Here is a 72089-nt window from a genome sequence, read left to right as displayed (position 1 = left end):
TTTTCTTTTGTACGATTTAGTCCATAACTAAATCAATAAATTATTTATTATGACTTATACGTAGTATTTATATCTAATAAATAATACGAATCCTGATATGAATATTTCCCGTCAAAACCCAAAATTTTCATTTCCAAAACATAGTGGCTAAATTACCACTTTAGTCCCTGAACTCTACTTTGGGACTTTTCTTGACATTTTTCCTTTTATTCCAATTCCAACTTTAGAATTGAAATATAACATAAATTTTTGCATAATTACTTTCCCGAAACCGACCTACTTAAAATTTTATTTATCTTAATTTCTCTAAAGCCTTTCCGATATCGCCACTCTGGCGGCTCAAAACTGGACACGTGCTCCAATTAGCTAATTAAATATTTTGGGGTATTACACAATCATCCATCAACATTGTGCTTCATATTTGGTCATCCCTCTCAAAAGAACTAGGGCTAGTTTTCAGTGAGAGTTCATACCACAAAATCTGTAAATCTCTTGTGAGTTATAGACTAACTTCTGGATAGAACTAAGTTTATATTCTCAAAGGGAAATAGTTTGCTGAAGCTAACAAATCAGCTTGTAAGTTACAAACTAGCTTCTGAGTAGAACTAGAATTGTATTCTTAAGGATTTATCTCTAGCCCGTAATAGAGATTGAAGAGTAGAATACTTAAGGATGGGGATCCTTGAGGAGTGAATGTAGATAGGGTTGCCGAACCACTATATAATCTGGTGTTCTATTTTTATGATTTCATATCTGTTTAATTAACTTTAGCATAAACTGTTTTTAAAAGAAGTTTTTCAAACTAAACAACTTTTCAACCTAGAGAGTTTTATCTTTTGAAAAACTATTCTTCATTTGATTTTACACAGCTTTAAAATCTTCCATATTTGATTAGCTCGTTAAGACTTAAACTTTATTTGCTTAAGTTAAGTCAATAGCTCATCATATTTTGGTCGAAAGTTTTAAGTCTCAATACCCCCCTCTTGAGCTACTGCAGGCTTTGTTTGTTCACGCTAATACACTAGCTTGTCAAAGTGATCCAAATGGCTAGTAGCTCATCATGTGGTTTTGGTGCTTCTGGCCTACCACAAGGAAGTTCAGTTTCAAGGACACTCCTCTTTTAGTGGCTCTAATGATTGGTGGAAAAATAGAATGAAAACTTTTTGTGCAGGCCTCTGATATTGAATGTTGGAGAATCATCCTCACAGAAGTATCTCAACCTATAATCACCTGAATTCAATGGAACCCGAAGAGCCAAAGCTGAATTAGAATATGATGAGGATGACTGAAAACCTTCCAACTTAACACTAAAGCTATTAATATGATTCATTACACACTAGAAGCTTCTAAGTATAACCGAGTTTGGGGCTGCTCAAGCGCAAAAGAAGTATGGAAAAAACTTCAAACCACCTTTGATGTAACATATCAGGTTAAGGAATCTAAAATCAACATGGTAAAGAGAGAGTATGAGATATTTCAGATGCAGTCTGATGAATCTATTAAGAGTCTGTGTTCTCAGCTCTCTAATATAGTAAATAGGATGAAGAGTCTTGGAGAACACATAAAAGAAGAAGAAATTGTGAATAACGTTCTAAGATCTCTCACAGACAAACGTGAGAATAAAGTGACTGCCATTTTTGAAGCTAAGGACTTAAAGAACTACTCTCTTGATAACCTAATGGGCTCTCTGTTCACTCATAAGCTAATGAAGAAAGGGAAAGAATCAGCAGATGATAAAAGAAAGAAAAATAATCTAGCTCTAAAAACTAACATTGAAAAAAACTCAAATAGCTTAGAAGAAGAAACTACTCTTATGACCCGAAAGTTTCAAAATATGTTCAGAAAAGATGGAAGGAGATACATAAGTGACTTGAAGAAAGAATACACTCCTAGACCCGAAACTAAGAAAGAACTGCAAGAAGCTAACGTATTTGAATGCAAAAGCCCATATCATTTTAAAGCTAACTGCCCAAAGCTAAAGAAAATATACCGAAAGGAAAGATTTGATAGGGCTATGAAAGCAACTTAGAGTGACAGTGAAGCATCCAGCTCAGACGAAGAAGAAAAATCAAACAATGCCATTGTGTGTTTGATAAAAAATTTAGAAGCTGACACCTCAGAGACAGACCATGAGGTAAACCCTATTGACCTAAACATTGACCTTCAAGATTTATATAATGCTCTTTTTAAAGAATACACAAAGGTTTGTGAAAAAATATCTTAACTTGAAAGGAAAATGTAAGGTTGCGGAAGCTGATAGTTTTATTAGCCAGCCTGACCGTGCTGAAGCTAATCTCACATATCAGACTGAGATTGATCCTACTCAGCCTCATTGCAACCTGATCGAGGAGCTTAGACATGCTAACTCTCAGATCATTTTTTTTGTAAATTGAACTTGGAGTTTCAAACAACGTCAAACAATTACTTACTAGGGTTAATGAGAATTTACACATCAAAGTCATTAGCTTGACCCGAGATCTTGAGACTTTCACAAAAGGTAGATCCAACGTGTCCTATGAAGAGGGACTAGAGTTCCAAAGATAAGAAGTTATTGATATTAAAGAAAGGATAATACCCGAGTAAGACATCTATGTTTATGGATTTGAATATGAGAATTTTGATATCGGCATTCGTTGAGGTAAGAAATAATAATATTAAAAGGAATGGATGAGAAAAATATATAAAGTGAACTTTATGCCCCGAATTAGAAATTTAAGTGTTATGACCGAGATTAAATTAAAAGAGGTTATTATGATATATTTTATAAAGAATCGGGGTGGTATTATTTATTTGGTTATAAATAATAAATAAGTAATCGAGTTAAAGTGGTTAATTGATCGTTTGATTAAAACGAAAGATAAACTCGAGCACGTCGGAATGGCTCGGAACGAGAGTTCCGGAGCTATGCGCGAGCAAAGCAGAGCTGTGTACGGGCGCGCAATCTCTCTAAGAGAGACTGTGAGGGCTCACAGTGCATTCGGTGCAACCGCACAATGACCGAAGGGACCGTTTGATGCAGTTTACCCTAGTTTTGACCCAGACTACCCATTCGAGTATAATTGGACTTCAAGAGTAAATCGAGAGCTTCCTGAGTAGACAAAAGGACTACCAATGTGATTATGCCACAATGAGACTTCCACAAAAAGAATGGAAGCTCTACCACTTTGTATAAAATAAACCTGAAAGAAAACTATATTGGGGGGTCAGACAACGTTGAGTGAGATTACACATTACTAATGGTATTATATAAAATAACATGGCAATTAAAACAAATTACATAATAAATTCCAAGCATTTGATATGATCGAAACCCTAATCTCGTAAACAACCCAGACTAGGTATACTTTTATCTATACGAGCGATTTCAAAACTTCATAGTCCTGGTGGTATGATTCTGAGATAATGCGACCGAGTTAACCAATACCACGTGGCACAGTCCCAAGATAGTTTGACCGAGTTATAGCTACCAATTTTTTAAATCCAAACGATCGATCGAGATAAGTCCCCGGATAGGTCAACCGAGTTAACTCTAGATACAGGTCCCGAGATAATTCCACCAAGTTCGACCTCGTATCTAATCAAACGAGAGGAGTACTCTACAAAGCGATCAAGACTAATTATATGACTTAACCGGACACTGGTGATCACACAGCCTATTGACGCCCAATAGGTAGCTCGTTCCCCCGGATCATATACTAGTTTTTACAATCTATATATTCGATAATACGATATACAAATTCATTTACAACGATAAAATAATACGATAATTGTAGTTTAATATTCATACTTATAATATCAAAACTAGATGTTTCATAATAATACACAAAAGTAAAGTGTAACTCATAGTGACCGCTATCCAAATCACTTAAATTCTAAAATTTGCTCGACTCCCTAGCTACTCTAATTCTTTGGTATGATAGTTCGTCGATCGATCTTTACAATAACCAATCTTGTCGGTCCGGTAGTTCTTCGAATCCTCTATTGCAAAACATAACCAAAATGCGTTTAATCCAGAAAAGCTAGTGCTAGTGATAAACCCTATGTTTAAGACTAGATCGATATCACATATAGATTCGACTTTCGAATCATGAAAACTCTAATTCCTTGAACTCGTTGTTTGCTTAACAACTCGATCTCATATGTTCCTATTATTCAATTACAAAAACTTTATCTTTTTTTAATCCATAACACTCTTAAACTCCATCCAAATCAATCTTCAGTGTCGGACATGAATACGGGGCAAAAATGTCAAAGGAACGTCAAGCGAATCGCGTTGCGGTTGCGTAACAGACTGTGCGCCCGCACACTCTATGTGTGCCCCGGTACACTTTGGCAGTGTGCCCGCACACTTGCGCACAGCCCCAAAATTTTTGTTCCGAGCCTTTTCCGACAAGCTCTGAGGTCCCAAAACACATAAACGCCGATAAACACTCAAAAACCATCTCCAAATAATCACTAAACGTCACAATTTCATCAAATTAACTAGGTTACGGGACTCTCGATTCAACCTCACACTTTAACATTAAATAGCCCAAAGACAGAATTCCAGAAATTAAAACGTGAGATTTACCTTGATTTGAAGCTCTCGATTGATAGAGAATTGTTTCCTTGATCCAACGCAACAAGAACCGTCCAATTATGATGAGAAACGCTCAAATCCTGGCCAAAAGAAGATGGCATGCAACTTGGAGAAGAAGGAGTTGATTTTGATATCTGGAAATGTTCATTTACTGATTTAAAATTCATATGCCTTAGCTATTTATACTTGGGTTAATGTGCTCCTTACGTTCCTCATCTTTCTCACTTAAACAATCAACACTTACTTCTTTTCTTTTGTTCTTTTTAGTCCAACGATCACTTAATTGTTTTAATCGGATTATTTACGTACTATTTATAACCAAATAAATAATACTACTCCAATACTTTATTAATTATATTTTGATAATATCTTTTAATTTATTCTCCGCTATAACACCTAAATTTCCAATCCGAGACATAAAGTTCACTTTATCTATTATCACATCCATTCCTTTTTAATATCATTATTTCTTACTTTAACGAATGCCGATATCCAAATTTTTGTTATTCAAATCCTTAAACACAAACGTCCTACTCGAGTGTTATCCTTTCTTTAATATCCATAATTCTGTATTTTTTGCAACTCCGGTTCCTCCTCATAGGACACATAGCGCAGTACGACACTTAAACTTACGAGGTGTTATACTACACGCCTCTACGAAGGCAACAATGACCTGAATAGTCGCAGGATGAAAATCCCCCACAACAATATCTAAACTCCTACAAAATTCAACTATGCAAGGATCTAAAGAAAACCGAAGACCAGCAGCGAGCTGGTCTTTGAATATAACAGCTTCCCGAGACGAACCAGGATAGCCGAAAGCCCGCATTCGGTAATCATGAAATCTAACTCTATACTCTGAGGAAAAACCATATCTATAAGAGATATCCAGAATCTCTTCCTAATCAAGACGCGACTCACTAAGGGCCATAGAAGCAAACTCGGTTTTCGTTCTCCTAACTGCCATTAAAAGGCGGGAAAATACAAACAAATATCAAAGGAATTTCAAGAGATAGAGAAGATCAAAACGAAAAAAACAAAGAAGAAAAATAAAGAACACTACCCCGAAAAAGGAAAAAGTAACAGGAGATTAAAGAAAATTATAAATGCAACAAGAAACACAAATAAGGTTACAAGTATACTTGGAAATAATAACAAACAGCAGTTTGAAAAAAATGCAAAGAGAAAACGAAAAGTGAAACAAAAATAAGAAAAGCCTATTTATAGAAATTTTATAACACAGACAAGACATACAATTGGAGACATTTATTTCAAATTTGGAAATACAAAATAACGGATGACTAACACATATAAAAAAAAGGAAGATGGAAACCTAAACAAGCAGGCGAAACGACTCGCCTCAAATAAAGTTAAAATTTACTAAGCCATAAATACCAAGACTTTAGCTCACTTGCGGGGTGGGGGGGGACTAATGATGGAAACCGAATTCCAGCATAATTATAATGGAATCAATTCACATAGGATATACCCTAATGGGGGAATCCTAGTTCTTGCACGAAGAAAGCCTGATAATATCAGTGCCCGAGTCAATGAGATTCGCCGAACTTGTAGATCAATGGGAGATTCTCTGAATCCCTAGAAGGACCGACATCCCCGAGGACTCGGAGAAAACGCGTCGCTGAAGGGATTCGCTAAAAGCCTAGATATAGAAGGAATCATCATTAAAAGACCGAATATATGGAATCTCTTTTCTACTCGAATACAAATTCCAATCTATGAAGATAAGCTTATTCAGCAAGATAATCCTGAGTAAGACTTCCTCTTGAATAAGGAAACCCTTTCCAATTCAAGATCAACCTCTACTAAATAGAAATCACTTTCCTATATGAGGTCTACTAGGTATTCTCTCAACTATTATATAAAGAGCTTGAGATATGCCTAAAAACACAATCATATTCATATACACAAAAACCATGCTCAAAGCCTAAACTGACTTTAGCATCGAAGAGTTAGTCGGACAACCACAGTTTGCTTAGCTTCGACCCTGTTTTGCAAGTTTACTCACTGAATCAGAAGACAGACTCCATCATTAATTAACATAAAAATAAAGTAAAAATATTCTTACCTTAATCTTTGATCACACTAATATATTCAGAATTTAAATCACTCCAAAACACCTATATAAACATGTTCGATCATCAATTAAACACTAAATTATTGATAATCGATAACTGATAAATATTTTCTTAAAATCTTTTAAAAACAAAAACAAAATAAAACACTTACCTAGGAGTTAAATGGGGAATATGGCAATAGAGGATGGACAAGATATTTGGAGATGAAATAGAACAGATAAGGATATATCAAGATATTATAGGACAAATGTCCATTTTTGTCCTTATAGTTTAGGAGTATTTTTGTAAAATTCAAAAGTTTTGACACCTAAACGCACTTTTATCACTTTTGACTTTTTAACTTTCTCATAAATCTCAAATGTTATTTTATGAATATTTCCGGGACTTGTAAAATAATTTATTTCAATTATTTCAGCGGTTTTGAGCTTATATTCCATAAAATTACTTACTCGTTCAAAAATTCTCAAATTCATTCCTTGTGATCCAAATATTTTAATAATTTCCTCGAATTCCCTCTTTAAACTTAAATAATATTTTTCATATTTTTGGTTACACAGATCATGACAAACCGAGCGGTTTGATTTGAGCTAAAACGTTTCATAAAATTATGCACTGTTTCTCAAGTTGAATTTATGAAATAAAAATCATAAAATTAAAGAGGACGTCGATAGCTTTCATTTGACATAAGGATCATCAAATTCGGATATCGGAATAAAAATATATGAATTTTGGAAGTTTATCGTACCAAAATTGTTATTTTATTATATTTATCCAACAATTTCTAAAATTATTTCTTATGATTCTGATAAATTTAGAGAGAATTTCCTACACTGTACTATTTACTTTTCTAACTTTTTTTACGAACTTCTTCTTTTTTTAATTTCACAAAACTTTTTTTTCACTTTTTAATGATATATTATATTTTTTATAGTTTTTTTATGGTATTTTTTATCTTGTTTTTTTGTGTAACTATGGTGTATATAGTGTATTTATTGTATTTTTTAATGTAATTATGGTATTTTTATAGTGTATTAATAGTGTATGTATAGTGTATTTATGGCATTTTTAATAGTGTTTTTATGATGTATTCTATAAAAACACTGCAAATACACCACAAACACTGCAAATGCACCATAGATATACAAAAAAACGGCAAAAATACACATAAAAAACATAGATATATCAAAAAACACTAGAAATACACTATAAATACGCCAAAAATATACTATAACATACAATACACTATAAAAATACTGCAAATAATCATAAATCAATTCGCTTTTTACAAAATCAGTAGCACTAAAATAAAAAAACAAATCTATGAATAAGAGAAACAGAAAATAATTATATGAATAATAGAATAATTTTATAAACAAAAAAATCATAGATCTACAACAATTTATTTACAAAATGTTTAAATTATCACAAAAATTAAAAAAATTGCAAAAAATCTAAGAATGATGTTGAGAAATTCATAGCGCGAACGGAAGAGACGAATAGAAAAGTGACCGGAAGAGACGAAAAACTCATCGGAAGTAGACGAACGGAAACGCAAACGGAAAAGCGAACGAAAAAGACGAAACAAAAAGCAACCGGATGGGACAAACGGAAATCAAACAGAAAATAAGAAGAAAAGAAGAGAGAATTTTGAGAGAAAGAGAGAGAAGAGAGAGAAAGGAGAGTGTGACTATGTAAAATTTCAACCTAAAATGAGATGAGGCTTCCATATATAGTAGGTATTTTTGTAAATATGTTTATTATTAGTGTAGAGCGGAAAATTATGAAAAGATGGACACACTTGTTGTAAATATGTTTCAAAATGAAGTATTTTGAAAATAATCTCATATATTTATGGGCTTCCCTGACTATTTAAATTCTCCATTTGAATTTAAATATCACTTCTGATAATCCCGATCGTCCAAATTATGACATGTAGTTTAATTAATATAGTGGTTGACACGGAAAAATTTTCTTATTAATTAAAAAAAGAATCTCACGATGGACAGGTGGAACCCTAGCATCAGCCGCCACATTCAGCATCCGCCGCTCACCACCGTCAGCAACTCCCATCAGACCCAGTTTAACAAGATTGGCTCAAGTGGACAGGTTAGACAAGTTTATTTGGAGGACAATATTCAAACTCTGAAACGAGAAAACCCTAATCAGTCATGGACTGTTGATTCTCATGCATGAAGTGCACATACAGGGGTAATTTCTAGGCTGATTTATTTTGAAAACTTCCCAAAAACATGGAGATACCATGATTTGGAGAAGGTGTTTGAAAGATTTGGAGTTATGGGAAGAGTTTCATTAGCAACTAAACTCTCCAAACGTCATTGCAGCTTTGGGTTTCTTAGGCCATAATCTGATAAACCCATGGATTGGATTCTTGAAAAGCTGAATATGGTTGTTGTTGGTAAGTTCAAGCTTAGGGCATTCATCTATAGGTTTTCGGCCAAGAAATTGATCCTAGTTAAGAGAGATGTACGTAAGATAGGTCACCTAAGATCGTCATCTCACATGCGTTCCGTGATGGAAGATCGTACAAGGAGGCTGTGTCTGCAGAATCAAAACAGTAGGTGGTTTCTGACGAAGTTGGAGATGGAATCGTTACCGACTGTTGTTTTTCAAGATAACTTGGTGGAAACATAAACCATGGAATCGATGGTGAGATCCATTGTTGGAAGGGTAAATGATATTCAGGATATTCTGCAAACAAAACTTTTTCTGTTTGATCAAAATATTAAGGTTCATAATGTTTTTTTGTTAGGGGAAAATCTGGTTCCTCTAATGTTTGTTTTGATTTTAGAGGCTGAGGATTTCATCTTGAATAAAGGACCAACCCATTTTAATTTTTTTCAATCATTTGCTTGGGCGTAAGATCATAACCAGTCGTTCCTGAGATTGGTTTGGGTGTTTGTTTCTAGTATCCCCATCTCTCTTTGGAGTTCAAAGACTTTTAAGGAAATTGAAGATTCCTTGGGGGAAACATTTCTGTTCATCAGAGAGTATAAAAACAAGACCGTTTGGACTGAGGGCTTGCTTTAATTTCTACGTCCTGCAAGATCATTGATCATTCCATTAATTTGATATTTGGTGAAGAGACGATATCAATTTTTGCGACAGAAACATGTGATCCGGTGCAATTTTAGGAGCCTGTGCTTTCTTCATATTTTAAGGATTCTGGAGCAAAAGTGGAATCTATGAGAACTAAGATAAGCTTAGTGGATGAGATTAATTCTTCCTTTGTGGGTGTTAACTTACTGAGCACGTTTAATACGGTTGTCCCAGATTCATTTGTTGAGACAAAGAATCGGGATACTTTCGATGAACAGATGCTTGAGAGACCTTTGAGATTAGGATTTTAATAAGAATTCTTACCTGAGGTCAGCCCGGTGACGAATCAGTTGGTATAGAGAGACATGTTTTCTAAACACTTTCAGTGGATTGAAACCAGTATGTGTATAGTTGTGCAAGAGGCAGATATAGTGTTATAAAAAGAAGGAACCGTTATTGACAAATTGAATCAGTATTGTGTGCAGGACCAGGCTACTACTAAGATTATTCAGCTGGATGGCGTTGACAGTTTGGTTTAGACTGAGGTAATTTTGACTCCAGTTGCAACACGAACTAGATCTACGTGTAAGCCTATGAAGAAACTAAATAAGTTGGGTGCCATTGGAAGCTGCTCAATCTCACAAGTGGAAGGTGAAAGAGAAATCTCTGATGCAGACATAGATAACATGAGCAGATTGAACAAACTATCGTGTGTTCAGAATACGCAGTTACTCTAGTGGATGAATCTGTGAAGACATGGACAGTTGGGCATGAATTGGGGATCTTTGATAGAAAGTCGAAATCTGCAACGGTGGCTAAGTTGGCACATAAATTGGCTACGATTGCCATTAGATAATAATTTTTTTCCTTTTCAACGTATTTTTTCATTACTATGTCTTTGCCATTATCATTTGTTTGTTGGATATTTTAGGCGCAATAGAAAGGAATGCTGCTTTTTGCAAGCTCTCGAGAAAGTTTAGAGAAGAAGTAGATGGACCATAATCGGATGTGGGAAGCTAACATATTATTATATTAACTAGTGAGTTGTCGAGGTGGGCTTTCTTGCATTAGAAAGCAAATTTTCATTAGAAATATGGTTTCATCTAGTAATCTCTCGTTTATCGGGTTGCTTGAGCCTAAGAAGGAGGTTGTGGGATGATTTTCTTGTTAAAAATCTATGGCCAAACTTGGATTATAAGTTTGAATTTATTCCTTCTATTGGAGCTTCTGGGGTTTGTTGCTTATTTGGAATATATTTTTTTTGCGGAATGTGTCAATTTCTTAAGGTAATAGATGTATCGTGATGGATTTTATGTTTGACACTACTCCTTGTCGCCACATTTTGATTTATGCTAGTAATGTGGCTTCGGAGAGGATGGCTTTTTGGAGGGAGATTAGCGGGTCTTTGGGTTTCACTGGTACTATTTTCACAAGTGGTGACTTCAATGAAACTTTTTCTCCTAAAGACATATTAAATGGTTCGGGGTTTACTCCTTCGATGCTTATTTTTCGTGATTTCGCCAATAATGCTGAGTTACTAGATTTGCCGTTGCAAGGGAAGACTTTTACTTGGAAAAACTCTCAATCTGAATCTTGTATAGATAGATGTTTGGTATCTGCTTCACCTAGTGTCCTATGGCCAGGGATGTCATTATCTGCTTTTCCCAGAGGTCAGTCTGACCATGTTCTGATTTTTTTCCGTTCTGTCAATAAAATCGATTAGGGTCCTAAGCCGTTCAGGTCTATTGATGCTTGGTGGGACCATGAGGAGTTTGAGGAGTTTGTCAAAGAGAGTTGGTATGCAATTTTCTTGAATTCTTCTAATCTCACTCAGAGGTTAAAAGAACTTAGATTTCGGATCAAAGATGGGAATGCAGAAGTGTTTGGGGATCAATCTAAAAAAATCAGAGTCCTTAAGGATGACATTTTGATTAAAGAAATAGCTGGAGATTCGGGTCTTATCACGGAGGTAGAAAAGCAGGAGTTGTCTAAACTCAGAGATGAGCTATGAATAGCAAAGAAGAGATTAGAATCTCTTTGGGTTCAGAAATCTAGAATAAAATGGAATGTGGCAGGCGATAAGAATACAAATTTTTTTCCATAATATGGCTTCCATTCATTACAGGAACAACCATATTTATTCGATCCATATGGATGATACCATTTATTCTGAACCTAAAGATATCAGATTTTATATCAGAGAGTTTTATAAAAACTTGTATAGCAGAAAAGAGGGTTGCCGATTTGATATTTTTAGGCTGCATTTCCGCCATTTGTCAGTAAAGGGGCTGAATCTCTAGTCACGCCGTTCTCGGAGAGGGAGATTTTTGATGCCATCTGCGCTTGTGGGGAGAGGAAAGCTCTGGGGGCAGACAGTTTTAATTTCTACTTCTATAAGAAATCTTGGTTTTTTTATGGAAGATGTGATTAAGGAATTCTTCTCGAATTTTTATAGCTTCAATATTCTTCCAAAGGGTATTAATACTTCTTTTATGGTTATGGTTCCTAAAGTGGCAGGCTGTGATAATATTGAGGATTATCGACCAATTATCTAGTGAATGGTTTCTATAAACTGTTATCAAAGACTCTTTCCTAAAGATTAGCTCCGCTTCTCCATAATGTGGTTTCAGATAACCAACATGCTTTCCTGAAGGGTAGAAGTATACAAGAATGTTTTATTACTGCTAATGAGTTTTTTTCACTTAGCGTCTAGAAATAAGGAGAAATTGTTAGTGTTGAAACTCGACTTTCATAAGGCTTTTGACAGCATTGAGTGGGACTATTTGTTATCGGTGATGAGTTGTATGAAGTTTCCTAAAAAATGTTTAGCTTCATTATTCGGTTCCTCCTCCTTGAACACTACTTCTGGACCAACAGCATCGATAATCATTCTCTGAACGGAGCTGAAATCGTCTTCCTCCTCATTTTCCATGTCAACGTCACACTCCGGTATCTGTGCAACGGGACGGGGATCTAAAACATTTCCCTCCCCATGAAAAACCCAGACTTTGTAATCTCCCATAAACCCTTTCTGCAGAATGTGCAGCTTCACTGTTTCGACGTCTCGATAACTCGTATTTTTACATCTTGCCCTAGGACAAGGGCATTTAATCTCGGGCCCACTCATACACGCAAGATGGCGTAAAGCAAAATTAACAAATTCCTGCACGCGCTCGTCAAAGCCTGGATATAACAACCCGCCCTGCATCCGTCTATACATCCAACTTCGGTCTGTATCCATTTCTGTAGCACGGATAATTAGGAGGGGTTCTCGCTCAGAAATAGAAAAGTCAATGTAATTGATTGCTTTGAAGGTATGGACCTATCCCATTCGCAAAACTGGCGCCCCTTAACTCGGCCACGATATATGCCTAGCAACGGAGAAAATATTCGGCAGCCTTCCGGCGTCGTTCTCCTTCAGTGCGATATTTAGTATATGTGGTGTAACGCTAATTATATATTCCGCGAGGAATAAGCGTTACAGAACATATATTTTACATCCACCCGGAGAACAAACGCTAGAAAACAACCGAATATTTTTCTACCGCTACTAGACATATATATTTTTGCGATCGAGTTACGGGAGGACCAGTTTTGCGAACTGTAAAATCCTGTGTCGTTCAATCGCTTGAACACACGGGACGGGAACTCTACGGCTAGGTTTACGATTTTATTCGGTGGGAATAAAATCGAGGTCATTTTAGGTTTAAACAGCTTATAAATTAACTGATTATAAATGAAAAATAATAATAACAGTACTTACTTGTTGCAGAGCAGAACCACAACAGATAAAAAGGAAAGATAAGGAATGTCAGACCGCTGCAACCAATTGACGGCTATCAAACCTGTTAAGCAATTAGTTTCAAAAATATTAATTTTCTGGAAAACAAATTGGCAGCACTTCCCCTGAAAAATGAGCATCACCCATTTTTCAGAGACGTCCTGCAAGCAAATTACAATTCACAAACCACCATATATACTAAAATTCACAAACCACCATACTACTTAATTATCAATATAACAATTTAAAAAAATAATCAACTTTAAAGTAATCAAATTATGAAATTAAACTAAAAAAACCTAAAAATTAAATTATACATTCATATAACGTTTTAAAAATTAAACTAACAATTAACCTAAATTTAACTAATTAACTAATTAACAAATTAATTAACCTAATAATTAAAAATCCAATTTCATTAATCAAACCCTATTTAAAAAATTAATTGATCTAACAATTTCATTAAACAACTAATTATACTAATTAATTCATTATCCCAAATTATTACAATTTAACCAAATTAATCAATCAAATTAAATTATTTAATCTAAGAATTTCAGTAAAGAATTAGTTAAACTAATCAATAAAATAACACAAATTAATCTAATTTAACAAATTAACTAAACAATTTAATCTAAATTAATCAACTAATATACAATAACTAATCTAACAATTAAATTAAACAACTAATTAATCTAATTAATTAATTAACTAATTAACCAAAACTATTTTAATTTAATAAATAAACTGAAATTTAACCTAATTAGTTTGATAATCTAATTAAACAATTTAACCTAATTAATTATTCAATTGATATATAATCTAATTAATATAAATTAATAATTAATTTAACTTAAATTTAAAACTACTAACCAAAAGGGCAACTGGAAATACGGAGGAAGTAGAATGGGCGGTGGCGACAGTGGACCGGCGACGGCGGCAGACGTCCGGTGGTGGCAGAAACTGCAATTTTGTAAAAAAATTAAAAACAGAAAATAAAAAGAAATTAAATAAAACTAACCTAATTAAGGAGAGAGGTAACGGCGGCAGCAAAAGAAAGAGGAGCGGCGGCGGAGAAAAGAGAACGGCGGTAGAGAAATGAGGAGCGGCGACGGCGAATTTGAGAGAGAAATTAAAACGCAGAAGGAAAGGAAAAGAAACCTGCTTTCTGTATTATTAGTAAAAATTTGCGACGGATTTATAACGTCCGTCGCTAAAGCAATCCCTTTCTAAAACGCACCGTTTCATTAAATGGTTTAGCGACGGATTGTTTATTCCGTCGCTGAATTTAGCGACGGATGCATAAGACTCCGTCGCCAACCTATTCAATAAAATGATGCGTTTTATTAAAGATTACATTAGCGACGGACTTTATAAATCAGTCGCTAAAATCATCCAAAAATACTGGCGCCAATTTTCCGTCCAAAGCCGCCAAATTCTACAATGGATTAACGACGGAATTCCGTCGCTAACTGTTTTTTGGTGTATTTGGCGACAGTTTTTTGTTCTGTCGCCAATTCGGTCGCTAAAACAGCAAAATAGCGACGGATTTGCAGTCCGTCGCAAAAGTCCGCCGCTTTACCTTTTCGTTATTTCAGTAGAGGGTTTGAAGTTTTTACTTGATCGTTCTATGGATTTGGGGCTTACGCATGGTTTCTCCTACGCCGAAAATTAGGATCCTATCTTGATGCTTCAATTTGTGGACGACACCATTCTTTATATTCCTTACAACATTGAGCAGCTGAAAAACCTTACTCGTATTCTTAGATGTATTGAGTTGATCTCAGGGTTAAAGATTAATTTCCACAAGTATTCCATTATGGGTATTAATGCTAGCGAGATCGATCTTTTGTTAGTTGCGTAGGTGGTTGGCTGCATAGTTGAATCTTTTCCGATTAAGAATTTGGGTCTTCCTTTAGCTAACATGAATCTCTCTGTTCGTTCTTGGGACTATGTGGTGGAGCATTTCAAATCAAGATTGGCATTATGAAAAGGCTCACCTCTTTCTCCTGCAAGCAGGTTAGTTCTAATCAAATTTGTCATGTTCAACATTCCGGTCTTTTTATGTCTATTTTCAACATGCCAAGATCGATTAAGACTCTACTGGAATCATATACAACGTGCTTTCTCTAGAAAGGAGATATTAGTTCTCGAGTTCTTAGTAAAGTCTCTTGGAGGGTGATATGTCAGGATTTTAAAAGCGGTGGCTTAGGTACTTCTAATTTGCAGGTTAGAAATCAAAGTTTGTTATTTAAGTGGATATGGAAGCTAAGAGTTATTAATGATAACGCTCTATATTTCAAAGTGGTTTCGAGTTGTTCGGGGATGGTGGATTGAGATTTTTGTTTTGAACGAAGATGTTACTAAAATGTCGTTTATTTGGAAGGGTATCAGAAGGTCGTGCTGCATTGATAAGAATGTCTGGAATACCTTTGTTGTTAATGTTAATTTTAAGGTTGGGATGGGTAACTCTATTTTGCTTTGGAATGATAATTGGATGGGTGTTGGTCCGACTTCAGATATCTTCCCTAGACTTTATCAATTTTCAAATCAAAAGTGTGTCTCTATTGACGTTGTATGGAATGATGGGTGGCGTCGGCGTCGTAGATTAAGAAGTGTTGAATCGTTGATGCTAAGGGATTTACAAGCTACCTATAGTATGGTTATTCATCGCTTAGCTAGTCCGGATGAGGTGATATAGAAAGAAAAATCTGGAATTTATTCGGCAGCCTTGTTTTGTAAGCTGTTACATACTGTTTCTGCTGTTTTTTCTGGTAATGGAACTATTCGGCAGCCCTTTATAGAGCAGGTGGTGGCATTCTCAACTCGTGTAGTTGATGGCGTGCAGGGTAATGAAGCTGAGGTAGCTGGTTTAGATCGTGTTTTTGATGTAGGTGTTGCTGTTGACTCAAACCGTGAAGCTGTACTGGTTCCTACAGCTATTAATGCGGGGTTTGTTGGAGTGGATATGTTGAGTGTTAACAGAGGTAATTCAAATGTAGAGAATGGTCCAGTTGGTAGGCCTTATTCGGCTTTGTATGGGTATATGATGATGCTGATATGGAGAGCAGGAGTGGGGATGTATTGGAGGCGGAAGGAACTGTTGCAGGGGCTGTTTTGAACATCTTTCTTTAAGTATGGCATTCTCTGACCCCCCCCCCCCCCCCCCCCCCCCCCCCCGAGTTAAGTTTTTCGTTTGGCTAGCCGTTCATAACAGAATTCCTTTGCTTGCTTTTCTTGCTCAACGTTCTATTATCTCTTTGGATAACTCTCTTTGTTCGCTTGTGAGTTGGAAACTCAGGATCACATTTTTATTCACTGTGTTTTTGGTAGATAAAATTGGGTTAACATTCTTCAGAAGGTTGAGGTAATTTAGTGTATGCCAAATTTTTTTGTGGACTTCATGATTCAATGGCATCAAATTGTCTCATTCGGTCCGTATTCGAAACTTTGGAGGCTACTTTTATTCATCATGGTTTGGAAAATTTGGAAGTGCAGAAATGACAGGGTATTACATAATGTGGAGAAGAGCGTGGAGCATGTGATTTTCAAGAGTTTTTCTCATTCGATTTTTCTGTTTAAAATTTATAGTATAGATTTTACTAATACGGGATTAGATTTTTTTATAAATCCCGTTTGTATTTTGTTCTCCGGATTGTGATGTTTTGACCTTTTTACTGTGTCGTAGTCTCTAATGTGTTGTCTTGACCGTGCCACTTCTTATGCAAAAGTTCAGTGTTAAAGTTTTTGCCACTTCTTGTGGCTTTTTAATATACATAATATTTAGGCCTAATCACTCAAAAAACCCTCACCTTTAAACTTTTTTTCAATTCCACCTCGACGTTGAAAATTTGTCAATTTTACCCACTTTTAAATTTTCCGTTTTCAATTGTACCCCAATATTTTAATTTTTGTTAATTTTTTTACTTAAATGATAAAATCATTCAATTAATTAAGTCTAAACATGAAATTAAATTCTTTTTTATTCAAAAAAGATCAAATAAGTCTTTTATTTTTAAAAACTAACTAAAAACTATAGTAAAATTAACACTAAATTAAATTCTTAATTAATTTAACTAAATTTAAATAAATTTTAAAAATATACAATTAATATATGCGAGACGTGGAGAATGTTTTAAACAAATTTCCAAACATAAAAGACGTTAATTTAATTTTTCAGAGTACAATTGAAACACAAAAATGCAAAATAGGGTTAAATTGACAAATTTTCAACGTCAGGGTATGATTGAAAAGGGGCTAAAAGGTCGGGGTTTTTTAAGACATTAGGCCTAATATTTATAAAAAAAAATAATTCAAAATTTTGAATATTACATAAACTTGTGAAATATATTAAAGATGTGACTTTTTTTATTTCATTTGTTCATATTCTAACAATATAAAATATAAAATAAAATAATATAATATAATATAAATATAAATATTATAAAATAATCCATCTCTATAATAATTAGAACAATTTTTAATTATTTCATTGTGATAGTTTACATATTATGAATTTTATTTTTTGGTATTCTTCGCATTGAATTATTCTAAAAACATTATGACTAATATTAAATATTATTTAAATTTCACTCATATGTGGGGATAATACGACTAGTACATAATAAATTTCATTAATAGTATATCTTCTTGTTCTTTTTAGTCCTTCTTCAATATATCATAATATACTCTTGGCTTTTTGTAATTTGAAATGCGTAGAGCCTGAAACAAAAGGAATAAATTACCAATTGCAGTTCATCAGTTTACACAAGAACAGAGAAACAAATCTTAATTCTATCAGACACTTGATGTTTTTATGCAACATCGAATTAATGCATAGCAATCAAAGTAAAATATTAGAGCTTTAGTTTTGCAACTTTTTGTGACGTTAATTTACATATTATTTATAAAAAAAAAAATCAATTATATGCCGACAGACAAAGTCCCGCAAAAATAATAATTTTAAAACAGATTTAAATTTTTAGATACTTTCAAAATAAAATTTTCATTTCTAACTTTATTAGATTTACTAAAAAGAAAAAACAATATATACAATTAATTTAGGTTTAACCCATTTTAAAATCCTTAAACTTTCATATTTTGTTTCATTAAGTGCTTCAACTTTTATTTAACTTTCTCAAATCCTTAAACATTTATTTTTTGGTTCATCAGATCTATCAACTTCTATTTGATTTTCTCAGGTCTTTAAATTTGTGTTTTTTGGTTCATTAGGTCCTTAAACGAAGATCTATTTAAGGATCCAATGAACCAAAATATAAACAATTAGGAACTTGAAAAAGGCAAATTAAAGTTGAGGGACCTGATTAATTAAAAAATGAAAGTTTAAGGACCCGAAAAAGTCAAATAGAAGATAAGAGATCTAATGAACCAAAAATGTATAGTTTAAGGACCTCAAAATAGATTTCTCCATAAATTTATAACCGCGCACCATGTAATATAATATTTTAAACTATTCGACTCGATATGATTAGGATTCTTGTGTATAATTAAAGAAAAAAGGAACATTTTAGGGAGAAATAGGAAAACAAAAGATATGTAATGAGAAAAACTAAATCTGAAAATAAGTGAATGTACCTGCATAGCAAATGCAATGTCAATTAATGTAGGTTCAGACCATGGTTTGCCTATAAATTGGAGACCTATAGGCAAGCCCATATTATCATATCCAACCTAAAAATTGAAACCAGTATATTCATTAATAGTAGAAAAAGAGATAAAATGTATAAAAAGGGTTAATTATCTAAAAGTATTTGATTTTTTTGATTTTTTTATGTCCAAACTTTTTAAATTAGAAGATTTAGTCCTTATTTTAATTTTCAGTTTGAATTCTAGACTTTTGTTCAAATTAAAGTGAACAAATATCTAAATATATCTTTCATATTATTTCATAAATATAATTTGTTTTTTTACCATTAAAAATTTCAAATATAAAAGATATATTTGAATATTTTCTCTCACCTTTAAATAAATTACTGTAATTAAAATTGAAAAATAAAAAATTGGTTAAAGTTTATTATTTTAAAAATTTGGACCATAAACAAAAAAAAGTTAGAAAAAATGGGGTGTTTTTTTAATAATTAAACTAAAAAAGAAATAGCATATGATTACAGGAATAGTAACAGCTGGCAATCCTAGAAAATTTCCTGCAATCTGATACCGAACCAATGCAGCTGAAGAAAAATGAAAAAGTGGGTAAATATGTGTTGTAGTATAATATTCAAAAGGAAAATAATAATGATAATAATAATAACAAATAATAATAATAATAATAATAATAACAATAATAATAATGTGATACCTCCATTGACATAGTCAAGCTCTCCGGTGTGGAGAGCATCCTTCAAAATGGGATAGGCTGTTACGCTATGGCACGCAAGAATGATATCATGATGTATAGCATGTACAATTAGAGATCAAAGATATTGGAGGTTACTGAATTTTTAAATTATTTTAAAAAAGATATTTAATATTAGGCTATTTTTGGAGATCACTAAATTTCAAATTTTATTTCAAAAGATATTCCGATCTAATTTTGATGATGTGGCTATCCGAATTAGAATATTAAAATTATTTATAACATCAACAACCCAATTATACGACACGCGGGCTAGTATTCCATTTTACATAAGACATATAATTTGATAATATTTGCTGACGTGATATATATTCTTAAATTAGATCAACAAATAAATAAAATAAAATTGAAAAAAAACTTTATGAAATAAAAATAAAAAATTTATATCTTCCAAATAATGAATATAAGTTTAATATGTTTTTTTTTTTTGAAATAACTTAACATTTAGTGAGCCAAAATGTATTTGGCGCTTGCAAAATTAAGGAACGGCAACGTACCCTGTTGTCGGTGTAACAATCACATCCGCTTTCGCAAATATACTCTTGTGAAACTTCATTAAGCGATTCCTGAAAATACATTCAATTCATCATTTATTCATTGCTTTCAAAAGAAACGATTAAATCAAATATTGCTAGTTATTACCTAAGTTGTTGAGCCTTTACGTAGTCTTGGGCGGTGAAAGCACCGTACACACAAAGTGCAGCCCTCACGTCCCAACCTAACTCTTTCATATTATCATTGGGGAGATACCTACTCAGTGAAGTGCTGCATTCTGATCCAATTGTTATATAATGTGCTAGCCGCATCCCTTCAATCTCTGGTATCGTAACCTCTATTGTCTGTCTCACACATTAATTCACCCTCAAAACTAAATATACGTATATTTTTTACTGCAAAACGTGCCCTCTAAATTTGTGACACATGATCATTTAATTTAATTTTAATTTTTTTGAGCAATTAACTTTTAAACTTTTCGATTTTAGGTTAGATTATCCTATAATTTAGATTTTCATTGAAAAAATTAAGTTTTGGATAAGTTTATCGAAACAATTAGTGAACTCTCTAATTTATTTCTCACATCCTCGTTTCCAGTTTTTATTATATACATTTTAAAAATACAATTATAGATAATCTGATTTAAAATTGAAGAGTTTAAGGGTTAATTGTTCAAAAGAATAAAAATTGAAATAAATAATTCTGTGTTCCAAGTCCAGAGATGCATTAATTTTTTTCTTAAAAAAATTATTTATGTCTCAAATCATGCCTTACCTTCCAACCATATTTCTCTCGCGTTTCCTCTAATGCATCACTACAACATGTTTTAATATCATCCCTGCAATCATTAAACCACTAATTGACCCAATTAATGGTTTAACATCAACAAAATCCATCAAATTAGTCTCTTATATAAAATTATTGACTATGCACCCACCACATTTTCATTTCAATTCTATTTAGAATCATTTTATTAACAAAAACAACACTTTCTTATATTTTCTTTAAAATATTTTACTTCTCAAAATAAAATAGATATAGACAGTGGGGAAACTAGAATGGGTAAAATGGAATGGCCGACTCACTCCGGACCCGAGAGATCAATGAGTATCAAATAATTGTTTTAAAGTGAATTAAGTAATTATTTAAAAACATTGAGCATAACAATATGTCATTTGGTCTAAAAGATAAAAATAAATCAAACTCTATGCTGCTCGGTCTAAACAAATAGCTGAACAACGTATAGTTCAACTAAGCAAAACAATTTACCCCATCTGAACAAAAATTTTGATTTCATCACTGCATATAAAATATAATATCTATTCCGAAAGAATCAAATAGTTATTCCTTAATTTTAAATATAATATTATTTCATAAATAATGTAGAATTACAATTTCATAAAATTATTAACTTTTTACATATGAACCATAATAAGAAATAACTATTCCATATGGAATATTCATATATTCTATTGATTGTCAATTCTATAAATCATACATATAATCAATTTTGTCTCTCTCAAAAATTGATATGTTTGTATTCAAAATATCTTAATTTACTTTTTACGTGTACGAAATAAAATAAAGTAAAAATAAATTTAAAATTAAAATTTATACAGTTAGTATTACGTTGAGACATTTTAGAATTCAAATTTCTAACAATTAATTAAATAATATGTGGCTCAATTTTAAATATCTGTATTTTTTGTAAGATTAAACTAAATAAAAATATCAAAATAATCATCATTCAAAAATAATTTAAAATACAAAATGTTATGCCTCACAGATAGGTTTGCTCTCAGAACATAGTAGTTTTTGTTCTTTGGAGTTTTTTTTAATGGATATTACATCTTTGTGTCATTGTCTATCATGGTCGAATGATGATCATTACCACTCATACAATCCTAGCCAGCAACCAGTTAGCCTTCCTCTATAAGAAATGAAAGTGTGGATGACGGTAGGCGAAGAAGAATATGAAACTCTTCATGACTGGGAATCAAAGAGGATAGCTTGAAAATTGTATTGTTAGCTAGCCTGTGAACCTAATTTTGACTATAAAAGAGATAACCACTTCCTAGGGTAATAAAGAGTGATCAGATTTTAGGTAAGTGTTCCAAAATTTTGGTTATAGAGAAGTTTAAGTAGGTGCACTTGGCTATAATAACTCCCCTCTCAACATGATTCCATGAGAAAAGTTTTCTAAAATAGAATCGCTATCCTCAAGAGCAAGTTATGTCATTTGGATCATGTTACAATCAAATTCTAGGGACTGCAGTCAGCCGCTTCCCTTGTAGTCGTTGGCTTGTTGTAACAATTATACTCACTTAAAATGTTCGCCTTTTGAATGAAAATAGATGTATTTTGCGCTATTGGGAAATATTTAGACTAATTGGGGAACAAAAAACTGCAAATTTTTTTATTGATAAAGTGTTAATCAACAGAGAAAATTACTAGAGATAACTTCATTACACTTAATAGCTACATGTGGAAAAAAAATCACTTTTAATGGTGAAGATAGTGAAAAGTAGTTTTATTGTTTTACACTTTGAGACTCTAAAAGATAGGAAACGAGCGCTTGAGGAAGGGCCATGGGATAAGACAGTCTAATTGTGTTTGAAATTACGTTGAGATGAAGTTTACAATAACTCCATTATTGATTCAAATACATAAGTTATCATTAATGTGTTCGAATAAAGAAGTATTTTTTTTTAGGGTCACATATTGGTGTGAGCGAAGAAGTGGATCCTAGTGTTTCAAGGGATTTTTTAGATAAATATATTCATTTGAAAGTGAACAATACCAAACCTTTAAAAAGGGGATTGAAAGTTAAAGTTGATAATGATGGAATTGAGGTGAAGACTGCCCGATTTGTGATATTATCCTATAATTGTGGTATTATTGGACATCCTTTAATAGAGTGTCATTAGATATGGAGGAATGATGGATCACTTCATAAGTATAATGATCTAATCATAACTTTTCCAGTTCAATCGAATAGTAATAGAGAAAAAATAATGAAAACTAATTACGGACTAGTTAGAGGACACAGAAGAAGTATGGATATTGGAGTGGATTATACATCATTAGCAACGGGGAGAGAAAACTCAAGGAAGATGAATCATAAAAGAGGTAAAAATTGGAGAACCATAAAAACAAATTAGATTTGATCCTTAAAATTGAAGAATATGTAGGAGTTGATGTTGGTGTAACTATATAATCGTAATTTAAATAGTTGATGTTGGTGTTACTAGAGATTGATATTGATAGAGATTACAAGCCTAATGGAATCGATATTATGGCGCAAATGATGTCAAAATTTAAAGAAGGGGGAGAAAGAAAAATTGGACTCAAAATCAGGTCCATAAAGGAGTTGAAAAGCCCAACTTTCGAGCAACCATATTTAAAAAAAGCCCCAATTTAGAAATAGGGAAAAATATTACCATTTTTAGATATTTCCAACATCGTTGTGAATGAGACAACGAGGTTAGGAAATCAAAAAGGGAAGGAGGATGATGTTTTGTAGATTGAAAAACGAGAAACATTATCTCTTATCATTGAGTGTGATAATGATGAGGAGATTGTTAATGTTTCAACGGTGGAACCTACTTTGCAGGTCTGTCAATCCCATTGATGGCATTGTGTTGGAATGTTCAAGGGTTGGCCTGCCCTAAAACGTTTAGAAATATTTTTGACCATGTTCATCAATTGAAGCATGCAATATTTTTCTGTGGAAACTCGTATGAATGGGTTCCTTGGTGTTGATATTGAAGGAATGGGTTCATCGTTTTAGCAGTGGACCATTCGAAATAGGCAGGAGAAAAAGTGGTATCTACCATAATGGCAGCCAGAGCGGAGGAGTTCTTCTAGAGAAAAGTGGTCTGCCAATTCGGCAATAACCAAAACGCTAGTAACAGACGACGACAAACAGTTTGACTGCACCACATTAAGAGACTTTTGTGAGAACCTAGGGATAGACTTAAGATTCACATTGGTAGAACACCTGCAAACAAACGGAATGGCAGAAGTCACAAACCAGATAATATGCAAAGGGTTGAAGAAGAGACTAGATGAGGTAAAAGAGAACTGGGCAGAAGAACTACACAATGTCATATGGGCGTACAGAACAACACCAAGGAAAGTAACGGGTAAACCCCCTTTAAGCTGACATACAAAACCGAAGCCGTTATACTAGTAGAAATCGGAATACCAACGCTGAGAATAAGACACTTCAATGAGGAAACAAACAAAGAAGAAAATTGCTTATCCATAGATCAATTAGAAGAAAGAAGGAACCATGCAGGTGTAAGAGCCGATTCCTACCGTAACCAAGCAGCCAGGTACCAAAATAAAAAGGTGCGGTCCCGCAAATTCCAAATAGGGGACCTGGTCCCCGAGATGCGGAAATAGGCAAAGACAATACAGGAGTGAAAAAACTGCAAAGCAACTGGGAAGGACCATATTGCATAAAAAAACAGCTGAAAAGAGGGGCATACCGACTAGAAACAAGAGAAGGAGAAGAAGTACCTAGGTTCTAGAATATAGAGCATCTAATAATGTATTATGAATGAATTAACAATAAAAAGTAGAAGAGATGAAGTTTCACCTCAAAATAAAAAACACCAAGATAGAAGCGAGAAAAAAAATTATTTCAGAAATATTTCTGAAAAGGCAACAGCCAAATTATATGAGAAACATTTCTCATAAGGCAACGGCCAAAAAATTTGAGAAACATTTATCATAAGGCACATCCAAATCACATGAGAAACATTTCTCATGAGGCAACATCCAAACAATTTGAGAAACATTTCTCACAGAGCAAAGACCAAATCACCAGAGAAACACTCCTCATAAAGCAACAGCAAAGCAAGAAACAAAAAAAAAACAACAAACAACAAACAAAGAAGAAAAGAAGAAACACACAACGAAAGAAGCAAACAAAACAAGATGTACTTCCAAAAAGATTGATCAGCAAAATGTATAAATACAACTATTAGGTAATCAAAGCTAGTAAAAAAAACAACAACAAAAGCTACATCACCTATCCACCATTAAGAGTGTTCAAAAACTCAAATTGACAAATCAGAAAAGGCGTGCTAGCGTCAGGAACGATTAGTGGCTAAGAAGAAAAGGGTGCAAGAAGCCCAAAGATAAAGGAGGAAGATTATGATGAGTAACTGAAGGAGCACTGGTAGGAACGGGAGCAGGAGAAGAACTCGGAAGAGCAGCGGGCAAAGAGCCTCTTTCTTTGAATCAGCCAAAGCACGACGAGCTTATTCCTTCAGCAAATTAACATCAACAGCTAAGAATGACGTATCTACACCTGTATTAACAACCAAGGCGTAATCTCAGATCTGCCTCCGATATAACTTCAGCCTACGGGAAAAAAGGATGCAAGAATCCTTGTACTCCTCCTCAAGAGAAGCATGGTTTGACTGAAGATTCTGAAGATCAGCCCGCAGAGCAACAATATGTCTTCTTTGAGCCTCCAGATTGGCAATAGCGGACTTAACCTGATTAGATATAAATCGGAGGTCAGCACTCTCCACCGCCAGTTCATATTCCTTGGGAATGTACCTCTCCTGTGCAATTCGCACCCCAACAGTACAAAACTATTGGATATGACATCATACAATTCATTACTACGATGGTGTTTCCATCCTCTCAATAAAGTATCAAAGTTGGTGAAGGATGCCCAAGTCATTTCGTTAGTTACCATAAGGTAGAACGAGATGAGAACTGGTGTGAACGGAAGCACTAGGGACACCAACAGTTTTATCACCAACCGCCTTAGGAGAGGAGGTTGAATGGATGTGTGCGTCATCATGGAGACAACGAGAAGCTGTTGTAGGCACCAAGGAAATAGTCACAGCCGTAGAAGAAAAGGGATGGGCCAAAGGGGAAGGAGTATCCTCAGCAACCTCAGCAGAAATGGAGACAGATGTCCCATCATTAGCGACCGAGATAACCCGAGAAGAAGGAGGTATATCCGGCTAAGGAGGTTCCTTTGGCCACCTCTCTTCTTCAAAGGAAAGGCCATAGAATCTTCCCGATGGCATTTGCGAGAAACGATCGGAGCCGTCTCACCCCAAGTAAGAACAATATAAGCTGGTAAAAGAGGGCTACACAGCATAAAAAGACAAGATGTGTACAAAAACAAAAAAGGGGGCAACACCAAACACGCCGAAAGAGAACCAGAAAGAGACACATACTGGTGGAAGGAATGACATCTTCTAATAAAGGAGCAGGAGGAGCACACAAACGCCAGACGTAGTCACTAATCAAAATGGCATATGATGTCTTCTCAAAGTAGGCATTCCCTACCCGATTCATAAGGTCTTGATCAATCTTAGATATTTCAAGAGAAGGCTTCTGTTCAACATGTGAGCGCCAAGGCTGGGGCCCAAATGACTCACTAGGATAAGAAATGAGGAAGAACATGTCATTTCATTTTTTCAGAGAATTAGGGATGTCCTTAAACATCTTCGACCCACACCTGAAACTCAAAGTAAAAAAAGACCAATTCTACGGTTGTAAGGAGAGTTGAACTAATAGTGCAACCGGGTCGGCGTTAGTTGCTTCCCATGAAAATAATAAAGCGACTTCAAGCAAATTATCTGGTGGATGGAGTTGGGATGTAGTTAAAAGAGAGCGATACCCTAAACATTAAGGAAACAAAGTATCAAGGAGTCGAAAATAAAAAGAAAGACCACCTAGCAATTGCTCTTCAAAAACAAATGAAGGTAGAGGAGGAGGAAAGGAGTTTGAAAAGACATCATCGTTAGGCACTTCCATGTTAAACTCGTTGGGCACGCCATAAAAACCTTGAAAGGTAATAAGAACCTTCCACTTGTAACAAATAAGGAAACTTCCTCAAAGAAGCAACGTCAAATCTATAACCTTCAGCCATGAGTAGAGAACAAACAAAAACAAGAGGAAAAGAAGAAAGAGGAGAATAAGATATAGAAAGAGACAAAAAGAATATGAAAGATGATGACAAAACAAAACAGTAGAGGGTTTTAAACAATTTTTGAAATTAGAAATTGGAAATGAAACGGCGGCAGTACCCGAAAGGGTGCTAAACGAGTACAATTTGGGGGGGGGGGGGGGGAGTTAATGATGGAATCATATAAAATTCCACATTGCTAAAGTAAGGAGAGACCCACACGCTAGCCTATAAATACATAGTCCAAAACCACTCTCAAGGGTACGTAGTATTCTTACACATGTGAATGGTGTTTTATTGAGACAATTATGGTAAATATGGGTGTTAATAGAATTTCGATATCTAAAACATGAACTGCATTAAATTAGTTAATTTTGCTTTCCTACTTAATAGTATGGTGGAGGGTGAAGTCACACCTAGCATGGGATTAAAGTACGAGGCCCTTTATCCCCTTACTTGTTCTTGATTTATGCATAAGGGCTCTCTAACCTCATTAATTTGTAGTGGATGAAAACTTGTCACACAATGTTGGTTTTGGGGTTAATTGCCAAGTATCATATATATGTTTATAGAAATTGGCCTAATTTTTGTACATGTAAATGTTGATGAAGTAAAGGGTATCAAAGAAATGGTGCAGGTTTATGGCAAGGCTTCATGATATGGCAAATATTTTGACAAGTCGGCTCTATCTTTTAGAAAGTGAATCGGTCTAAATATGATGGACCAACAACAATAGATCATTAAATTCCTACTGTAAATTTCCATAAGAGATATTTGGAGCTTCTATCTATAGTGGGAGGAAGAAAATAGGATAGCCTCTAATATATTAAAGACGGGGTTTGGAAAAAACTTCGCTTATGGAAATCAAACATTTTTTCCAGTTAAGACGAACAAGTCTTGCTTAAGGTTATCATTCAAGCTATGCCTACGTATTATATAAATTGATTCAACATTCTCATAAGCGTAATTACTACTCCCTCCATCCCAATAGAGTTGTCCACTTTGAGAAATTTTTTTGTCCCAAAACTCTTGTCCACTTTCAAAAAGTAACTAATATTTACACTTAATTTTCTATATTACCCCTATTTAAAATCCACTAATAAGTAAATTGAAAGTAAATTGTAAGTGGACCCTACATTAATTAGGGGTATGACAAGAAAAGTAAGGAAAATTTTACAAAACACATAAAAAATAATTGCTTTTCTTAAACTGTGTGATAAAGGAAAAGTGGACAACTCAATTAGGACGGAGGGAGTAGTATTGAAAATTTATGTAATAAATTCTTATGGGGGGAGTAAAGAAGGATGAAGAAATATACAATGAGAAGATGGAAATTGATGTGAAAACCAAAATGCCAAGAAGGAATGGGCTTTAGAGACTCGAAATGCTTTAACAACGCCTTGCTTGCAAAATAAGGATAGAGGATCTTGATTCAACTTGAAATCTACATGCAAGGCAGCCACATTGTCGGAGTTGGCTAAAAAAGTGTATGATAATTTACAGCAAGTCTAAGCTCTGCTGTATCGAGGTTTTTTAATTTTTTATGTCGATGCCTCTTATCTTTATTTCCTGGAATTGTAGAGGAGGGCTTCCGAATATCAGGAAAGATATATTCATTAAAAAGATAGTTTCTTCTAATAACTTAGCGTTTATTGGTTTGGTGGAGTCGAAAAAGGAAATTGTTGATAATTTTTTTGTTAAAAACCTTTGGCCTAACTTGGATTTTTCATTTGATTGGGTTCCATCTATTGGAGCTTCGAGTGGTTTACTTCTTATTTGAAATACTATTTTGCTGAGTAATGTTTCAGTATCGGTGCGAGATGGATTTGTTTGGATTCTGTTCATAATAATGCCTACTATCGTCACATCCTTATTTATGCTAGCAACTTGGCTTCAGAAAGGTTATTATTTTGGCATGAGTTGAGTTTACTTGCAGTTGGGTTTGTGAGCAATGTTTTTGTTAGTGGAGATTTTAATGAAACTATGATTCTAGAGGAGAGATGGAATGGTTCGGGCTATAAGGCTTCTATGTTGGCACTTCGAGATTTTGTAAATAATTCGGAGTTATTGGACTTACCCTTACATGAAAGGCTTTTCACTTGGCAGAACTCAGTTTCTAAATCAAGAATTGACAGATGCTTGGTTCCGGCAACCGCATGTACTCTTTGGCTAAACATTTCATTAACTGCACTTCCTAATGGTCAATCAGACCATGTTCTGATTTGTTTTCGCTTTGTAAATGGTTTTGATTAGGGTCCAAAGCCTTTCCGCTCGGTGGATGCGTGGTGGGATCATAGTGAGTTTGGTGACTTTGTGAAGAACAGCTGGGATGTAGCTTGCGGCAACTCCCCAAATCTTATTCAGAGACTAAAGGACCTTCGGCATACAATTCAATGTTGGAACTCTGAGGTCTTTGGGGATCAGAATAAGATTATTCAGGATCTCTCTTAGAAGATTCAGGTTAAGGATTTAGCAGCAGAGTTGAGAATTTTGTTAGAGGTAGAGAATACCGAATTGAGCAACCTAAAAGTTTCATTATGGGAGGCTGAAAAGAGAAACTGGATCTCTTTGGATTCAGAAATCCAGAGTAAAGTGGAACTTGGAGGGGGACAAGAACACTAAATTTTTTCACATCATAGCTTCTAGCCATTATAAAAACAACTATATTTCTTCAGTGGTAGTGGAAGGTACTATTTTTCAAAACCTAAGGATATTTGTCTTCACATCAGAGAATTATATAGTAAGCTTTATAGTCGGCAGGTGGGGGTGGACTTTGATATTTCAGGCCTTAACTTTGCTAGATCAGTAATCTGCAGGCAGATTCGCCGGTTAAGTTGTTTGAGGAGGCTGAAATTTTCAATGCTCTCTGTTCTTGTGGAGTTAAGAAAGCGCCAAGCCTAGATGGTTTTAATTTTTATTTCTATAGGAAAGCTTGGCTTGCGATGAAGAATGCTATTATGGAGTTGTTTTTGAATTTTCATAGATTTAATATCTTGCCCAGAGGTATTAATTCTTCTTTTATGGTGTTGATTCCTAAGGTAGCAGGTTCGGCTAATATAAAGTATACCGTCCTATTAGCTTAGTCAATGGCATCTACAAGTTACTTTTCTAAGGTGCTTTCTCGAAGGCTAGCGTTTATGCTTTCATCTGTGATCTCGGATAATCACCATGCTTTCCTAAAGGGTCGAAGAATTCTAGAGTGTTTTATGATAGCAAATGAATTAATTCATATTTCTATTAGGAGGAAGGAAAAATTACTTGGTCTAAAGCTTGACTTTCATAAGGCATTTGACAGTATAGTCTGGGAGTATCTGTTCTCGATTATGCGATGTACGAATTCTCCAGCTAAGTGGATTGAGTGGATATCATGTGGTTTGTCTACACCAACTACGGCGGTGCTAGTTAACGGCAGTCCTCTTGATCCTATTCCGCTTAAGAGAGGTGTGCATCAAGGTGACCCAATTTTGCTATCTATTTCTCATTGTTGTGGAAGTTCTGAAACGTTTACTGAGTAAATCATAGGAGCTTGGGTTTACTAAGGGTTTTTCTTTCTCAGATGATCATGATCCCATCTCTTTACTGTAGTTTGCATATGACACCATTCTTTATCTTCCATATGATATTGAACAGCTTAGGAACTTGCCTTGGATACTTTGCTGTTTTGAGTTGATCTCTAGGTTGACAATTAATTATCATAAAATTTCTATTATGGGAATAAATGTACCTGAGGCTGATTTGTTAGTTGCGGCACAAGTAGTTGGGTGCAAAATTGATTTTTTTCCTATCAAATACCTGGGTTTGCCTTTGTCGAATAGAAAGCTCTATGCTCGTTCTTGGGACTCCGTGGTTGAACGCTTCAAATCTCGCATGGCTTTGTGGAAGGGCTCTCTGCTTTCTTCTGCAGGACAGTTAGTTCTCATTAAATCGGTTCTCTTTAGCGTTCTGGTTTATTTCATGTCTTTGTTTAAAATGCCTGGCTCAGTTCAGAATCAGCTTGAGTCGTATATGATGCGTTTTTTATGGAAGTGTGATATTTCCTCTCGAGTGTTGAGTAACGTTTCTTGGAAAGTAATTTGTTATGAATTTCAGAGTGGCAATTTGGGCATCTATAATTTAAAAACTAGAAACCAGAGTCTTTTTTTTAATGGGTTTGGAAAGTGAGAATTAACAATAGAGCCTCTCTTTGGTTCAATATTGTTTCAAGTTGTTGCAATATTGTGGATTGGAATTCTTTAATAAATGGTGATATTAAGAAAATGTCCTTTATATGCAAAGGCATTAAGAAAGCTTGTTGTGATGATAAACGTGCTTGGGGTGTTGTAATTACTAATTTGAGTTATAATGTTGGAGAAGCACTTCAATTTCTCTTCAGAATGACAATTGGAGCGGTATTGTTACGACAAATATTTTGTTTCCTCGGTTCTTTAAACTTTCGAATCAAAAGCAAATTACTATTAGTGTTATTTGGCGGGAGGGATGACATTAGAGGTGGCGTTTGAGAAGTGATGAGTTATTATTGTATAATAATTTATTATCTCTTTTTAACATGATTTCCTGTCGTGTGGATCAAATTGACATAGTTTCGTGGAATGGCAAGTCGGGAGTGTATACGCCATCTTCTTTTTGTAGGGCCTTATCTGCTGTTAATAATATGGAAGGAGGTGTTCAAGCTGCTGGGAATTTTATTTGAAGCTGCCACTGTGCCGGGAATGTCTCCTTTGGAGGACATAATTCTGCTGTCAATGTTTTGCCTATTTCTGACCGACATTTTTGGACAACTGTTGCTGATGTCTCTTACCGGAACTCATCTACTGTTTTTGTTGTTCAACTCCGACCTGCTGCTGTCTCTGACCAGAACTCATATGCTGCTTCTGCTGTTCAAATTCGACCTGCTGCTGCTGTTGTTCCTGGCCGAGCTGTTGTCCCTACTGCTGCTTTCATGGAAGACGCTACTTTTGTTCATGGCCGTGCTGCTATTGCTGAGTCCAGCAATCCTTCTTCAAGTGTTGCAGCTGGTCCGCCTAATTTTAGTATAGCAGGAAGACGTGTTGAGGCAGCCGCTAGCGAGGTAACTGTGAACATGTTTTCAGAAGTGTGGAAATCAAAAGCGCCACCACGAGTCAAGTTTTTTATTTGATTAGCTTTGCACCATAGAGTCCCTTCGTTGGAGTTTTTGGCTCGTCGCTCAATTATAACGATTGATAACTCCTTATGCATTCTAGGTGGGTTAATGGAAACTCAAAACCACATCTTTATTCATTGTTCTTTTGCTAGAGGCATTTGGTGCGATATATTGCAAAAACTTAATGTGGTATCTACTTTTTTTGATTTTATGGTACAATGACAGTTTATTATTCCTAGAGGTCCTCAATGGAATTTATGGAGGATTCTATGGTTTCTTGTGGTATGGGATATTTGGAAGTGTCGCAACGAGGATTCTATGGTTTCTTGTGCTATTTAATTGTTTTTTCTAAGGCAGTTTTTCTTTACAAACATTGTAATAGGGATTTTTCTTTTTCAAGTTTGGATTTCTTTTAGAATCCTTATTGTATTCTTTTCTCTGGACCGTGATCTTCTTTTTAGCTTTCTCTTAGTCGTAGCCTATAGTGAGCCACCTTAAGTGTGTCATTTTTGTGCGAAAACTTTGAACTGGCTTGCCACTTCTTGTGGTCTAATATATATTATTCATAAAAAAAAAGATTTACATGAAGAGATATTTCAAATATGGTACTTTTCTTAATGATATTAGCCCAAAAATGGCTTCCTACACATGGATATCGTTATGTGGGGAAGAAAGGTGTTGATTGGTAGTATTAGGTGGAAAATATGTAATGGCCATCAAATCTCTATTTATTCTTATGCATAATGCATGGGTTCCTGGAGAAAGAACATTTAGAACAATCAGCCACCCTTTAGATCTCAACTCAAATGTGAGTATTCTAATGGATGCATATGGACAAAGAGATAAAGCCAAGATTTAGGCAAATTTTATTCTAGCTTATGTAGAATGCGTTTCAAATATTCCCTTTGCAAGAACGGTTGAATGTGATTTGGTTAGGTAGAATTATGAGAAAACGAAAGTTATCTTATTACAAGTGGACATAGATTGGTTTTGTAAATGAATTTTCAGCTCTCAATGTTTGGAGCAACTAGTAGCTTGAAATGGTGGAAGTTCTTATAGAAAACTACCATTACCTAATATATTAAGATCTTCTTATAAAGTTATCTTCATGGAATTAAACTTTGTAGATCACCAATTTTTTTCCAAATTATATAAAGGTCACTAAACAAACTTTTCTTATAAAATGGTCATTGAACTATATCTTTTATTACAAAATAGTTCACCCATATAAAACGTACCGTTTTCATGTGAAAATACAACATTTTTGCTTACGTGGCAAGTCAAATTTCAAAAAGGAACATAGTTCAGTGATCTTTTTATAATAAAAGGTATAACCCAATTTTTTTTTTTTATAATTCACGAAAAGTTTAGTGTTCTTTTTATAACAGCAGAAACATTTTTGTAACAAAAGGTATAGTTTAAGGACCATTTGGTAAGAAAAATTTGTTTAGTGACGTTTTTGTAATTTGAAAAAAGTTTAGTGATTTACAAATTTTAATATCCTATTTTCATATTTAGTTGCATGTCAAATCTTATTTGATCCTCATAGAAATGAAAATAGATAACACTTATCTTATTTGTAATCTTGATTATGAAAATGGTATGCGTTCATCTTGATTATGTAAGGAAAGTTTGGGTACATAATAGATATTGGTGTATCCAAAACTTTATGATAAATGATTATGGGGTACTAAAGAACATGATTTTCTAGTCTTTGGGGATCTTTTTGAATGATTTGAAATAATATAAAATGCATTATGTTTTGTACTATTGGTAAACCTGTAAACCATTTTTCAGGTATATGAGTTCATGACAGCAAAAAGGGAAATGAGCCCATAATTGCAGTAGAACATAAATAAGGTTGTAGTATGATAGAGGATCAAAGATGGATCAACCAAGGAGGGATGTGTTATGTGTTGATGTAGTGCTTAGACGTAAATAAGGTTTAGACGTAATAATGTTTCATTTGTAATAGAGGTGGCCATGGGCCGGGTCAGCCCGTGACCCGGCCTGGAACCGGCCCGGTCAAACCCGGAACCGGACTAAAACCGGTCCGGAAACGTATAAAGGGCGGTTCCGGGCCGGTTTCATATTTGTTGAACCGTGAACCGGCGGTTCCAGGTCGGAACCGGCGGTTTAAAGGTCGACCCGTTGATAAAAAAATATATATTGTATATTTTTAATATATATATATTATATTTTTATCATATAATATATTTACTTTTTCAATAAAATATATGTTATATTTGTTTTAGTTAAATTTTTTATTAATATTTTAATTTAAAAGAAAAAAGAATTTATTTTCTTGTAATATTATCTCCGTGAGTTATTTTATTGTTAAATTACATTTTTTAGTAATTAAATTTTAATTTTTTTTAACCGTCCTAAATCGGAACCGTCCGGTTCCAAACCGTCATGGAACCGTCTCTTAGACGGTTCCGGACCGGTTCAACTTTTTCTTGAACCGTGATCCGGCGGTTTCGAACCGAAACCGCCGGGTTATGAACCGTGGCCACCTCTAATTTGTAATGCTTCATGCATCCTTTATGATCAATATATATATATATATATTTATAGTAACAGACTTTAGTAACAGACAGACTTAATCGATTTAAAGTAATTCAAACGTCAAAAATACAATTAATCTAATAAGATAATATATATAGAAAGACAAAATATATCGCTAACCTCTCCATATCTTGCCAGAGTGACGTTTGTAATTGGACTTGTAGAATTCAATATTGGAAAATACAGCTTTGGCTGCCAATCAAGGTAAAAACTAAAAGTTTACTTTGTAAATAGCGGTGATGATAAATTGATATATATGAGGCAAAATATTATTATCAATTTATAATTATAAATAATTTGATCATTAATTTTACGTGTTTAATTATATCCGAGCATAACTAAAAAAGATAAATAATGAAAATAATGAAAATAAAATATTTTTTAATTTTTTAATTTATTTTAATAATAAATAATCTTTAATTGAAAAAAATTTATAAAAAAAGTTAAATTATCTAGAGCAAATTACGTTAAGGTCACTGAGTTATACCATAATTAACAGTTTGCTATCTCTTGTTCAAAAATCTACTTAATGGTTCTTCCATTTTAATTTTGTTAACTATTAAGCCACTCTATTAATTTGAGGGACTAAAACTTTTAACAGAACTAAAATAGATGTACCAAATCGTTTGATAAAATTAAAAGTGATGTATCAAATCGTTCACGAAATTAAAAATTAGGTATCAAATCGTTTGAAAGCAAATATCAAAATTAATGAAGGGACCTAATAGTTAACGGAATTAAAACTGAAGAACCATTTAATAAATTTTTAAAATAAAAAATTTCAAACTGTTACTTAAAATGTACCTCAGGGTCTAGAGACGAAGCTAGAGTAGGGCCAGGTTGTGCCTTGGCCCTACCTCAAACTTCTTCAAAAAAATTATCTCTAAAATATTTTAATTAATTTATTCTATAAAAGATACCTTATATGAAATTTCTAAAAAGGCTTCATGTGTTAAAAATATCCGATAATTTAGTCTTTTTTAATACTACCCTGATGCTAAAAACTGGTCAATTTTATCCTATTTTATATTTCTCGTTTCAATTGTACTCTTAAGCATTAAATTGATTTTTTTTTTCATTTGAAAAAAGTTCAAAAAGTCCTTTAGTTTGAATTTTTACATTAAATTGACCTTTTTTCAAGAACCAAATAAAAAATGTCAATTTAATGCTTAAAGGTACAATTGAAACGAAAAAATATAAAATAGGATAAGACTAATCAGTTTTCAATGTCAAAATAGGACTGAAAAGAGAATAAAAGGTCAGGTGTTTTTAAAACATTAGATCTTATAAAAATATATTTTTAATGTATATCTTCATAGTATGATATTTTAATTTTTTTTTAATTAAACTGTGCCGTACCTCAAATTACGGTCTAGTCAAAGTAATTTACTCAATTATCTTTTTAGTTTTATTAAAAATATAGTTATGATTAAATTAGCACTTAAAAGCTAAAATCATAAATTTATTTAGTGAAATGTCAGTCAATTTGGTCATAAATATGATATTTAAAATCAATTTGCTTTAAAATTATCTGACTTTTATAAATTAATTTTAAAAAATTAATAACTTTTATATTTATTACGTCTTAATCTAAACTTTAATAAATTAAATTAATAATTTAAGAAATTAAGCTGACCATATCCTAGAACTCTTTTTTTTTTAAGAATCCGATCATATTCTAGAATTCTTAAATATGTTTTGATTTATTTTAAAAATAATAAATAAAAGAATTTATTACAATTTGAGAATAATATCTATAAAATAGAGAAATAATTTTACATATCCATTTTTTTATCAAATTAAAAAATTACAACAATTTGATCCATTAATTTTAAAATTGTTGATAATTATATATAATTTTCAATTTAAATTTATTTTTAAAATATGTGGCGTTATTTCAACTTCATCATCATTTATATACAAACTATTCATCAAAAAGAAAATTGGTTGATCTTGATAGTTATGTTTAGAAGTCAATATTTCTAAAGTTGATTTATTTTTATTGGAAATAATCTAAAAGATAGTAGATATTCATTCTATTATGGCAAACTAAATCTTTGATTGTATCTTCTTAAATATTATTTAAAATAATAAGTAAGGAAAATAAATTAATAAGTAACAATTACAATTTTATATTAATATATTAGAGAAAATAATATTATAAATTTATGTTTAAATTATTTGACACACATCTATTATACTTTTTATTTTAATTTTTACTCAATAAATTAATGAACTGGTAATTTATAGATAATTTAATAGTCCTATAAAATAATAAATATGGTATGCCCACAACTATATTAATCTATAGAGATTACATTGTACAGTTTTCACAATTTTTTTTAGTTTACATTAAAAATTAAGTACTCTACTAAAATATATAAATATCGAATCCAATTTTAATCTATGAATTTTAAGATGCAGTTATTGAAATGATAATAAATATATAAAATGAATAATAAATAATAATCACTCTTATATTATTCCTAAATAAATATATAAATAAAAATACATAATAATAAAAAAAATTCAATGCAGTTTTTAATAATTTTATTTTTTATTTTTGCAAGATGAACATAATACTCAAACCATTTTTTTATTTAATTTTAATTGTTTTTGAACTTGCTAATTTATGAGGAAATTTATTTTAGACCTTTTTAACAAAAGTCGATAAATTATTTCATAGCTAAATGTACATATTAGACCCTCATGTTTGTTCGTTTTTGAATTTAGACCCTAGTGAACTTTTTTTTATGGAGGTATTTAACGTTATTAAAAAAATTCGCAGCCGACCCTCAGAGCCTAAAATGCCACATGTCCGTAACTGACTGGCCAATGTGAATCATCGAACCTAATATGTTAGCACTGAGTTCGCCAATAACTAACGAACATGTAGCATTTTATGTTTGGAAGGTCCGATATAATTTTTTTTATAATATTAGGTACTTCCATCGGAAAAAAAACTTATTAGAGTTCAAATTTAAAATCGAACTAAGCATGAATGTCCAATTTATACATTTGGCCATTATTTCATCAACTATATTGCTATATCGGGGACACTCCAAATTCTTAAGATGAGTAAAAAGTTTAAGTTCTCACCGGGGGAATAGCAGACAATTCTTGCGATGGAAGTTGATAACTAATAGCTGCATAACTAAGAACATGGATAAAAATAAAAATCAGGAAATGAACATATAGCTTATTCTAATTTTAAATCGAGATATCAAAACCTAATTTACAAAAGTTAAGGTCTTTTGCCACTTTTTGTGGCCTTTAATATACATATTATTCATAAAAAAAATTAAAAAAAATTATATCAAAATTTTAACACATACATGTTATTTCACTAAAATATAGTCATGTATTATGAATATGAATAATTGCTTACCACTGTTTTTTTCACCTTTTTTTTCTCGCTCTTTTTTAAATGCTAATTAAAACTTAATCGGCATCGCAGGAGGTGATTTGGTGCGCGATGTGATTTGGCCAAACTTAAAACTTAACTAGCACCGAAAGATTTTTGCCAAAAATAAATGGCCAAAATTACCCCCCCATTCTTTAATCTCCTTTTTTATAATAGATAAATGACATTTTAATATATATTATCAGTTTTAATATTTTTATCTCTGATGTTTTCAATCCTATATATGGTTTTTTTTCCTCTCCAAAAATGGAGTTACCAAAAATTATCCAAGAATTGTCTCTCAACTGTTGGATTTACAAACCTCAGATGTCTCGCATTTTGTTATGAGTTTGGAATTTTTACAACCTCATTTATGTTTTTAGATTTATGATAAATTAGAATTTTTTTTTTATATTCTTCACCTAAGTAAGAGACTAAAAGTAAGAGATTTGAAAATGCTTAATTTGAAAAAAAAAAGTATTAGAAGCATCATGTGGAGATTTGAAAATGCTTATTTTTGCGTGCTTTTTAGCAGAATAATTTTATTTCAGGAATGTTATTTTCAATTGCTTCAATAGGAATGTTTTTATTACAAATATTAAAACCCGTCTTCTGTCTTTTCGGATTTAAATTTTTATAAAAATTTGGAATGTATCTTTTTGTCTTAACTTGTTCTCTCCTTCCCCATACTCGTAATTTTAAGTTGCATAAACCCTTTTTTATGGTATAAAATATAATTTCATTAAAGAAGGTGGCGGCAGATTCAGAGATATATTAAATATTATTAATAATTAATTTATATTTAATAAAACAATTATTGTTATTTGTTGAATTTATTAAAAAAAACAAGTTTTTTTACTATTTATAACTTTAATGTCTATTTAATATATATGTAAAATATGAAGGATTTATTTTGTTATTTAGGTGAAAAGAGGTCAGTTTCATGTTGCAATGTACAATTGAAAGTCGAAAATGCGAAATAAAATGTTGTTGAAAAATTACAATGTCGGGATGTTATTAAAAAAGAGTGTTTATCCCATGCATTAGTTGTGCCATGTCATATTTACAACAAGTCAATAAGCATTTGCGATAGAGAATTTTTTAATTATTGTTTAATTTTTTTATCATTAATTTTTCCACATGTCTAACGCATCATTGGTTTGCTGTACAAATGACATGACGCAACGGTTGCGTGCGAAATTTTTTTTTAAAAAAAAATTTAAAGGTGAGTGGATAATGAGATATTATGTCTATATTGTTTAATTATAATTATAATTTTGTAAGTGTTTTTTTTTTCACTACAAACTGTTAACTCCAGCTATAATAGCCAAAATAGCAAATTATAATGAGACCTCTCACATTTGTTATAATTAACAACCTCTTTTATTTGAAAATCAAACAGTACGGTCCCTCACTTTTGTTTCCGTCAAGGATTTAGTTCTTTCGTCCATTTTTATTGTAAAGTCAACCGAGTCAACAGAATTTTGACGGTCCTCTATTTTTGTTTCTTTCAACAATTTAGTGCTTTATTTTTGTTTATCTCAACGATTTTGTCCCTCAAATTTAAAAATTAATTTACCCCATAAACTTTTAACTCCATTGACTAATACCAAAAATAACCGAGGGACTAAACAGTTGAGGGAAACAAAAATGAAAAAATAAGCCGCTTGATTTTTAAATAAGAGGAACTTTAATATAAATTATAATATATGTAAGAGGTCTCATAGCGATTTGTTCAAAAGAAAATTTGAAAACAAAATAGAAGAAGAAACAAACATGATAAATGCATCCTCTATGGTGCCTGATATTACTCCGACCATCCCAACCGTCCAATTAAGAGGAAGAACACTGAAGAAAATTGAGAAAAATATTTTCAGAAGACTATAAAAATATGTAGTAATTTAAGAAATTATTAAATTAAATGAAGAAAAAAGATAGAAAAATATTCTCGCAGTGTCTTGCCCTGAATGAGGTGTACGGCCAAATGTTGGCTTGAAACCCACAACACCACAAAGAGCTGCTGGCATTCTAACAGAACCTAAAATGTGAAATATGTAATCATAAAAGATTAGTATGCGATTTGACTTTAAATTTAATAGCAGGCCAAATAAAATTTCTCATTCCTATGATAATTAAATCGAATTAAGTAAATATTTTAATAATAAATGAATAATATATAATTATTAGAAAAAATATTTTCAAACATTGATTTTCAAAAATAAAATAAAAGTAAAACTAAAAATTTAAAAAAAATTAACATAATTTATTTATTAATGTTATATATTAACAAAAAAAATAGATAAAACTAAAATTGATTTACAATCATAGAAGTGTATTATTAGTTTAAACCGAACCGTCAAAAAAATACTTTTTTAAAAATTGAATAAAATTTTAAGAATCTGAATTTTTTAAATTGAAAAGGATCGGTCGTTTTGGTCGATTTTTCCGTTATATTTGATAATTTTAGTTCGGTTTAAATTGAAAATTAAATAAAAAAAATTGATGCCTAAAACTAACTGAACCGAAAGTTTAGTTTTCGAAATTGAACTGGACCCGTCGGTTTGATCGGGTTTTCAGTTTGATCAATAATTTTGGTTCAAATTATTTTAAAACTTTAAAAAAATCAGTCTCAACTCAAATAAATATACAATTTTTTTATAATAACAAATTGAACCAAATTCAGTTCATTTTCGGGTTTGGTCTGAATATATCAGATTGGTGTTTTAGTGGATTTCTCATATACCGCAAAAGGGCTATTCGAAATTATGGACAGCTTAGTGGATTATCATTATTCAGGAGATTTGGAAATATAGAGATGTAATATTTTGAAATTTTTGATTTTAAAATTAAGTTACGTGTCACAATTTGGACGATCGAAATTATAAAAAATGATATTTAAATTTAAATTGAGAATCTAAATACTTTGGGAAGCACATTTGGATCATGAGAAATTCATTTGGTAATTTTTGTTTGGAAAGTAAATTTAACTGGGATTAAGGAAAATAAAAAAAATAAGTAAAATAAAAATATAATAGCTTATAAGTTCCGGGATAATATATCCACAATATATTTTTAGAAATCTATTCGGAAAATTTTATCGAAAAAGAAAGGATTTTAAGACAATAAAAGTTGAAGGATTAAAATAAATAATTTTCATAAATCGTTATAATTTTTCTATAATAACAAATTGAACCAAATTTAGTTCATTTTTTGGAAAAATTCTTAGATGAATCTAGTCCACCACGTAGGTTTATGAACCATCCACAAATGATGTGAAAATTGTCGGAATTTTTGTAGCTCACATGATGCCGAATCTGGTGACCAGCGTGAGATATGCCCCCCTAAGCGGGGCCCAGGCACATGGGCCTCGAGGTCCAATGTGCCTGGGGGTGATCCAACGAGCGGAATTAGTATGTTTATATATTTTTTACGGAAATAGAAAATTTTATTTTCAATAAATAAAATAATAATAATAATAATAATATTCAAGGATTTGAGAAAAAAAATTGTTATAAGGTATATAATTTTGAATTTATTAAATAAAAAGGTAAATATATGGAATATAAATTGTGAATTATAAAATAAGTTTATAGTTCTCAGGTTTATAAAATGAGGAAAAAGTTAAATTATCGTTAGATGATTACAACGATAATCTTAATAATTTATGTGGTAAAATTGTTTACAACAATTTACAGATAAAAAATTTAAAAGAAAAAAATAATTATCGAAAATAGATTTAAGTAAAAGACATTTTTATTTACGTCTGTCTAGAGTCAATTCTAAAGTTAAAAATTTAATAATTTGGTAATTGATTTTTCAAATTGTAATTAGATCCGACAACTAGTCAAGCTATCAGGTCGGAGGACTAAAGAAATTAATGGAGCCGACGAGAGGTATTTTATTTTGAAAAATAGCGGTCACTATAAATTTGCATTTTACTTTTGAATATATTATTACTTTTAAAATGTTTTATACCTTTAATTATTTACTTAAATCACATTATATATCGTAGTATTTCATATAGTATTATGAAAATCGAGATAGATGCGAGGAAACGCACTTTTCTATTGGGCTACAATAGGATGTGTGATCATCATTATTGATTATCTTATAATTAAGTATATGATTTATATTAGAAATTGATTATCGATGAAATTGAAAGTTTTAGGCGACAACCTAGAGTCCAAGGCGACGGCCTTTATATAATCGGGAGTGATCTGAAGCGACAGCCTAGAATCCCGATCAGGAAAGACTTAATAGCAATGGATCTATTGACGCACGGTCTGGAAAGAATTAATAGCACCGTCAGAACTTAATGATATCTTGGAAAAACTAATATTATTTTGAATTCTGGTGACAAGATTTCAGAATAAGAATTGGGGTTTAAGGCTTCAATCGGATGAAACAAACTATGTATTCAGAGTTTGTTTCGATACGAGATTTTTGGTCATGACAAGAGACATGCGTCTTTTTCAGCAAAAATAATCTACTCCGGCAGATAAAATACATATATAGTTGTTTCATCCGGATTGTGTCTTGTTGGCTTAATATTGTATTTTTCTTTCTCAGATTGTACCCTTCAGTATATATAAACTCTGGGGTTATTCCACGTTTTTTGCAATTTAAGCACATACTATCATTTGTTGCAAATCTTAGCACAACCTTTCAAATGTTTTTAAATTCTAGTCTACGTCTGGTTTTAGGCCATTGAAATCCAACGTGACTCGTCGGATTGCCTCGTCAACGCCAGCATGGCCTTATCCATTCGACATCGTTTTGGAGTATTTCTACCAAATAGCACGAACTAACATTTTGTCTTAAATATTAGCACAACCTCTCAAATATTATTAAATTTTAGCCTAAAACATGTTTCTGACTATTAGAATCACAATTAACTCTAACATCACAACTATAAATTCGCAACACTAAATTCACAACCATAAATTCATAAACTCTAACATCACTGTCAGAGATTCACAACCTTAACATCAATACTATAAATTTAGAAGCATACAATCTTTCAACCAAAACATCCAACAAAATTTTAGAAAAAGATGTCGGAATCAGATGTCTGATCCACATCAAAATCTTAAATTCAAAAACAAAAAATTAAAATAAGTAAAATAACTAAATTAATTTAGTACACGATAATTTTTATAACAGAATGATGTACCTATAAAGCATATTTTTGTTTAGAGTACCTAACAAATTTTTATAACATAAATTCACACTACATATAAATGTGTATTTATTATACTTAAATGTGCTCATCGGATTCCAATAGCCGGAACGGGCTTTAGGTTAAAATTTAAAAATATTTGAAAGGTTGTGCTAATATTTGAGATAAAATGTTAGTTCGTGATATATGGTAAGAATAATTTAAAGTGACGTCGTATAAAGAAGGTCACGTGGACGCTAACTATAAGAGTTGTTGTAATGTTGTTTTTTTGTATATTTATTTTAAGGCCAAATAGCCTGATATATATACAGAGATGTTCATCAATTGATTGGCTGATTACAAGGGATTTTGAGCTATCATAGTGATACACTGTTCACTAAATACATAAGGGAATAAAATCAAATCTTAAATTGTGGGACTGATTTTTGGCTTTGAGATTGTTTGAGCCAGGGGAAGCATAGACAACCAAATACTCGTAACTTCGCATAATTTGGTGATTTCTGAAATAAAGCTTCATAAGGACATCGATCATTCAACAGAGAAGTAGGCATTCGGTTGTATAAATATGCAGCGGTTTCGATAGCATAAGACCAATATTTGATAGGAAGACCAGAGTGAGATAGGAGTGCTCGCCCTATAGCAAGAAGCTGACGATGCCGCCGTTCAGCTGTCCCGTTTTGTTGCGGAGTGTGAGGAGCGGTTGTGTACCAACTGATACCTTTTGTAGCAAAATAATGGCGCAGAGCAACAAATTCGCCTCCATTATCAGAGTAAAAATTTCTGATTTGGCTATTAAACTGTTTTTCCACTAATGCTTGAAACAGTGGGAATATGGCAGCAACTTCGGACTTGGCTTGTAGCGGATAGAGCCAAACATATTTTGTGAAATGGTCCACAAACAAAAGATAATATTTATGACCATGAATGGAGGGAGAGATTGTCGGTCCCCATACATCTGCATATATATAATCCAAACAAGAAGAACTGTGAAGTGATGTTTCAACAAATGGCAACTGTTGGCTTTTATTCATATCACACGAGTTACATGAATTTAAATGCCGAGTTGTACTCAATGGCAGCCTAAATTTGGCGATTAAACGAGAGCAAATAATTTTGTTCGGATGACCAAAACGATTATGCCAACAATCAGATGATGTTTTTACTCCAAGATGTGCAACCGGCTGAATGGACACCGGAGGTGGTAATTGGAGTTGATATATTCCATTTTCACAGCGGCCGTGAAGAAGTCTCACCCCTGTTTCCTGATCCTTCACAATAAAATGATATGGGTGAAATTCAAAGAAAACTTTGTTTGCCTTACTGAATTGATGAACAGATAATAGATTACGATGTGCAGCCGGAACACATAGAACATTCGATAATGATAATTTGCGCATAGGATGAATAATATCTGTATTACCAATATGAGTAATCTTCAAACCTGATCCATCAGCGATATGAACTTCATCAGGTCCTTCATATTCTGAGTGGACAGAAAGATTGGCAAGATCAGATGTAAGAGTGTGAGATGCGCCAGAGTCAACCAGCCATTGATTGTTATCAGGAGTCCGAGTGGGTGTTGTGGCATTGGAAGCTGTAAATTGGTATTGACGGCATTGACGAGTTGTGTGGTTTGGAATTCCACAAAGTTGACACACCACAGATGGACGAGGATGGGACTGAGGACCACCACGATAATTGTTTCTGCCTCCACGTCCTTGATTGTTGGATGATTGTCGCCCATGTTGATTGTTGGAACGATAAGAGCGTTGTAAAGGGCGATTTCCTGCATTAGAGGAATAATTACCTGGACGGGAATGGTGGGTGGCATTATTGGCAGTAGCAACAAGATTAGCCGTCTGGGTTTCAAGGCGTTTCGAATATGCCTCTTGGGCAACAAGAAGATCATGCAATTCTTCGAAAGTGATTGATTTTTCACGAGCTCGAATTGGGGCTGCGATCTCTCTATACGCAGCACCCAGCCCATTTTGGACATATAATGTCACATCGTCATCGGAAAGAGGTTTGTCAATGACTGCTAGCTCATCAACTTTGGCCTTGATGGAATGGAGAAAGACTGCAACGGTTTGATCTCCAAGAGTGGCTTGAGAGAGATTTTCTTTGAGCTGCATAACTCGTGTTCGCGAGCGATTGGCAAAGAGGCGGGACAAGATTGTCCAGGCATCTTTTGACGTTTGAGCGGCTGAAACCAATGGAATTATTTCAGCGGAGAGAGATCCGAGAAGGGCAGAGAGGATTAGCTTGTCCTGCCTAAACCAGTGAATATAGGCATCAGATAAAGGTTCGTCATTAACTAGAGGAGGTGGTGCAGTATCACCGTTGAGATATCCGATGAGATCATATCCATAGAATAAGGAGATGACAAGATTTCTCCATGATGGATAATTGGTAGAGGTTAGAGAGAGGGGAATCTGTTGATGGCCATTGATGGTGATTAGAGTAGCACCAGAAGGTGAAGCAATGGTGGAGGTAGGGTGAGAAGAGGTGGAATTAGATTGGTTGGCCATTGGATCAAAAAAAAAATTGTCGTTAGACAGTGAAAGCTCTGATACCATATAAGAGTTGCTGTAATGTTGTTTTTTTGTATATTTATTTTAAGGCCAAATAGCCTGATATATATACAGAGATGTTCATCAATTGATTGGCTGATTACAAGGGATTTTGAGCTATCATAGTGATACACTGTTGACTAAATACATAAGGGAATAAAATCAAATCTTAAATTGTGGGACTGATTTTTGGCTTTGAGATTGTCTTGATAATACTAACAAGGCAATCCAGCGAAACACGTTGGATTCCAATATCCGGAAACGGGATATAGGCTAATTAATAAAAACATTTGAAAGGTTATGTTAATATTTGAGACAAATAGTAATATGTATTTGTTCGCCTGGAAATATTCCGGACTCGAATCTTTGAATTTATAATCGGGATCGGTTTGAGGTTTGATACTTTAACGAACGTATGCAGATATTCACAGGGCTTGTTTGGTTAAAAACACTTAACCACGTGATCTAAAAAGTAATAATCTGGGAGTCACGGACTCAGGCGAGATTAATACCGAAAACTACTCCTAAATTAAAACAATCCGGAGATTGCGAGATAAAAAGCACTGGGCTTGGTTTTTGATTGATTGATTTGTTGATACAAAAATAATGAAGCTCTGAGCTATTTATAGCCCCTCATAATCAAAACTCCTAATTCGACTAGAACTAAAATTCTAATAAGTAAAATACTCCTAACGAGTTACAAACTCCTAATAAGAAGAAAAAAGCAATAATTAAAAGACTTTTCGTTGGGCCTAAATCCCCTGTAAGCCCACATGAAGCTCTTATCCAACAACTATTTGGGCCGGTGTAAACAATGCCCCCAACAAGCCTGAAACATTTATTTTTGGGCTTGTTCTTCACTTAATCCTCCCTTTGACGCTACCAGGCCCATCACTAAGGCCCAAATCATTGCAAAGAAATTTTAAAGGGGTGCGCATCCATAAACCTTTCGGTACCCCCTTTAAGCCACGTCATCTCCAGCTGTTCTCCATGATGCCACGTTTTGGCCCCACGACCTTTCGGCTTCTTCTGATTTTGTCTTTTAACAAAAATTTCATTTCATTTCATCACTTACCTACTCTTTCTGCATTTATCCAGCTTTCTCTCTCCTCAGAAACCTCAAGTGATTCACCAAGTCTCTTCTGGTAAGTTTTCGCCCTAACTTCTCCTGTCTTTGATTCGCCTCTTTTAACCGTTCGCCTAACTGAGGGCTCTCCATTTTCTTCAGTTATCATGGCTGCCCCCAACGATACCATCGCCTCCCAAGTGACCGATAAGATTACTGAGATCCGTGCTGCAGCTCCGAATACCGACTTTCAGGTAATAATAAGAACTAGTGACAATCAAGAATGCGTCGGTCCAATTCTTGTCTCGCCCAGCCATCTGTGCGATATAGCCACCCCATTTCATGAAGAAGTGCCACCTCGTTTTTCACTCCCTCACCAATCATCTGTCTGGGTAAACACAATGTTCAGAAACTGGCCGACCGAACACAAAGGGTACCAAGATTGGGTAAATAGATTAAAACCCCATTTCGGCCAATTATGGAAGGACGTCGGCATCTATGACATGATTGGTCTCTGTAAGGCGAGCAGGCCTATCGCCAAACACTACATCATGGGCTCCTCACTTTTTTGGTCTACTGCAGTCCACTACTTCTGCTTCAAATTCGGCATGATGACAATTACTCTGCTTGATATGGCGGTCATGCTAAATATCCCCATCACTGGCGAACGCGTTTCGCCCAACCTGGACGCCGAAGTCCCCCAGTTCAAACTAACGAAGGCTCAGAGAAGCTATGGTCCCTTCGTCAAGCTTTTTATGGGCGAAGAACATTACAAGCCGGATACCCGAGAACACATCGCCTTCTTGGCGTTCTTCATAGCAAAATTCGTCCTTTGCACCTCTTCCTTCAGAGTTACCACAGATTGTTTCACCTTAGCTTCCGCCCTTGCTGAGGGCCGAAAATGCAATCTTGGAGAATTCATGCTCGCCCATCTATACAGGAGTTTGAATGAAATCGCCCCTCACGGAGACAAACGGATCTTCCAATGCCCAAGTGGTCCATTATGGGTGTTACAATTATGGCTGGCTCTTTATTTCCCGGAACTCTTTGAAGTTGGTCCACAAATAAAAGCCGAACTATGCGGTTACCAATTGATTGCTGCCGGTACTCGCCTCCCCCATGTACTAGACGTACTGGAAGTTTTCACCAACTCAGTCAGAACTTCCGAATTGTTCTGCCCCATTCTGTCCCTTCAATATCCCCCTACTTGGTTGTATCTCCCTTGGGATGGCGCCGATTCTGAAGAAGCAATGGCCGATCCTCGGTTAAAACTCGGCGGTCAAAACTGGGGTAGCGCCTTAAAATCACGAAACCTAATCGCTGGGCTGGAATACAACCGCAGTAGCATTGAAGCATACTGCCCAAATTATGTCGCCCATCAATTCGGCTATAGTCAAGGGATTCCCTGTCCTTTATTGATCTCCGTCAATAATCGCGGGACCTATAAACCTTCTTTAGAAAATTACCCAGACCTCCAATTTATCTGTCGCCTAAACCGAGCCTATCTTCCCCCCATTTCCGAAATCTCTCGCCCTTCTTTATCAATGATTCGGACACTTGAGTATGAAAGCTGGTGGGCTTCAGTCGTAGAGTCTTATTTCGACCTCTCCCCCAAAGAAATCCTCAGTCTTCATAATTTTTCATTGCCTCCTTTATCACGAAACCCTACTCATGCCGATCTATTTCTTTTGCAGGCACCAAAACGTCCGAAATATGAAGGTAATCTCTTTCATCTTTTCGAAATAGCTAAATTCAAGCGTTTCTATAAGTTCAAATATGACCCTTTAGATCGCCCTGGTATGAACCTTAGGATGCAAAAACATAGACGAATGGCTAGGGCAAAATATGATGAAAAAATGAAGAAAGTGTGGGAAGAACATTACGAACAAAAATACTCTTATGAATTTTATCTTGCTCATATTCGCCCTAAATTTAAATATAAGAGCCCACCAGTACCCAAAGTTAATATGTCCACCGTTGATCAAATAAAACTTCCCAAGAAAAAATTAAAAAGGCGAAAACCTGAAATAACGAGTGAAGGCGTAACATATACCGGCATCAGATGCCCTTCTGATGTCGAGGCGATAGCCGAACTTGTCCGAATTGGCTATAATAGGATACCAGGTAACTTGCCTATTTTTTCATTTATTCTTATTGAATTCGCCCTCTAATTTTGTTGCTTTTCTCAGTTGGCGTTCCTAAGTGGGGTAAGGGAGATGTATTCGACACCGACGGCGAGGAGCGCTCTGAACCTAAGAGGGCGAAACAAAAACGTCCTGCCAAGAGACCCTCCAAGAAGGAGCCTAAAACGAAGAGGGCGAAACAAGACACATCGGGGTCCCGGATGTTCGACCCTGCACTTGTTGAAGCCCCACTCACCAGACCTTCAAGCGCGCAATCTTCTTCTCGGGGTGATACTGAAACGGCCGAGGAGCTCACTGGAGACGAGGGCCGATCAGTGGAGCCGGCGGTTTTTCAGAAGTCCGATTCCACGGTGACACCTACCGTGTCCCAGATGCTGGCGTTTTCGCCCATGCCGACGCTGCTGTCTCCATTGAGCTCGTCTCTTGCCAATCTGCCGGCAAAGCTTGCTTCCAAGACTAAGGTACCTCATATTCGCTTTACTTTGCTTCAATAGTAAAGTTATCAGCTGATCTTTTATTGTGGTCAAACCTGGCAGATCCCTGACGACACCGCTGGCTGCGACGACGTTGCGGCGAAAGCTGCTGCTTTTCTGGATTCTGACAGCGATATGGATGATTCGCCTGTCCAAGAAACTGAAGTGCCAAAAGAAGCCAAAGGCTCTGAAAGCTGGGGCGATCATTTATATGCTGTTTCTGCTTTAAAGTCCCAAGGCGTCTCCCTCTTTAAGTCGCCTAAAGATGTTGAACGACTACAAAAATCGGCGACTGCTTTGGCCGACGCTCCTCCAGAAGTCTTAAGTGAGAAGGCTCGTAGCGCTATGGTCAAGCTGTCGGCCTCGCTCCCCGCTTTCAAGGCCATTTATGACGAGTCAACATCGATACAATCCGAGCATGACAAACTCTTCGCCCAAGAGAATGTTGTCAAGGAGAAACTGGATGGGCTGAAGTTAAATGTAAAATCGGCTGTGTCAACTCTTACGTCTCGCCGGAATCATGCCAAAGAGCTCCAGGAGAAGATCGCTGCGATGAAGTCTGAGTTGGAGGCGGAAGAACAATCCATTGGCGATCTTGAAGTGGCGATGGACAAGGACTTGCTTGAGGGTATTGCTGTCAAGAAAGATCGAAACGCCCTGAAGCAGAGTCTTGCGAAGATGAAGTCAAAGGTGGCAGACGCTCGCTCTCAATTCAGCACTCTCCGTAGTGAGATAGGCGATATGTTTAGTCATTTTTAACATTTTAAGTCCAGAACAATTTTACAATTTTGTATGTTAATTCTGAATATTAATACCCTTTGGTCGGCCTGGGGGCCGTATATGGTTTTTGCAATTTCAATGCTCATTCGGCCATCGAGCCGAAAGTTTCATTTTCACATTTGCGCCTTGTTTGATTATTTTTATATTATCGGCCCATAGTTAGTCCGATACGAAATAATATTATTAAGCTAAAAAATAATTACAAGGTGTTGAGAAAAACGGAGAATCCGTTGAAAAAACTCAACTGATGTGAAACGCCGAAAAAGCAAATGGTACTACCAACTGATCGGCGTTTTCCTATATTCGCCGCATACTCTGTAAACTGTGACATTCCAGGGTGCTCGGCGGGAAATTACAAACAGCACTACTCTTCGCCGGCTCCAAATAACTGACGGTCTACGCCCTCCCAACAGCTCGGAACGTACTTTTTCAGGAACTGACCGTTGATCGCCCTATCGTGTTCTTCCCCATCAATATCTGCCAACAAGTAAGCACCGCCTGTTAACTTGTTGACCACGATAAAGGGGCCTTCCCAGTTCGGGCTCCATTTGCCAAGCCGAGTGTCTTTGTGGCCGATAGACAAGACTGCTTTCCATACTATATCGCCCACGGAAAAAGCTTTCCGTTTTACCCGTTTGTTGTAAGCTCTCTCGACCCTTCTTTTCTGGGCTTCTAAGTGGTCTAACGCCGTCAAACTTTCTTCGTCAAGGTCCAGAGAATCTATCACCATCTTGTCAAAGTAATCTTCTTTGGACAATTCGCTTTGGTATCTGCGGCGAGTAGACATGACGGTCAGCTCCATTGGCAACATCGCATCGTAACCATAGACCAGTCTAAAAGGCGAGGTCCCAGTAGCCGACTTCTGACTGGTTCTATTCGCCCAAACAGCTTCTGATAAAAACACATGCCATTGCCTTGGGTTTTCTTCAATCATCTTTTGAACTATGAGCTTGATGGCTTTGTTCGTGGCTTCGGCCTGTCCGTTGGCCTGGGCGTAGTACGGTGTTGAGTGCAACATCTTTATCTTCATTTGGGAGGCCCACCAACTTATATCGCTTCCTGTGAACATCGTCCCTTGATCTGTGGTTATGGACTCGGGCAAGCCGTGTCGGTGGACGATGTATTCTTTGAAGAACTTGATCACCGCTTCTTGTGTCGGCGACTTCAAAGGTTTAGCTTCGACCCACTTGGTGAAGTAGCAAGTGGCGATAATCACAAAAGTATGACCATCAGACGAGCCGGGGTATACTTTCCCTATCAGGTCGACCGCCCATCCTCTGAATGGCCAAGGCTTGATAATGGAGTGCAGGTCTTCGGCCGGGACGTGTTGTATTGGGCCGAATTTCTGACAGGCTTCGCATCCTTTGGCATATCTTATGCGGTCTTGTTCCATTTTCGGCCAATAAAAGCCGTATTTATGGATGAGCCACCTCATTCTGGGGCCCGCCTGGTGGGCGCCTGCTATACCTTCGTGTACTTCGGCCATGGCCAGCATCGCCTCTTTCGGACCGATGCATCTGAATAGTAGCCCTTCAAAGCCCTTCTTATATAACTCGCCGGCTAAGACCACGTAATTAAGGGCTAAAGTCCTCAACCTCCTATTTGTGGCGTCTGGGTTCTCGAACCACTTCAGGAGCTCGTCCCTCTAATCTTGGGTGACGTCCAGCTGGTAAACCGAGAACTGTCTTTCGTCGATCGTGATGCCCCCGGTGTGGAGATTTGGTGTTTCCCTCTCTATGGCGTCGAATTCTCGGTTTACCTTGTAACCGCTTCCGTGCTGAGCTAGGTCGTTTGCAACGCCGTTATCGGCCCTCTCCGTGTATTCTATTCTCGTGTCTTGGAAGCCTTTGATCAGGTGTTTCGCCTTGTTGCAATACCTCACCAATAGCTCGGACTCGCATTTAAATTCTCCTGTCACTTGTTTAATGACTAGCAAAAAATCTCCTTTTACACTGATCGCCCTTGCCCCTAGCTCGGCTAAAATCTCAAAACCGAATATGAGGGCCTCATATTCCGCTTGATTGTTGGTACATTCGAACTGGAGTCTGAATGATAGCTGGTAGGATGCCCCCAAGGGTGTGACGATGTGTACTCCCGCGCCTGCCCCCTGGCTTGTCCTGGATCCGTCGAACCACATCTTCCACACGGCGATGTCGAAGGACGTGATGTCTACTCGACCAGGTGTCTCTTCCTTGAGGGTAATACCAGGGTGATCGGCCAAGAAGTCTGCCAATACTTGTCCTTTTACTGCTCTTTGAGGAACGTACACCAATGTAAACTCGGACATTGCAATCGCCCATTTTCCAATCCGATTCCTCAGGTATGGCTTCGATAAGATATACTTAATGATATCGGTCTGGGATAATACATACACAACGACCGGCAACATATAGTATCGCAGCTTGCAGCACGTGAAGTACAGGCATAGACACATTTTCTCTATGTCGGTATAACGAATCTCTGTGTCCGTCAATCCTCGGCTTAAGTAGTAGACTGCTCTTTCGACCCCATCGTCCTCTTGGGCGAGCATACATCCTAGGGATTCGTGCGCAGCCGATAGGTATAGCAACAACGGCTTATTCGGCTTTGGAGGGGTCATGACCGGAGGTTTCGCCAAGTAACCTTTCAAATCGTCAAACACCCTCTGTTGCTCGTCCGTCCATATCCACTCGTCGGTCTCTCTTCCCCTCAGCAAAACACTCCAGCTGCGAAGTCGGCCTGCTGTGTTTGCTATGAATCTTCTTAAAAAATTGATTTGACCGATGAGCCTCTGGAGCTGCTTCTTGGTTTTGGGTGGTTCAGCATTGATAATCGCCTTGGCTTTGTTCTTATCTATTTCTACTCCCCGCTGGTGAACCAAGAAACCCAAGATATTTCCGGCCGAAACGCCGAACGCGCATTTCAGAGGATTCATTTTTAACCCATTACGTCGTATACGCTCGAAACCTTTCCGGAGATCGGCCAAATGAACTTCGCCGGTGTTTGATTTGATTACGACGTCGTCGATGTAGACCTCAAGGCATTCAAGGCCTCTGAACATCTTGTTCATCGCCCTCTGATATGTTGCCCCTGCGTTTTTCAAGCCAAAAGGCATCACGACCCATTCGTACGCTCCGATCGGCCCGGGGCATCTAAAAGCCGTTTTGGAGATGTCCTCCTTGCTGATCGGAACTTGGTTGTACCCAGAGTGGGCATCGAGGAAACTGAGTATCGTGTGTCCAGCTGCCCTGTCAATCAGCATATCGGCCACGGGCATTGGGTATTCGTCCTTGGGCGTGGCCAGGTTTAGGTTCCGAAAATCAACGCATACTCGTAGCTTCCCGTTCTTCTTTATTACTGGTACGATGTTAGAGAGCCATTCGGTGTATTGGGCTTCCCGAATAAACTTGGCATCTTCCAGCCGCTTAATCTCATCTTGTATGAGAGTATCCACTTCCCTGGACATTCGCCGGGGAGGTTGCCGAAATGGCCGAAATCCACTCTTTAATGGAAGCTTATGTTCGGCGATATCAGGATCAAGGCCCGGCATTTCCGCGTACGACCAGGCAAAACAGTCGCGGAACTCAATGAGTAGGGCGATCAGTTGCTCTCTGAATCCTTCGTCCAGTCCTGCGTTGATGTATATGGGTTTAGGCGATTCATCTGTCCCCAGATTGATTTCGAGGAGATCGTCCTGTACTTGGGCGGGGTCATCTTCTAACTTCCCGGTTGCCAATCGTATGTCCCCAATCTGCAGCGATCCTGTTGGGTCTTGCTCCTGGTCCTCATAGATGCATTCGGCCGAATCAATATCGTACAGCGAGGTTAACTGTCTAATTTTCTCCCTCAATTCTTTATGCCGCGCTATCATTTTGAATCTTTGAGGATGGTGGATCGGCCTTTGCCCCCGAGGGTCACTGATACCGGCCGATCCGAGTTAACAAGCAAGCGGGGAACGCTCGTTTCCCCTTTCGAACTAAGGGATTGTATGTTACGCACCTCTTCATCGTATAAACGTGCTTCGAGTACGTTATGGTCCTCGCCGAAGGGGTTGGGGTCACCCTGCACAACTTCGGCCTCGCCGTCATCTCGCCATATGAAGAGCATCTGATGCATAGTTGAGGGTATACACATGTTGGAGTGTATCCAATCGCGGCCGAGCAATATGTTGTAGTTGCTCCGGGCATTGACCACGAAAAACCCTTCTTCGGTTTCTACTCGCCCTACCTTAATTCTGAGGGTAATGTACCCCTCGGCCGGCGTCTCGCCCCCTGCGAAGTCAGTCATGTAAACGTCGGTCGGGTCAAGCTGATCCCGTGTTATGCCCAATTTCTTGAGCATTTTCGCCGGTAGTATGTTGACGCCAGCCCCGTTGTCGATGAGGACTCTGTTAATCGACACCCCGTTTAGATCGGCCTTGATGTATAGCGGCCGAATATGCCTGGTCATCCTTGTTGGAGGTTTACTGAGGGATACTACCGCGGTATCATCGGCGCTATCTCCTTCTGGTACGATTACATCGCCTTCCAACGTTGCCTTCTGCCCTGGTTTACTTCTGTATGAGTTGGGAAGCGTGACCACTTTCACTCCGTATTCGTCCCTTACCACCGGGACCCAGGCTTTCAACATGCCTTTCTTGTGCGAAACGATGACCTCGCGGTCTTTGGGCAATCTTGCTTTAAGCTGGCCATCGTGGTGCGATACCAGTACGTCCTTGTAGGACGATCGGCCGCTGGAATCTTTGTCCTCCTGGTGAACTACTGCCGCAGCAGACACATCGGCCGTTTGTTTTTCGCTCTTCGGCATCCATACCTTCCTTACCTTGGCATTTCGCCTATCAGGTGATTTGGCGTCTGCGTCGGCCTGGTTCCTTGCCCCCAGTCTCTCGGTTATTGGCCTACTTCCGTGCTGCCCTCTGGGAGCCGAATCTGCCCCGTGATTCGCCCGCGACTCTTGTCGCAGCCTTTGCATTCGCCTCTTCTGGGTTTTCGTCATACGAGGGGTCTCCTCCGTTGGCCGAAATATCCTCTTGAATACATTAGTGGCAGGCCTCCTTTGTGGCTCATGCTTCTGCCACTGTTCTGTGGGCGATTTCGGTTTAAAGGTCTTGGGATGCTTCCTCGTGTTATCGCTTCCCTTGACTTTAAAACACGTACTGCATGATGGGCACGTCATATCTGCGGTAGGCGAGTTATATCGCTTCCTCTTCTGTTGTTGAGGTTGCCCTTTTTCTCCTCGCCACTTAGAACTGTCGGTCTCTACTCTCGGCTTGGGTCTTCTTGGATTCCACTTACTTTGTATCTGCCCTTGCTCTAGGTAGCTATCAAAGTGAGGCCGAACTGTGTTTATAGACACGTATTTGGCATCGGCCTCTTTCTTTGTTGGGAACAGAAGTTTCCCTTCGTTAATCGCCTTCTGAACCACGTTTCTGAAGTTTACGCAATTGTTCGTGCTGTGCCTCCAGGAGTTATGGTACTTGCAATAATCCTTACCGACTAGCTCTTCCGACGGTGGAATCGTATGTCCTCCGCTTAAGGCGATCTGCCCATCCTTCAACAGGGCATCGAATATGTCGTCGGCCTTAGTCAGGTCGAATGAATACTCTTTTTGTACCACCGCGGTCTTATTCCTTTTAACAAAGCCAGGCTTTCGCAAGGCCGAACATTCCAGGGGTTTCGTTCCCAAAAATTCGGCCATGTTGACTTCATCCTCGGAACCACTATCCTCGCTATCGGACACCACGGCCACGTCAAGCTGGTCTTTATAATAGGTCCCTTTAGATGCGCCTCTCCTCTGTTCTTTCTCCTGGAGGAGTCTTTCGTAGCTCGTCACCCTGTTCGTTAGCTCGAACAGGTCACGAAACCTGTGGCCCTCGAAGTGTTCCCTCATGGCGAAACTCATCCCTCTTACCACCATAGGTACGCAATCGGCCTCTGACATTTTGGTGGAGCACCTAGTCCTGAGATTTCTAAATCGGCCGATATACTTCTCTGCCGACTCACTCGGTAGCTGTGAGATTCGGGCGAGGTCAGCCAGGGTGACATCAGGTGGTGCCCTGTAAAACTCTTCATGGAAGAGGATTTCGAGATCCTTCCATGTGTCCACCGAATTGGGCGACAATCTAGAGTACCACGTGAACGCCATTTTCGTCAAAGAGCTGGCGAAAAGCCGGAGCTTCCAGAAATCGTGAGCGGCTGCTTCGCCGCATTGGGCTGAAAACCGGGCGACATGTTCAACCGTCGATTGGCCCTTCTCCTCGCCCGAAAACAAACTGAACTCTGGCACTTTATACCCCCTTGGGAAAGGATATAACTTGTCGATCCAGTCTGGATAGGGTTTCATGTACGATGGGCGAGGCATAGGTCGCAGATCCACCCCGAGCCTTTCTAGCATGTCCACGAGTTGCCCTTGATTGTATATACTTGGATCGCCTCCCTCGGAGTACGATCGTTCGCCCGTGTTGGGCTCCTGGGTGTTGGCTCCAGTAGCTCCCCCTTGTGGTCTAGCCTCGCCTTATGGGTTTGACGAGCTTGCTCCCGGATGATCGGCCCTTCCTGAGAACTCGGCCTCGTTCCTTGTTAAGAGCTTAACGGAACCATATGTATACCCCATCTTGTTGGGTTGTTGTTCGGCCGAACCACCTGGTTGACCAAAACGGCTCGGTATTTGGTTCTGTTCGGCCCTTCTGTACCCTTGATCGACCGCGGATTGCCCAGAAAATAATCGCCCTAGGTTTTCCATTGCCTTGTTGAGGCCATCTAAGTTCCCTTGGATCTGCCTCTGGACCGACGTTTGGTCGGCCATGATGTTCCTCATTACTTCGGACATCTGATGCATAGCACCGTCGAACATTTGTTTGTTCTCTTGCGCTATTTCGCCCCTCATGGCCGAGAAGTCGGCCTGTGATAAAGAAGGGCGAGAGGGAGGAAGTTGGCGCGAGTAGTCTATCATGTCATCGGTCGCGTCGTCGACCTTGTCCTTAGGTAGGCTCCCCTCGGTGTCCGTTATATTCGGCACCTTGCTTGATTGGTTCACCTGTTTGTCTTTGGCCATGGTTTCTGATCTATCCGAATCTGATTCGTCTACTATGTCACCTTCCTTCCGTTGTTGTCGGCGTATAGACCGAGCGTGCCTGGAATCGTCCTTAAAGTCCGTTTTTGTGCTAACCATAAACTCCTCCCCAGTGGAGTCGCCAAAAGATGTTCGCCTGGAAATATTCCGGACTCGAATCTTTGAATTTATAATCGGGATCGGTTTGAGGTTTGATACTTTAACGAACCTATGCAGATATTCACAGGGCTTGTTTGGTTAAAAACACTTAACCACGTGATCTAAAAAGTAATAATCTGGGAGTCACGGACTCAGACGAGATTAATACCGAAAACTACTCCTAAATTAAAACAATCCGGAGATTGCGAGATAAAAAGCACTGGGCTTGGTTTTTGATTGATTGATTTGTTGATACAAAAATAATGAAGCTCTGAGCTATTTATAGCCCCTCTTAATCAAAACTCCTAATTCGACTAGAACTAAAATTCTAATAAGTAAAATACTCCTAACGAGTTACAAACTCCTAATAAGAAGAAAAAAGCAATAATTAAAAGACTTTTCGTTGGGCCTAAATCCCCTGTAAGCCCACATGAAGCTCTTATCCAACAACTATTTGGGCTGGTGTAAACAGTATTTAAATTGAAAAAAACGCTAAAGGTTGTGTTATATGATAAGAATAATCCTAAATACTTGGATCACTAGAGTTTTTTTTTGACACACTTTTCGGCTTGTAATACACATTATATTCGTTAAAAACTATTATCAAAACTATCAAGTGATGTAAATCATCTACTTTTGTGTTTTTCAAAATATGGTTTATTTGCAAATAAAAGTCCAATTCTTCCTTTTTCTTTGAGATTTAAGCACGACTTATTAAAGTTGATAAATAATGACCTATTTTGTTTTAACAATTTCTAGCTCAACTCAATTTGTAACGATGCCCTTTTTTCGCATTTTAAGGAATGAAACGACGCCCACTGACGATATTGGGCTATAAACTTTTAAAATTTTAAAGAAAGTGACGAGAGTTACCAATTTTTATAAGCCATGTTTAAATCATTAAAATGATGAAATGTTGGATATTATCTTTATAATATAGTATTCTTGTAATGATATTGTATCTATTTTAAAAATCTCCTGAAACTTATTTTATGTTTAATAATATTTTGAAAAACGCAGTATTGAACTTATGAATTTTCTATCATATCTAATAAATTTATTTATTAATATATTACTTTAGTAAATATTTTGTAATTGATAATAATATAATGTATTTAGTTATTGATGCTAAAGTTACTTTTTAATTTATATTATTAATGTACTTTAAATTTCTAAATAATTTTTATTTCTAATTTAAAATAAAATTAAAAAATTGAATTACTATAATTTGTAATACAGCACAAAAGTTAGTTGAATTATTATAGAAATTTGATGTGGGATATGACAAAAAACAAAATTGTCAAAACCCAAAAATTAAAATTATGAAATGTCCGGATTAATTTGTAAAAAAATCAACATTTCATTATTTTAAATTAATTTGTTAAAATCTCCGGAGGTAATCTATATATGTGAATCTCATGCATAGTAAACGTGTTTGAAGGTAAAAAAAATTGAAATTGAAATGTTAAAACAGTGATCATAAAAGTTGAGGTGTGTGGGTGATTAAAATGATAAAATTGAAGGGCATAAAAAGTTAATATATAGTACATACCACCCCCATCAACTCCAAGGGCAACAGGGCAGAGTCCTGCAGCTACTACTGCAGCGGATCCGCTAGATGACCCTCCAGCAATCTTCCCAGCATCATATGGATTCCTAGTTGCCCTACACAATCTCCATATTACGTAACTTTTTTTTTTATCATTTCTTGTTTGTTTAATTGGTGCAGCTAGGCGGGTAATAAGTATCGAATGTATCTAAACTATCGCTATATTTTATCTTAATCACAGGATTTTAGTTTATTTTTATTTTAATTGCTAAAGTTTAAAATTATTCCAACAGAGATTTTTAGGTCAAAATGATGACATGACAGTAGAATTTTATCACTTTACAATCATTTTTTACTTGTATTTTTATGAAAATTTGTCATTTATGCATAATTCCGATTTAAAAAGAAAGTGTTTTTGGCCAAATTAAGCAAAAAAAGCAATAATAGTTCAGCTGACAGTTAAAATTTGGTAACCAAATTGAAAATAAAAATCTAATAATCAAATTAAAAAAAAACAAAAACATGTGTAATCAAAATTAAAAAAATTAAAATTTCATCATTAAAATGATATATTTAGTTTGGATATAATGTCTTTTACGGGTAGCTAGACACTTTTTTTTGAAAAAAAGCTAGACACTCTTTATCTAAAGATGGAGAGCTGGAAAAGTATTTTCTAGAAGTTATTAATTTTTCTTTGGGTTTTGAAAAGAAATATTGAAAAGAATAAATCTATTAAAAACATTGGAAAAAATTTATTAAAATTCAGAACAATTAGTCAATTAATTTAATTTTTTTAAAAAAAGGTTACCCATAATGAGGATTGATTCCACTTGTTCCAGCTCCAAGCTCATGCATGTTAGTTTTTCCAATAAGCATAGCACCACATGATCTGAGGCACATTACACAATAGGCATCCGATTTACAAGATCTTAATAAGTGAAGCCATTTTGTACCTCCTATAACACACACAAAAACAATATTCAACAATACATATAAATAAAATAAATTTGATTTTTAAATTTATTTTCCTTTTAAAAAGTATAAAATTATAAAATAAAAAATTTTGAAAAATAAATTATAATTATTTAATAAAATCTATCGTATTTATAGACTATAAATAATACATACTGAAATTCTTACGTGAAGAATATTTTACAAATCTTATAATTCATGATTTACATTCTGAAATAAATTTAAAGTTGAATAAATAAATTAAATATTAGTTATCAAAATATAATAGTATTGAGCTAAAAAGTGTGAGAATGAATTAGGTGGGAATGGCCACCTGTGGTAGGATATGGAGTACAATCAATTTCATCCTTTACAGCAATTGGGACTCCATCTAAAACTGATAACGGCTCGCCTATATCAACACCAATATAAGTACAATAAATTTCGTCATATACTGTCAATTTGTAAATCTATATTTACTATATATAAAAATACGGAAAAAAAGACTAATAAATTTATCAAATAGCCGTTTATAATTTACTAATTATTTATTATTTAATTTAATGTTTTATGATCATTAATTAAATATAAATTTTTATTTTTATTTTTATATAATTATTGAAGATATAGTACAATTAAAAATTTGAATGTAAAATTAAGAAATTTGACTTCATACAAAAGTAAAAATTGTCTTTAAAAAATTTATTGTATTTGTAAATTTTTAAAATTGATTAATTTTTATTAAATATATCTCAAATAAAATATTGAAATAAAGTTAAATGATGTAAGTCAATGGACTATATTATTTTGGACTAATGTCATAAAATTCATCAACTTTACACTTTTCTCATTTTAATCATGCAGTTTAAATTTTCTCATTTTCATGCACGAACTGCACTTTTTCTTAAATTCATGCACAGCGCTGAAGTATCACAGCTCCATGGAGAACGAGAACAATGGAGGACGAACAGATTTGCTTGTCCTCCTTTCAATTTAGGATCCTATTGAAAGTTAAAAATATAAAATAAGGTGCAATTAACGAAATTATAACGTCGTGATGCTATTGAAAAAAAAGTTGAAAAGGTGGGTAGTTATTAAGCCTATTAACTTATTTAAAAGCATATTACATGTATATAATTTGAGAATTATTGTATACAAATTTATCTTATATTTATTTAACTGTATACAACAACATTAAAAATAGGCTTAAATGCACCAAAAATCACCAACTTTCGCGTAGTTTTGATATTTAACATAATCTTTTAATTTTGGCAAAAAAGTACATGAACTTTTAAAATTTTGCAATTAAAGACACCGACACCGTTTTGGATGCAAAACGGCACCGTTTTAGATTAAAACGACGTCGTTTTGGATGCAAAATAACACTATTTTTCAAAGGAAAACACACGTCTTAATTGCAAAAAATTAAAAAGTCCATGTTAAATATGCCAAAATTAAAAGATTGCGTTAAATACCAAAAACACGCGAAAGTTCGTGATTTTTGGTGCATTTAAGTCTTAAAAATATACTATAGTTATACATTTTAAGAATTATCACATTCAATTTTCTTTATGTATTGTGTAAGAGAAATTATTTAGAACCAACGGGGATTGGTCCAAGTGATAAACGGTCTGATATCGCTTAAGCTTAAGGTCTCGGGTTCGAGTTTTATGAATACAGAAAATCTTTACTGGTAGACCCACCAAAACAGATGCGCGACGCGGATCGAATCCGGACCAGTTAGGGCGCCGCCCTGAAAATCGGATGGGCAAAAAAAATTCAATTTCTTACCTTTTTGATAACGTTGAGTTGATTCCTCAGCTTGTCTCAAAATATCTTGAATATCATAATTAATAAAGAACGCCATGTCCAATGATGGATCACAAGATTCCCCAATAGCACCTATTATTCGCTTTGCCACCTGCACTACTATATTCGTTTAGTCTCCATGTCTTACAAAAATTCACTTTTAAAAAATAAGTTAAGTGCTCATTTATCGCAAAATTTTTGCTCATTTTCACAAAATTTAACATTATTCTATGATCAAAATGTCATTTTCTGTCCACATGAATTTGGTTTACTAATTATTGGTGTAAGTTTCAGCCATTCGAATACTATGGTTGCAGGTTTAAATCATGGCTACGTCTTTTCTAAAATACAGAGTGGTTAAAGTTGGACTGCTAGACCATTATAGTTTGAATTTCTAAAATTTGACAGCGATTTTGAATTTTGGTTTAGAAGGTTGAGTTTCATCACCAAAAAATATCATTTTCCTTTATATATAACAAAGCAATTTCTAAATTGCATTTCAAATTTGTTTCAACAATCATGGAATATAAATGATCATACAAAAACAAATAAATTTATAGGAAATATTTGAAAATCCTAAGTAAATCATCAGTATAAATTTATGTATATTTGATGCTATTATGAAGATATTTTGAAAAATTTATTTTAATTTGACATTAAATATAACTAGTTTTTGTATTTTTATGAGACCGATGTTCAACTCATAGAATATTATAGGTTTAAATGCACCAAAAATTTTCAATTTTTCGCGTGTCTATGGTATTTAACACGTACTTTTAATTTTAGCATGAGAATACATGAAATATCAAATTTTTGCACATAAGATCAAGTTTGCATTTTTTTTTAAAAACGGTGTCGTTTTAGGCAGTGTTTTAAAAACCAAACCGGTGGCCAAGCCGGTGAAGCCACCGGTTTCCGGTTCAACCGGTTGAACCAGTTTGATAAATTTAAAAGAAATTAAAAAAATTCCGATTCACCGGTTTTTTACCGGTTCAATCCAGTCTGATCCGGTTTTTTACCGGTTCAATCCGGTTCAACCGGTCCAACCCGGTCCAACCGGTCCAACCCGGTCCAACCAAAAGATCCGATTTTTCGCAGTTTCCGACCGGACCACTGGCCGGTTTGCGGTTCAACCGGTCCGACCGGCCGGTCCGATTTTTAAAACACTGGTTTTAGGTAAAAAGCGGTGTCGTTTTAGGTAAAAAGCGGTGTCGTTTTAGGTCAAAAGCGGTGTCGTTTTAGGTCAAAAGCGGTGTCGTTTTAGGTCAAAAGCGGTGTCGTTTTAGGTCAAAAGCGGTGTCGTTTTAGGTCAAAAGCGGTGTCGTTTTAGGTCAAAAGCGGTGTCGTTTTAGGTCAAAAGCGGTGTCGTTTTAGGTCAAAAGCGGTGTCGTTTTAGGTCAAAAGCGGTGTCGTTTTAGGTCAAAAGCGGTGTCGTTTTAGGTCAAAAGCGGTGTCGTTTTAGGTCAAAAGCGGTGTCGTTTTAGGTCAAAAGCGGTGTCGTTTTAGGTCAAAAGCGGTGTCGTTTTAGGTCAAAAGCGGTGTCGTTTTAGGTCAAAACCGGTGTCGTTTTAGGTCAAAACCGGTGTCGTTTTAGGTCAAAACCGGTGCCGTTTTAGGTCAAAAACGGTGCCGTTTTAGGTCAAAAACGGTGCCGTTTTAGGTCAAAAACGGTGCCGTTTTAGGTCAAAAACGGTGCCGTTTTAGGTCAAAAACGGTGCCGTTTTAGGTCAAAAACGGTGCCGTTTTAGGTCAAAAACGGTGCCGTTTTAGGTCAAAAACGGTGCCGTTTTAGGTCAAAAACGGTGCCGTTTTAGGTCAAAAACGGTGCCGTTTTAGGTCAAAAACGGTGCCGTTTTAGGTCAAAACGGTGCCGTTTTAGGTCAAAACGGTGTCGTTTTATGTCAAATATGGTGCATGTGTTATTATTGCAAAAATTAGACAGTTCGTGTATTTTTATGCCAAAATTAAAAATTTGTGCTAAATACCAAAAACACGCGATAGTTCGTGATTTTTGGAGCATTTAAGACAATATTATATTTTCAAATTTATATGATTAATTACAGTTAGAAAATGAAAGTTAGCTTATGTTTCTGTCCCGTAAAAATAAAATAAAATGCCACATGAAGATAGAGAAAGTTAGTAGGATTAATTTTCAAATACCTGTTTTTGGCAAAGTATTTACACCATTTTGGCCCATCTTTCCCTTATTTCCCACGCTACCTATTTCTCTAACTTATTTACCAAAAATACCTACTATATAAAGAAGTTTTATCTCATTTTAAGTTAAACTTTTACGTAGCCATTTTTTTCTCTCTCTTCTCTCTCAAAGTTCTCTCTTATTTTCTTCTTCTATTCATTTGATTTTAAGTTTGCCTCCTCCGATTACTTTTCCGTTCGTATTTTCCGTTCGTATTTTCCGTTCGTCTTTCCGGTCGCGCTTCCGTTCGTCTACTTCCGATGGATTTCTCGTCGTTTCCGGTCCTTTTTTCGTTCGTCTTTTCCGTTCGTCTCTTTCGTTCGCGCTATGGATTTTTTCGACTCGTTTTAGATTTATGTAATTTTTTAGTTATTTTGTAATGATTTAAACATTTTGTAAATAAATTATTGTAGATGTATAATTTTTTGTTTATAAAATTGTTCTATTATTCATATAATTATTTATTTTGTCTTCTTTTATTCATAGATTTTTTTTATTGCTAATGATTTTGTAAAGAACAAATTGATTTATGGTGCATTTGTTGTAATTTTATAATATATTTAAGTTTTAGTGTATTTTTGGTGTATTTATAGTGTATTTCTGCCGTTTTTTAGTATATATATGGTGCATTTACAGTGTTTATGGTGTATTTGCAGTGTTTATGGTGTATTTGCAGTGTTTCATGGTGTAGACCACAAAAAACACTACAAAATGTCATAAATACACTATATATATATACACTATATATACACTAATCTTACACAATAAAAATAACATAAAAACACTATTGTTACACTAAAAAAAATAAAATAAAAAATCTAGGGAAAAAATCTATAAAAAATAAAAATTAACAGTATATATACACTATATATACACTAATCTTACACTATATATACACTATTGTTACACTATAAAAAATAAAAAAAAAATTCAAGAAAAAATCTATAAAAAATAAAAATTAACAGTATATATACACTATATATACACTAATCTTACACTATAAAAACATTATATATACACTATTGTTACACTATAAAAAAATAAAAAAAAATTCCAGGAAAAAATCTATAATTTTTTTTTATTAAAAACTGTCGGTCGGTTCGGTCAATTCAGTCGGCCGAACCGAAAAAACCGAAAACCAAAATTGGAAACCGAAAAAGGTATATGTGAAATTAAAAAGAAAAGGTATTTTTCGTTAATAAAAAAAGTCAGAAAAGAAAAGTCAAAACTTTGAAAGTACAGTTGTAAATAAATTGGCGAATAGTGTATTTCAGAAAATTATCACAAAGTTAGTTACTTTTTGTTTCATAAAGATATAGAAAAGTGACAATCTGTTTTTTTTGGTACAGGGTTCATGAGGTTTTCTGACGTGTCTCAATTATGAGACGGCACCTTTAAACCTTCCACATTCAGATTAATCCGCACTCGAGCCGTGTAAGTCCCTTGCGGGAGGCAAACTCTGACCCCAAATTTTAAACGGCTGCATACATGAGTACGGTTCGAATCCGCGACCTCATTTAAGCTGGAATAGCGCCTTACCAACTCAGAGAAATTCTTAGGTAGACTTAGTCCACCACGTCATCCATGGACTAAACCAATCATATTATAACACCTCATTAAAATGAGGGTATTCTTGTAATATCTTTATTCAAAAGTGTATGCAGATAATAAACGAAATTACAAGGATACCCTCATTTTAATGAAGTGTTATAATATGATTGGCTGAGTCTATAGATGACGTGGTGGACTAGTTCTACCTAAGAATTTTTCTACCAACTCATCTACGCCTTGGTGTTAAAAGTGACGAAATTTTAGTACTGATTATTGATAAATTAACAGAGTAATTTTATTGTTTAATTATATGCATTTAATGTAATATCTTGATTTTTCAAATGACTAATTTATAATGGTATACTTTAAAAATTTAAAAGAATATTGTTGCAATATTCTCATAATTTAACTATAATAAATGATTTTTTTTTCAATTCTTTTAAGGTGGTTCTGCCCCAGCTCTCGGTGCTATTCAATTTGACAAAAATAAAGTTTAATGAAAAAAAGAAAATAATAGAAAAGTTACCATGAAGGGAGTAATTTGTGCTGAATTGTAAGCGTTGAAGTAATCCATTATGGAGTAGCGACGGAAGGAAAGATTTGACGACGATGATGATGATAGAGAGGGAGGCAAGCATTGAACTGCCTTTTGAACTCGTTGGGATGGACTTAAATTCTCATTCTCTTCTTTTTCACTGAAATCTTCTATAGCAACCAAAATGAAATTGAGATTTAATGTTAGTTCAATTTTTAGCAATAATGGTTTATTTTACTATTTGAATTTGATTCAAAATATTAAATAAGGCTAAATCCATAATTTATTAGAAAACCCTTAAGCATAATATTCCAACTCGTTTTACTCTTTTGAGCTAGATAGCTGCCACCTTACTCTAATTTATATATATTGTTCCAATTATTTTCTGCCACCTCATTTGAAGGGATAAAAACAAATTAAAAAATAAAATTTGAAAATATCTATATTTAGAAGTCGTAAATTTAATCTTATTTAATATCTTGTATCAAGTTCGAGAAGCGGAATGTAGCTTTTTGCGATTTTAAATAATTATTAATACTTTCTGATATTATGTCGTAATTAGTAATTCTTTAATAACTTTTAAAAGTCAATTGTCTTCCCTCCAATGTTTGTTGAAATTCACTAGTATCCCATTTTGCTAGTTAAAGAGTCTTTTTATTAAACTTATAATTTAATTTGGCCCATAAAGTTATTTTTCTTTCAAAATATTTAAAACTTTATAAAACCATAAAAAAAAACAATTTGTATTTTGTTATAATGTTTTGATAGATAATAAAATATTTATACGATTATTTATTTAAGTATTCCAAAACAAGTTTAATAAATATTCAAAATTAAATTCAATAATTTATTAAAAATAAATCAGACATAATGTGTTATTTTGATTCTATTTATAAATCGTATAATACAATGTGTTTTTGATATGATTTTTTTATCATAAAAATTTAAATTTTAAACTAAACAAATAAAGTAAAATCTTAATTTTTAATGAACAAAAGTATAGTAAATTTCATTAAGTTCTAATGTTTTAAGTTTGTTTTGGTAAAATGGTAATTGTTAAAATTATTTTGATAAATTAAAATATTTATAAAAATTATAATTTGATAAGTAAATTAAAATTATTTTAAAAAGTTATTTAATCATTTTTAGAAATTTTGTGGACTTCTTTGAAAGAAAAATAAGTTTAAAAGTTAAATAAAATTTTATTTTTGACAGTAAGACCTGTTGACTAAATCAAATACTAGCAAACTTGAATAACGGAAAGAAATATTAATTTAACGTCAGAAAGTAAAAAATTAAATTTTTAAAAATCATAAATTTTTTAATAATTATGATCTAATGGCGGAGAATTAGTGATTAACCTTTTTAAATAACAAACTCACCTGCAAACGGGTGCAAAGGTACATAAAGAGGTGATTCCTCCAGCTCAGCATTTGAAACAAGCTGCAATATTTAATCATTTATGTTTTTCATGAGCGGAAAGTACAATACAAATTAACCACTTGTTTGATGATATTGTTGAGAATTCGACCAAATGGATTCATTCACATAGAATTGAAAAAAAAGAAAAAACATAAACATAAAATCTAAAAATAATATATATTAATAATAGAAAATTAAAGTCAAATAATTAAAAAAATCAAACCTTTCCTGAATTTTTTTTTATAAAAGTTCAAATTTTTCAATTTTATTCAATTTATCATAAAATGAAGGTTTTCGTTTTAATAATTTCCAACTATATGATTTTACTGATGTTGTGTCTACGTGGCGCTAATATTACAATGCCACATATCTATCGCCATATAAAAAATTGTCCAATTGAATATAATTGAAACGAAATTCCGCATTTCAGAATAAATTAGATAAAATTGAAAACTTTGGACTTTTGTGAAATTTTCATGAAAGATTTGACATTTTTAGTCATTTGTCCATAAAATAAATATATTCTAAATTTAAATTAACCATAAAATTTAGAAATGGATTTTTTCTAAAAAAAAAAATTAACATATTAAATACTAAAAGAGAACTATAGTAATTTTAAAACTCAACTTTACATAAAAAGTTAATTTAATTAAAATTTTAAATAATATTAGGATTATGAAGTTCATTTAACTACTCTGTCATTTTAACTTTTGACATTAAAGGTCATGTGAAATTTTTAAAATTACGAAGAGCTCTGTGAAATGAACTTTTAGCAAAAAAAAAATCCAAATTATTATAAATGACGTATCTTTTAATAAAATCGACCTAATTGAGATAAATAAAGTAAAATTTGTTGCCTGATGTGTTCAATCCAAATTAATCCATATATAATAAAAACATAAAAATTACATGAAAAAAATTATTAAAATTATTTATTAGTTAGAATAGACTAATTTGAATCTAAAATAAGTCGAGTAATTAAATTGTCTTTATCTATGTCAATTTGGACTATTTTGGTAGACACCTATTTTCGTGCTTCGCTCACAATGATTCAAAAAACAAAAATACAATCACACATTAGGTTAACTTTCATAATTTAAATGACGCGCGGTTGTAAATTCTTTTTTATCGTTGATTTTTAAATCGTGGATGTTAACTACCGACGTATAGTTGTAATTTTTTTCATTTATCTCTATTTTTTTATGAACATTTTATCTCTATTACTTTTAAGATAAAGACTAGTTGAATAAAAAAAATAAAATACTGAGATTTGACGAGTCCTAATTTATTTCCAAGAATCAAATAAATGAAAAATATATAGTACATGGATCTTAAAGTGAGTTTTGCCAATAAATTAAAAGAACATATGATACGCTTGAAAAACATAATTACACAATATTATGTTCTTTTTTCTCAAAATTTTAAGCTAAAGTTTTGTTAAAATTGCAACAATACGTAGTGATGCCAGAGAATAATCAAAGTTGCATGGAGGTACCTTATGAATTAGATTGTTTCTCTTAAGTATATAGAGGAGAAATGGTCCAAATATGTTGGACTCCAAAAACCATGCAAACATTTTGAGCACAAATCCAGCCATGCGAGGAGCTATTCATCAAAATAAAACCTCAGTTCAATTAACAAAATTAACTTTAAAAATTGTCACAAAACTCCAACCTTTGACATTGGCACGTTGATACGGTTCATGGCTGTCAGCACTCAGATCAACCTTCTCCGTAGCCTTGTAAATAACACCTTCCGCCTTGAGTAGTCCCATTTCTACGGTGATTGTGGTAAAATTGACAAGGATGCACAAAAGAGAATGACATATATTTATTAAAGCAAAAAAAAAGAAGAACAAACAAGGTTAGGCGGAGAAGACAAGATAACCAAAACCAACTACTATTGGTGAGCTTTTGGTTGACCACTTCGGTTAAAATCAAAATGAAATTTTTTTGAAGTTACATTAACCCAACAAACCAAATCGATCGAATATGAAATTTCAAACTAAAAAAATTGATTTTCAGAAAACACTGAACCAAAAATTAATTTATTTTTTTGGAATATCAGTAAGCTCAGTTACAACTGACAAAAATTTAAAACAATTTATGAAAACTATAAAATTAAAAATTTTAATTATTCGATCAGTCGATTAATTTTAATTCTTCTAAGTCAAAACTAAAATCAAACAGAACAAAAACCAAAAGTAAACAAATCAAAAGTAATCGGTTCAGTCGATTAATATGGCCAATCAAGCATTTTGCTCGGCCCTACATATTTTTCCTATTTTAAAAAATATATATAAAAGTAAAGTAAAAACAATTCATTTTAAAACTAAAAAAGAAAAATAATAATTTCAATAATACTGAATTTAATTATTTATATGACTGTCGGACCACCACAAACCAATCAAACATTTTGCTCACCCATAATATTCAAAACCAAACCAATCAAATATGAAATTCTGACCAAAACGGAAGCAATAAAAAATCATAATTGAACCGAAAGAAAATTTACTTTTGAAATATCGGTCGTTTGCTTACAATCGACAAAGATACAAAGAAACAATATTGAAAATTTTAAATTTTAAATATCTGATTATTTGGTTGGTTCAATTAATTTTAATTTTCCAAAGTAATAACCAAAATTAAACCGAACAAATAAAAAATTATCGTTTATCCTTTTATGGAAAGGAAGGAGAGTAAACATGTATATGTGGATCTGGCGATCCGTTTTGAAATTTGGAAAGTGATTTAGAATGGCGGCTGAATCTAGTGAAATAAGTTTATAGTAGACTGGTTATTAGAGGTTTGATCAAGCGAAGGAGTTTCTCTTGATCAAGTCAGTATTTAGGTATGGCCTAACAGAATATTTTGAAAATCTGATTTTGAAAACTGGAAAAGGTTGTTAGGCCTGATTTAAGACTAGAATTGGAATATTAGCTTTTTGAAAACTTGGATTTAGAATTGTTAAATTGACGGTGTGCCTCAAGTACAAGCATCATTTTGGGTATTTTCTTAGAGGATAGTGACTAAGCTTGAATTCATGTGGGCTGAGTCGATGGGTTTTGGTACTAACAGGTTTAAGGTTCCCACAGAAAGATATACCTTTAATAGGTCTCCTCAATCACGAGTACAAACGTCCGAGGTACTGGACTGTGAGTTGATACTACTCCGCATAAGACGTTTTGGACGTTGGAGTTCAACACAAGCGGCTACGAGTATTGGGCCTGGAAAGGGACTCCTAGAGAGTAGATGAGAAGAGAAATTCTAATGCTATGCAACAGGTGCAAATATGTCTGGAAAATAAATTTGGTGATTGATAAGGCGCAAGGCGTGTAATTTAGGTCCATGGCAACCGTTTTAAAAACATTTTGAGCTGGTTATGTTAAAAAAACCGTTGATTTTAAGTCCCTAGTGGAGTCGCAACTGTGAGTGGAGCGGGATTTCCAATGGGGGGTCGCTCGCCTAGGCTTATGGCTGTCTTCTTGAATCTGAAAATGGTTTTTAAAAAATGAAATCGACACCTAGTTAAACTAGGATATGCCTTTTTATACCGAATAGATAACCATACTCGCTTTATGGGTAAGATTGTCGTGCATCTAACCAAAAGACCGGGTTCGTGGACCTCCCCGAGACTCGTGTGCTTAGCTTATCAGTTACCAATTTTATTTGCTGGACATATTTGTTTTATTCTTATCTCAACATTCAATTGCAGTGTATATAGGATATATTGCTGGAAGTAAACAAGTTTGAAAGCAGTGAACACGTTTGACTCGAATATGACTCGATCTGGACTGGACATGCAAAGCAAGTAGCTGGTACTCCTAAACAAACATCTAAACCTGACGGTTTCTAACACGTAACAAAAGTCTGGTTATTCTTGATTGATTACATGCACCAAACCTAAATCGGGAGTCTATGTTTGATTGATTTTATTAGGTGATCGTGAATGACCTATACAACCATTTACTAGATTTTCATTGCAGTTATGCCTAGGTGTTTTGCTGGGATTAATTTGATTTAGATAAATTAACGTGGTTAGTCCTTTAACCTATTAATATTGATTTGGATTATGCTGTAGAAATTGGTAAACAATTTAAGCATACACATAGGCAATTGAATACATACAAGGTTAGAAATACTTTCAAACCTTGTCGACTCAAAGTAATTCGCACTCGCCTCGGATTGACCGTTGGTCCGATCAGATTTGAATTTCGGTCAAAACACAAAATTAGGCGCCTCATTGGTTTGATTCC

General features: G+C 34.7%; 1 protein-coding gene across 6 annotated transcripts; it reads right to left on the bottom strand.

Annotated features, from left to right (window-relative positions):
- Nucleotides 1-17954: 17954 nt before the first annotated feature.
- On the bottom strand, nucleotides 17955-69732 carry LOC126656073 (fatty acid amide hydrolase-like). 6 transcript variants are annotated; one of them, XM_050350543.2, is made up of 19 exons: nucleotides 69509-69673; nucleotides 69330-69439; nucleotides 67795-67855; nucleotides 66404-66579; nucleotides 62112-62241; nucleotides 60655-60732; nucleotides 60178-60325; nucleotides 59373-59485; nucleotides 40383-40458; nucleotides 40197-40268; nucleotides 38117-38171; nucleotides 35138-35209; nucleotides 21159-21239; nucleotides 20532-20728; nucleotides 20387-20455; nucleotides 19833-19897; nucleotides 19643-19704; nucleotides 19109-19204; nucleotides 17955-18235 (listed from the first exon to the last, which is right to left on the bottom strand). In XM_050350543.2, the coding sequence occupies exons 1-19, from the start codon at nucleotides 69606-69608 to the stop codon at nucleotides 18173-18175; spliced, it is 1824 nt and encodes a 607-aa protein (XP_050206500.1). In that variant the 5' UTR covers nucleotides 69609-69673; the 3' UTR covers nucleotides 17955-18172. The 6 variants fall into 6 exon arrangements, with proteins under 6 accessions (XP_050206500.1, XP_050206499.1, XP_055959641.1 ...); XM_050350542.2 differs by having other exon boundaries at nucleotides 66404-66582; nucleotides 69509-69671; XM_056103666.1 differs by lacking the exon at nucleotides 66404-66579 and having other exon boundaries at nucleotides 62112-62246; nucleotides 69509-69679.
- Between the last annotated feature and the right edge of the window lie 2357 nt (nucleotides 69733-72089).

This window comes from Mercurialis annua, linkage group LG7 (assembly GCF_937616625.2).
Source record: "Mercurialis annua linkage group LG7, ddMerAnnu1.2, whole genome shotgun sequence".
Lineage (NCBI taxonomy): Eukaryota > Viridiplantae > Streptophyta > Magnoliopsida > Malpighiales > Euphorbiaceae > Mercurialis > Mercurialis annua.
This window is presented reverse-complemented; position numbering and strand designations above follow the sequence as displayed.

Excerpts from the sequence above, each read along its gene's own strand:
- LOC126656073 (XM_050350542.2), bottom strand. The coding sequence starts at position 69,608 with ATGGGACTACTCAAGGCGGAAGGTGTTATTTACAAGGCTACGGAGAAG. Across the intron at positions 60,326-60,654 it reads TACTCCATATCCTACCACAG|GAGGTACAAAATGGCTTCAC; the intron begins GTGGCCATTCCC and ends TGTGTGTTATAG. Across the intron at positions 35,210-38,116 it reads AATTGTCTGCTATTCCCCCG|CCAAAGCTGTATTTTCCAAT; the intron begins GTGAGAACTTAA and ends CTTGATTGGCAG.